The sequence below is a fragment of the Phyllostomus discolor genome, chromosome 6, assembly GCF_004126475.2.
Source record: "Phyllostomus discolor isolate MPI-MPIP mPhyDis1 chromosome 6, mPhyDis1.pri.v3, whole genome shotgun sequence".
Classification (NCBI taxonomy): Eukaryota; Metazoa; Chordata; class Mammalia; order Chiroptera; family Phyllostomidae; genus Phyllostomus; species Phyllostomus discolor.
Genome location: NC_040908.2, coordinates 126,051,680 through 126,120,552, shown reverse-complemented (window position 1 = coordinate 126,120,552; position 68,873 = coordinate 126,051,680). Strand labels below are relative to the sequence as shown.

Here is a 68,873-nt window from a genome sequence, read left to right as displayed (position 1 = left end):
ATATCTTACATTACTTGTAATTTTTTTTCTTCATGGTATCCTTTGTTCCCCTCAGTACAGTGCTAAACAGTAATGGTGAGAACGGTATCCTTCCTTGTCTTCTTCCTTATCTTCAATGGCACCAAAAATATCTCTGTTAACACATCACACATCACACATGAGTGTGATGTTAGGTGTTGATGTATAAACAACCAGGTTTTTAAATAATAAGAAATATATTTTAATATATGTTTTACCTACATCACTGAGATTATTATCTGATTATATTTTTCAGTGTAATAATTAATAAATTTCTTTGTTAGGTTTCTGATGTTGAAACACATTTGAATCCCATTGATGAATCATAGTTAATTATGCCATACTATTCTTAAATACACTTGGATTCAATTAGCTCTCCTTTTACATCTACATTTTCCCACAAAGGGAGATTGAGTGCTAACAACATGTTATTTTTTTGTCCTCCTAGTAACCATTGAGAAAGTTTTTGATAGAAAATGCAGCTCAGGATTCACTCTAATGATTAGAATTCTTCTGAGCACTTGGGTGGCTCCAGAGACTGCTCATGCATCCCTTTGTTCATCTCTTTTAAATGGAAGTATTGTTGCAGATTGTGTCCTGAAGTCAATGATAAGACCTCTGAACATGGGAGATGCACGGATTCCCTTCCTTCCTTGCCCTTGATTTTACTGAGCCCTTTGACTTCATGACAAGATGATCCAAGTCTCTACCCTGCCCATTGTGTAGCTATACACCTGCAACAGTTCCCCCTACTGTGAGATGTCTTTATTGGTTTTGGAATGCTAAGTTGATCTTTTTTTTGTCCACCAGAGGAGAAACTGTTGAAAGGATATTAGAGGGAGGGAAAGAGGAGGCACACATTGGACAAAGGGGATATCCTGGCATATATTAAGGGTGAATTGATTTCAATGCCTTCATATATTTTAGTTTTTAAACTCAACTAATTTTTATCCAAACAATATAGTTCTAAAGGCTACATCTTCTATAATATATCTAGCTAAGGTTTTCTCCACAGTGGATCTGCCTCATAAAACCACATTTTCCATGTTGAATTCCTTGTGAAGAAGAATCCTGGTCCTCACCTGAGGGAGAGAAAAGCAGAGTTTCTATGGAGTCATTATTGATCCTTTGGGAGTAAATTCTTATGCCTCTGCTTGAGCCTGGGAAGACAGTAAGTGGGTATGGATGGTGGGGAATAGGTGGTTTTGGGGTCAAAAGATCTTGAAAACAGAAGAGAAATTTAATAGTCTTCTCTTGGTTCTTATGGATTTTCCCAGTATCCTCTTCCTAAAGGAATGTCAATTAGACAATGCATGATTTTTGACCCTATCATTCTATCCTACATCTAGTAATATATGTTATTTTTAGAGAAATAAACTCACAAGTTGATCTTAAATCTGGAGAAAAGGCAGAATAACATGAAAGACTGACAGAAGACAGGATTTTCCTACAGAAGCTTCCTGACCCTGAAGTGGGCCTGGGGGAGCAATTTCTCCTCCACAGTTGCCTGGGAGAATAACATGGTTTAAAAAAGAAATTGGGAGGGGTCGGGGATGTAACCTTCTAATATTATACTCCCAGAGTCAGTGAGCATCCCTACCATCTAGCAAGTCATGAGTCACACTCATTTCTGACTCATTCACCTGTCTCCTGCTACTTTGGCTCAAGTCAAATCAGCTCAAAAACATGTGCTGGACACCGATTCTGTGCCAGGATTTATCTTATTTGTTGTGAATAAAGGGAGGCAGATGTGGTTGCTGTTGTTGAGTGTCTTACAGTAACAGAGAAAGAAAACAACTTCCATATAATTTGGTAAGAATATTGATGGAGGTAAGTACATCCTGCAATAAGTACATTGATGTGTCTAGGCTGTACCAGGGGTTTGTAAATTTGTGTACTTGTGTGTGTTTGTGTCTTTGTGTGTTAGATATGGGGGTGGGGAATGGTCAAGAAGGCATAGAAATCAGCAATATCCTGTGGCTGCTCTTTCATTAAGTTAACCTCTGATGTAAACATCACTTAGACCTTTGTGACAAGTGTTTCATTTTTATCCTCTCTATCTTTTCTTCAAAACCAAGAAATATTATTTGCTTACATTTAATTTTCCCTGAGATCTAGACACATGATTAATACCTCTGGGAAGGATGTGAACTGTGGCAGAAGTAAGTCTAAAGGACCTGAGCTGAGCCATAACCTGGAGACTTTAACAACTAACCAGGTAGTACCTTCCACTGGGGGATGGTAACTCCAAAAGTGACTATCTTGAAATAGTCTGTGTTCTCGAAATTCATTTTTGTATCAGCTATTTAACAGTAGACTATGTTTCCCATTAGAACCAATTCTATATGAGTTTAAGTAATTGTTAGATCTTATGGACTCACTTGGTCCAGTATATTCATTCATAAACCAGTATTTGCTGTGGATCTATGATGTTCCAGAAACACAATGGCACTGAGGATAAAACATGATTATAGTTTGGTCCCTCCTGAGTGTCTTTGGTCTCAGAGCCTGGGTCTTCTGTCTGTATCTTCTTCACCAAGGAAGTGTTAGGACAATAATATTTACTCAACAAATAAGGTGATTGAGTATTCAAAGTGTGATGAATGTTCAACAGAAATGATCTTAACTCTATGTAGTAAGCATACCTTCAAATCGAGGGAATATTAGAAGGCTGAGCAAAAGCCAGGAGAGCATGAAAATACAGTGTGTCTTAGTTATGTGGGGGAAAATGCCTAGAAATGTGGTCTTGGTCAAATAAGAGAGTCATGAACGATAATCGAGCACAGATGTGATTGTTCATGTTAACATTTTATTTATTTATTATTTCAATAATGAATTGAAATCTTTCATCATTTTGGGTCATGGACCCATCCAAACACTTAAGACTCTACTTTCAGATGACAGAGAGTGTAATCATTTCTTTCTGAGAAAACTGGCAATTCCTTCAGCCCAGAAGAGCTTCGCTTGGAATTCAGGGGGTGCTTCGTGTTAGAGGTAAATTGTACTTCTTTACTTTACTTTAACTGAAATCTGAAATGCTTTTCTTGTTTGAATGTAGGTAAACAGCCCAAACCAACATTATCCATATCCATGACTTTATCACGAATTGAAATCAGAGAGATTTTTACATTGCATTGCACCTGTTGAAGGTATCTCAAAATATCATTTAGGCTCATCATTTTGTAATTAAGGTGGTGTTTAGACTTGCCACAACATTTTAAAATTTAATGTTTTAAAGAAGCATCTGTATGGTTATATCTCATATTTGTTTTCTAAAAGTATTGTAAGTACATTTTCATGTAGTCATTTTTTGATAATCCTATACATTTCATTTTTTGTATGTATGCACATGTACGTATGTATGTATTTGGTATATTGAAAACATTTATCAGACAGATATAGGGTTGATGGACCAAGCCTCACATAGAGCCTTAACATTTAGACTTTAATTTTTTTTCTCTATTTTTATAGTGGCTCTATGATATTTATCATTGCTCCCAATCTGTTGCAGGTCTCTCTAGGCAGGCTTTTGAAACAACTCTATTAAACTATGTGGCCAAATACTTTTTATTTACTTTATTTAATTAATGACAATTTATTCATCAAAGCTATATGGTATGCTTAATAAAGTACATAAAAATGAAAAAAACATAGGCAAAATTTTCAAAGGACTTTGTAATTTCTGGGAGGAGTAAACACAGAACACAAGGAAGGGAAACATGATGGGCTGGAGGTAGCAGATCAGTGCTGTTTAGTCTGAACACAGAAAACTAGCCATGCTGGTGGGGTAAAATAGAAATTATGTCATGATGTGTGTCCACTATTTTGGAAGTTCATGGACAGTTAAGATTGATATATGGGAGCCCCAGTGAAGGGGAGAATAGGATTTCCAAAGAGATTATGGTATATTATCCAGAGATACCTCTTGGTTTAACAGCTCCTTCTATACAGGCATTTTCTCCAAGAGAAAATTCAGTTCCATTTGATTTCTCATACCTTTGTGGCTACTCTCTGAAGAAATAGACAGCAGAAATGGTTGGATGTCCAAAGAATGAAAAACATCTGCACCTACATGAGATGGAGGAAGTATGGCAAGAGCAGCAAAAGACTCAGGGTTTAGTTAACAATAAGGTAAAATTAAATAGCATGGCCTTATATCTGAATTCAATCTGTCTTTTTATTATTAGATATACAATATTACAAATAAAGAAGATAATGTTCGACCTACTCTACACTTGCCAGAGGACATTAGAAATGAATGTACCATTTTATAAAGATTTAAGTTTCACAAAATTGAAAATGTTTCATCTAAAGCAGCATAATCATCTTCTAAAAATCTTATAAAGAAGATTCTTGAAATGGTTGGTAGCAAGTGGAGGCAATTTCTAAGTCCTCCAACTCTGAATCATATAATCTCCTAGGTTATGCACATCTATGTTTAGCATGTAGTGACTTTGTACTGAAAAAGGAGACAAATCATGAGAGAGACCAATCAGACACAGGTGACAGAATTCTTCCTTCTGGGACTCTCTGACAACCCACACACCCAGCAGCTACTATTCATCTTGTTCCTGGGTGTTTACCTTGTCACTGTGGTTGGAAATCTGCTTCTTGTGTCCCTTGTACTGGTTGACTCCCTGCTTCACACACCTATGTATTTCTTTCTCTGCAATTTATCTCTGGCTGACCTCTGTTTCTCTACCAACATTGTTCCTCAGGCCCTTGTCCACATGCTATCCAGAAAGAAAGTCATTTCATTCACACATTGTGCAGCTCAGCTTCTACTCTTCCTCATTTTGGGGGGTACACAGTGTGCTCTTTTGGCAGTGATGTCTTATGATCGGTATGCAGCCATCTGTAACCCGTTGCATTACCCCAGCATCATGACTTGGAGGGTGTGTGTCCAGCTGGCTGTGGGATCATGGACCAGTGGCATTCTAGTGGCTGTGGTGGATACCACCTTCACACTAAGGCTACCCTACAGAGGCAGCAATAGTATTGAACATTTCTTTTGTGAGGCACCTGCGCTGTTGAGCCTGGCATCCACAGATGCCTGGACTGCAGAGATGGCCATTTTCATCATGGGGGTTTTGATTCTCCTCATACCTGTTTCCTTAATCCTGGTATCCTATGGCCACATCATAGTGACTGTGGTCAGGATAAAGTCAGCTGTGGGACAACTCAAGGCATTTTCTACCTGTGGCTCCCACCTCCTGGTAGTTATTCTTTTTTATGGGTCAGCAATTGTCACCTACATGACACCAAAGTCCTCAAAAGAACAGAAAAAACTGCTGTCAATCTTCTATGCAATGGTGACACCCATGCTTAATCCCCTCATCTACAGCCTGAGGAACAAGGTCGTGAAGGGAGCTCTGAGGAAAGTGGCTACAAGGAATTTTCTGTGCAGGGTCTGAAATTGCCACTGGCAGTGAGACCCGCCTAGCTCTCTACTTCTGAGACTTACTGAGTAGTTTCCTCAGCAAGACTAGAATGGGGTATGAGTCTTACCCTTGAGCCTTTTCCATGGACCCTACCCTCCAAGCTTTACTCAGCACTTCCTGGGTAAAAGAAGAAGAAAAATGATTCATGGAGCGATAGGAAGGAGGGCTTCCTTCTGGTTGGTCTTTCAGCGTCTAAGAGTTAGGAAATGCCCTGAGAAGCATTCACATTGTATGAGCCCTGGAACCTGTGACATCTAGCTTATTAAATCATGCTGTGTATTAATATCCATGTAATGCAGAACCTATTCCAATTCCTTTGCTTTATCTTTTAATATTTCTTTGCATCATCATATAATAAATTAACAATACTACTTAATTATTTACTATGAACTAGGTGCCACATGTACATGTACATGCACACGCGCATGTACCTCCATACAGGGGTGGGCAAAAGTAGGTTTACTGTTGTGAGTACAAGAAACACAGAGTTTAATCTTGAATTATTATTTAATTATTTATTTGTTATTCTATTATTTTCTTGTATTGTTTGTAACCTATTTTGCCTATCCTTGTATATTTTTGAGGTTGGTCGTGAAGAACATGGCTACAATGAAGTAGAATTTATGGGTTTTACTGTGCTTGTCACAGTCTTATTAGAGACATGAGTACTATATCTATTAGGACCACCTTTATAAATGTAAGAACAGAATTTGGAAAACAGGAAGAAATAGTGATAACCCAGAGCAGCAAGAGTAAGAAGCTATTAGCAATCCTGGGCCCAAAATACCAAGAAGAAGCAACCAGAACTTGGAGAGGGTAGCTCTGTATAGAAGGCCACCAGGCAGGAGCTGTGGACTTGGTATATGGAGGTGAGGAAGCCCTAGGAATAAATGTTTCCAAGTCATTCTCAACCTGCCTTCTGATTATCTGTTACTATATTAAAAACAAAATGCAGGCTAATCTCCCCATGTGAAGATTCTTAATTTAGTCACATCAACAAAATCCTTTTTACCATGTAAGGTGACATATGTACAGGGGACTAGGACGTGGCCATCTCTGTGGGCCTGTTATTCTGCCTACCATCCTGAGGTCAAGTAAAATGAATGTGAAGCAGTGATGAATGCTTGGCTGAAATGAGAGATGATCAATTTATAAATGGTACCAACCTGCTTAGGTGTGTGATTGCCATCATGGAAATGAAACCCTGTGATCAGTCTTTTCATTTGCAAATTCCAATGGTGATGTTCAGAATGTGCTGCCCTTGTGGAGCCCTGATGCCCTGAGCTGAAGGATACCTTGTGTGGGAGACCAAGCTGGTCCTGGTACCTCTATGGCACACAGAGTTAGAGTTATATACATGGTTTGTGGAGAGGACATACCTATGCAGTAAATGCTATTTTACTTTGTTAATTATCACTACATTCTTGTGAATAGTTCATTCAAAGCTGTGGTGTCGTGTTGCAAGCCTGTTGCTTGTCAAGAGTCTAGAGTTGGGCAATGTTCACTGGAGAAAATCATAAAGTGTGGCTGCTACATTGGTTCAGTGATACCCAAGCTTAAAGTGGACAGTTGATTTCATTTAATCACAATAAGTTTTCCAAAATGAATTAGTAAAGAAAGAAACTTTGTTATTCGCAGCATTTCCTATAAGGTGTCCACTTCTACTTGACTGCAACTTCCTTTAACTCCTTCTGTCAAGCAACTCTCATGTCCGACATGGACAATTGGAAACTGAGGCAACTATCAGTTGTGTGAATTGTCTTTCTTCAGACAAGGCACAGAAAACATGGTAGCAGAGGAAGAATTCCTCAATTGCCAGTGGCGTTTCTACGTATCTTTTTATTTTCCCTCTCACACTATAATTTCCATGAGGCGAGAAATTGGTCTGTTTGATTCAGCAATGTGTCTTCTGGGCCTAAAGAGTGTCTAACACATGCTGAGTAATGAATAAAACTGTGTTGCAAAAAAAAAAAAAAGAAAGAAAAGAAAGAATGAAATGAAATTCTAGTATTTATTATCTTTACTTTACCATGTAAAGAAAAAGATCCATAAAAGTTGCTTGTAGAGTTTTTGGACAAATAGAAGAGAAGAAAGGAGAAAATTATGAAATGATATAGATGACAATCCAGAAAAAGTTAAAACAAAAAACAGCAAATCATAGTGAAGTTCCCAACTTTCAAATGTCATCTAATTTGTGTAAATTAGTGGCATCTTCAGAGACTTTGGTACCACAGTCCCATAGGATGCTATTCCTACTGAATGCAGTTCTTTCTTTCATCACTCATGTTGTTTTCAGAAATGGATCCCAGTGGAAAGCTGAAAATCCCAGTGAGTGTACAGAGGATCCTGGAAAGAGTGGAGTCCAAAAACCCAAATGAGGAATTTGTTTTTTTTCCTTTTTCCTTGCATTCTACCCTTTCAGTTTCCTTCTAAGTCAGTCATAGTTTCTGTGGGCCCAGGGTCCTATGGATGACCCGTTTCAGTGCAGCCTTCACTTCACTATTCCTTAAGCTGTAAATGATGGGGTTCAACATAGGAGTAACCACTGTGTAGGATAGTGACAGCAGCTTCTTGTTCTCAGGAGAGGTGTTGGACCTGGGTCGGAAGTATGTGAGGATGGCAGTGCTGTAGAAAAGGGAGACAACCAGGAGGTGGGAGGAACAGGTGGAGAAGGCCTTGCGTTTCCCTTCAGCTGAGGGCATCCTGAAGATAGTGGAGAGGATACGAACATAGGATCCCAGGATCAGCAAGAAAGGGAAGAGGATGAAAAGAACAGTGGCTGTCAGAGCCTCCAGTTCAAACAGTGAAGTATCAGCACAGACCAGGGCAATGACAGGGGGGCTGTCACAGAAGAAGTGGTTCACCTTGTTGGGGCCACAAAAAGGGAAGCTGAAAATCCATGTGGTTTGCACAGTGGCCACTGGAAACCCTGAGAACCAGGATGCAGCTGCCAGCTGGGCACAGGCCCTGTGACCCATGATGACTGGGTAACGCAAAGGGTCACAGATGGCCACATAGCGGTCATATGCCATTGTGGCCAGGAGGCAGCATTCAGCAGCCCCAAAGAAGAAGAAGAAATACATCTGAGTGGCACAGCCAAGGAAGGAGATGGTTGTGTCTTGGATGATCAGTGTCCCCAGCATCTTGGGCACAATGACCAAGTTGAAACCTATCTCCAGGAAGGACAAGTTCCTGAGGAAGAAGTACATAGGACTTTGTAGTGCAGAGTCAGTTGTAGTGACCAGTATGATAAGGACATTGCCCATTAGGGTAATGATGTAAATGGTCAAGAAAAGGAGAGATAGTAGAGCTTGTAGCTCAGAAGACAAGGCCGAGAAACTGACAAGAACAAACTCATTGACAGTTGTCCAGTTTCCCCACATCATTCTTCTGGCCAGGATTCCACTGGGCATTCATGCTGTGGGAAGAAATCTCAGTATGTTCAATAGACCTCTATTATACCTTTGGAAGCAGAACTTCCTGTGGCCTCATTCTCTACCTCTCTTGTTATAGTTGTTTCTGATCAAACAGCTGTACTTTCAAAAACATGAAAAACAAGTCTGATTATGGCATTCACATTTTTTGGGGGAGAACATTAACCTTTTTTTCAGACTGAACCGAGGCACACCATAGACCTGCATATCTACACACCTCCTGACTTTTTTTTTCTTTGGCACCTGTCATTGGTGCTAAAAAGAAGCCAGGCCAGGTCAAGAATTTCTGAAGACAAAGATCTTGAGGCAATGAAAGGTATTGGCATGATTCAGGGTATGTTTTCTACAAAATAAAAGGGTGGGAAGGAGAAAAGCAAAGAAAGTTTGCCAACAGTTACCAATGATCCCCAAGGAGGAGTCCTAAATGTGTGCCAGTCGGCAGCAGCCCACACTCAGGAAGATTTCAGCATATTGGAGGAATCTTCACTGTAAATTCAGAGAATTGCAGTTTATACAAGAAGACACACAATACAGAAATGGTGGTTTATTTTTATCCCTGGGCTAACTATTCTCCATGTGGCTATACACATATTTGTCATCAGACAAAGGGAAAAGAGACTCAAGATAGTATCAAACCATTCAGAGAATGTAGGTGTGTTGTTATGAATCCTTTCATCATTTTCTGTTGTCTGACTTGTGTCTCTAGTCTCCAGAAATATGAAGCTCAAGTGTTACATGTTAGCAAAGTGCAGGTATGACTACTAATATTAAATCCTGTGTGATAAAAACAAGTTTTCATCATTGTATCAATAGCTAAGCTTCAAAATTGAGACTTAAATTCTTTCTGATGACTATGCACTTAAACAAAGGGATAAATCTAAAGCACTTAGCATGGTAACTGGTATATAATACACATATAATAAATACCATCATAATTATTATGATATAATGTTAAATCCACCTTTCAAAATTCACTTACCTTACCATTGCCCAAACTCACCATAGTTTTTCCTTTTCATCTCTAACAAAAGAATAATTTATTTAATAGACATTGTCTTCTTCACACTGTTCTATATGCTGAAGATAATACATCAGTAAGTAAACCCAACAAAAATCTCTGTCCTCACAGAACTCATGTTGTAGAAGGGAAAACAGATTATGAACAAATTATGTAAGTAGAATGTATAGTCTGTTGAATATGAACCAGAAGAATGAAGAAGAAAAAGGCATGGGAGGAGATAGGCATGTGGGGGTGTGGGGAGCGTCACAGAGGACTTCACTGCAAAGAGGACACTTGAATAAAGCCCTGAGCAGGTGCAAGATGTGAAGTCAGGGTGGTGAATGAAGAAGGGAGGTAAAGAGCAAAAACAATGAGAAAGTGCTCTTTAAATTTTTTTTCTGAATCCTATTCCTTTTAAAAACTTCAAGCCAGGATGGTGGTGAAGTAGATGGAAGCAGAGTCCATTTCCCCTCATGCATGGGTGAAATACCTAGCCAATCTTCTGAGGAATAGAGTGAACAGGCAACAGTATTCCAGATTATGTGAAGATTGGAGACCAAAAATTATAGAAGACATTGAAAAATCAGACGGTAAGGAGAGTACTTATGGACAATAAGGTCCCTGGGACCAGTTGGGGGACTAGGGTGCCTGCAGACCCAGGCTGGGTGTCTGCCAGGTCTGCTGCAAGATTCTTGGGAGAGATCCAGGCTGGACTGTATGAGGCCAGGTGTTTGTTTGGACCAGGGGCTTGAATAGGAGGAATTTTTCCAATAGAAAAAGAGAAAAACAAGGCACTCCGTGGCTGATTGGGGAATTCTCCACAGCCGCAGCCCACCTCCTGCTCCCATACTCCCACAGTCCCGGGTAGGTGTGCACCCCATTTGAGGCTGAGGGCGGCCCACCTGCACCCATGCCAGAAGCACTGGGAGGGTGTCCACCTGTTCTGGCCAGGCAGGCCGGCCTGAGCTCACTCCAGAAGCACTGGGAAGGTGTGCACCCAGTCAATGGCCTAGCAGCTGCCTGTCCACACTCACACCTGAAGCACTGGGGATGGAGCACCTCCCACCCAGGCCCAGTGCACAGAGTCCTGCAGGGCCAATGTCTCTCTAGGAGGAAGGTGGAAAAGCCTTGCAGAGGGGAGCTGCAGTCGCTGGAAAGACTTGACTCAGTAGGGGCTGAACTACCCTGAAGGGGCACTGAGAGTCCCTAGCATCTAGGACAACAAAGAGGAAGAAGGTGGTGTGTGAGTTGCCCCTAATTGGTGCACCTCAAGGACAGTGCAACTGGTGGACTAAAGGCCTAGGCTAGGCACAGAAGGGCACTGAGAAACTGGGCTGGAGGCTGGACAACAGTGAAGAGTGTGGCTCAGGGAGGGAGAAAAGTGAATCCAATACCTCTTCAGCCTGACTTAGCCGGGAAGACCAGCAGAATTGCCCTGACCAGTTTAAAACCAGCAGAGGCTTTCTTTAAAAAAAAAATTCCTTCTTCCTTTCTGTCCTCCTTTCTTTTTTTCTTCTTCCTTCTTTCCCTTTTTATTCCTTCTTTTTTTAAATTTTAATTTTTAGAAAAATTCCTTCTTCCTTTTTCTTCTTTATTTATTCCTTCTTCCTTCCTTTCCTTTTTTAATCCTTCTTCCTTTTCTTCTCTCTCTCTCTGTATTTTTTTCTTACTCCTTCCTTCCTTCCTTCCTTCCTTCCTTCCTTCCTTCCTTCGTTTCCTTTTTCATTCCTTCTCCCTTCCTCCCTTCCCTTTCTTTCTCTTCTTTTCCCACTGGTGAGATAATAATACCTGGAGTAGAGAAAAGACCAGAGTTAGACCCAAACAGGGGTCATCCCAACAATAGAGACAGTGAGATAAATTTCACTTTGCTACTCCAGAGAACTTGCAAGGTGGGAGCGGTGAATAGCAGTACACCTGCTGGAAGAGGAAAACCACCAACAAAGGAACCACCAACAGATAACAGTGGAAGAAGGTGAGGGAGGGAGTGGAAGCCATACTAACCTCAATTCAGAGCCGATATGGAAATACAACTAAAGGGTGGAGAAATTACCCACAACAAACAACTGCACAAGAGTGAGAGAGAAGCCTCAAAACCTTGTGCACACAGAAGAATCAGCTTCAACACAACCTGTCCACACCTGCACAACAGAATACAAGATATGGTGGATGGAGTGATCCTGAGTTAACCAGCTCCAGGGAAGGACCCAACAAAGAAAGACTAACAACAATCAAAACCCAAAGACATACAGAGAGCCAACATAAATGACAGCCCAAGACCAGCGAGCTCAGGAGATTAAGGAGAATGCACCACTGAATCTCACAGGTATTCTACTGTAGAAATTCACACCACAAACCCAGGGAGCCAGAACAGATCAATTTAAGAAGCTGAGGCTAACAAGAAGAGTCTTGCAAACAATGGGAAGACAAAGAAACAATCCCCAAATGAAAGGAAAGGAGGAAGCCTCAGAAAGAATGCTAAATGAAATAGAGGCAACTCAACCATTAGATATTGAGTTCAAAGCAATTGTTATCAGGATGCTCAATGAGCTCACAGTGAATTACCAGAAACTACAGGGAAGCTATAATGAACTCACTGCAAGCTATATCAACATGAAAAAGGAAATAGAAATTATCAACAAGGTCAAGAGGAAACAAAGAATATAATTTCTGAATTAAAGAACACAGTAGAAGGAATCAAAAGCAGGCTCAGTGAAGCAGAGGATCAGATCAGTGAGATGGACAAGAAGGTAGAAAAAACACCCAGAAAGAGAGATAAAAGTAAAAGAGGCTCAGAAAGAATGAAGAAGGATTAAGGGAAATGCAGGACAACATAAAATGTAATAATGTCCATATAATAGGAATACCAGAAGGAGAAGAAAAAGAGCAAGGGATAGAAAACCTGTTTGAAAAAGTAATGATGGAAAACTTCCCTAATATGATGACAGAAAGTCACACAAATCGAGGAAACAGAGAGAGTCCCAGTCAAGAGGAACCCAAAAAGGCCCACTTCAAGACATATCATAATTAAAATGGCAATATTCCAAGACAAAGGGAGAATCTTAAAGGCAGCAAGTGAGAAACAGGAAGTAACATACAAGGGAGACCCGATAAGGTTAGCAGCTGACTTCTCAATGGAAACGTTCTAAGCCAGAAGAGAATGACAAGAAATATTCCAAGTAATGAGAACCAGAGGCCTGCAATCAAGGGTACTGTACTCAGCAAGGCTCTCAATCAAGAGAGAAGGCCAAATAAGGAGCTTCCCAGACAAAAGAAGTATAAAAGAACACACTTCCACCAAACCAGCTCTGCAAGAGATGCTGAAAGAACTACTTTAAGGAAAGGAAGGAAAACAAAGAGAGAGGAACACAGGTATGAAAAAATGACAATGAATAAGTAACTATCAATAATAACCTTAAACATAAATGGATTAAATGCTTCAATCAAAAGACATAGAATAGCTGAATGGATAAGAAAGCATGACCCACTTCGAGCCAAGATGGAGGTGTAGGTAGACACACTGCTCTCCTTGCACAACCAAAAGTAGGACAACAACAATTTAAAAACAAGAAACAACCAGAACTGACAGAAAATTGAACTATATGAAAGTCTGACAACCAAGGAGTTAAAGAAGAAACATTCATCCAGACCTATAGGAGCAGGTAAGTGGAAAGGACTCTCAGCAAGGTGGCAGCTGGTAGACTGGGGCATGCAAGGTGGCAGCTGGCTGGCAAGGCAGCAGCTAGTGGAGCTGGTGGTCCCACATTCACAGGCAGATAAACTGTGAGGAACAATTGGAAAGCAAGACAGACCTCTCAGTCCAGAGCTCCAGAGTCCCAAAGAAGTTGGACCCAAGGAGGAACACATCAAGGCACATCATAATCACAATATCCAAGATTAAAAATAAGGAGAGAATCTTAGAAGCAGCAAGAGAAAAGGAGAGAGTTATCTACAAAGGAGTTCCCATAAGACTGTCAGCTGATTTCTCAAAAGCGACCTTACAGGCAAGAAGGGGATGGAAAGAAGTATTCCACATCATGAAAGGTAAGGACCTACATCCAAGATTACTCTATCCAGCAAAGCTTTCATTTAGAATGGAAGGGCAGATAAAGTGCTTCTCAGATAAGGTCAAGTTAAAGGAGGTCACCATCACCAAACCTTTATTATATAAAATGTTAAAGGGATTTATCTAAGAAAAAGAAGATAAAAATATGAATAATAAAATGATAGAAAACTCACAACTATTAACAACCACATCTGAAACAAAAACAAAAACAAACTAAGGAAACCACTAGAACAGCAACAGAACCATAGAAACGGAGATCACATGGAGGGTTATCAACATGGGAGCGGGAGGGGGAGAGAGGGGGAAAAGGTACAGAAAATAAGTAGCATACATAGTAGGTAGAAAATAGACAGGGGAGGTTAAGAACAATATAGGAAAAGTGGAAGCCAAATAACTTATGTGTATGACTATGGACATGAACTAAAGTGGGGGGGGATGAGGGTGGGAGGTGGTGTGCAGGGTGGAGGGGAATAAAGGGGGGAAAATGGGACAACTGTAATAGCATAATCAATAAAATATATTAAAAAAGAAAACATGACCCATACATATGCTGCCTACAAGAGACCCACTTCAGAATAAAAGACCTACATGGACTGAAAAGTGAAGGGCTGGAAGCAAATTTTCCAAGTAAATGGACAGGGAAAAAGAGCCAGGGTAGCAATACTCATATCAGACAAAATAGACTTCCAAAAAAGGGATATAAAGAGAGACCCAGAAGGCCACTTCATAATACTCAAGGGAAGAATCCACCAAGAAGACATAAACATTGTAAATATATATGCACCCAACATAGGAGCACGCAAATACATAAAGAAAATCTTAGAGGACTTCAAGAAAGATATTGATAGCAACACAATTATAGTAGGGGATTTTAGCACCCCACTGTCAAAAATGGACAGATCTTCCAAACAAAATATCAACAAAGGTATTATGGCATTGAACAATGCCCTGATGAAATAGACTTAACTGATATATATAGAGAGCCTTTTTTCCCAAAGAAGCTAAATACAAATTCTTTTCAAATGCACATGGAACATTTTCAAAGATAGACCACATGATAGGACACAAGACAAACCTCAACATTTTTAAGAAAATTGAAATTACATCAAGCGTTTTCTCTGACCACAAAAACTGAAACTAGAAACCAACCCCAAGGGAAAAAACCCAAAAACACTCAAAATCATGGAGATTGAAAAGCATGCTATTAAACAATGAATGGGTCAAGAATGAGTTTAGGGAAGAAATAAAGTTTCTGGGAACAAATGAAAATGAACTCACAACAACCCAAAACTTATGGAACATGGCAAAAGCAGTCCTGAGAGGGAAGTTCATAGCAATACGGGCCTACCTAAAAAAGATAGAAACATTTCAAACAAGCAACCTAACCCTATACCTATAAGAACTCAAGGAACAACAACAAAGACAGCCCAGAGCAAGTAGAAGGAAGGAAATAACCAAGATCAGAGAAGAATTAAATGATATAGAGACTAAAAGCACACTTCTAAGGGTCAATGAATCCAGAAGTTGGTTCTTTGAAAAGATAAACAAAATCAACAAGCCTTTAAGCAGGGTCATCAATAAAAAAAGAGAGAGGACCCAAATAAATGCAATCAGAAATGAAAGAGGAGAGATTACAACTGATACCACAGAAATACAAAGGATTGTAAGAAATTACTAAGAACTGTATGCCAAGAAATTTGAAAACCTAGGTGAAATGGACAAATTTCTAGAAAAACATAATCTTCCAAAATTCAATGAAGAAGAAGCAGAAAGCATGAACAGACAGGCAAAATTGAATCAGTAATCAAAAAACTCCCAACCCACAAAAGCCCTGGACCTGATAGTTTCACAGGAGAATTCTACAAAGCATTTAAGGAAGAGCTAAGTCCTATCCTTTGCAGACTATTCCAAAAAATCCACGGAGAATGAGGACCCCCAAACTCTTTTTATGAAGCCAGTATCATCCTAATCCCAAAACCAGATAAAGACACAACAAAGAAAGAAAACTTCAGGCCAATATTGCTCATGAACATAGATGCTAAAACCCTCAACAAAATATTGGCAAACTGCATCCAACAATACATTAAAAAGATCATACACCATGACCAAGTGGGATTCATCCCAGGGAAGCAACGATGGTACAATATTCACAAATCAATAAATGTAATATATCACATAAACAAAAGCAAAGACAAAAATCACATGATCATATCAATAGATTCAGGAAAAGCACTTGATAAGGTACGGCACCCATTTATGATAAAAACACTCAGCAAAGTGGGAATAGAGGCAGCATTCCTCAATGTAGCAGACCAGTTTGTTTTGGTCTAGCAAATGTGACTCAGCTCTGTATGGAAAACCTACAGAAGCAAAGTGGTGGGCAGGAGCCAGACCTTCAAACACAGTTTTCCTGTAGGAATCAGGCCTAGAAAATGCATACTGACTGTTATGGCTTGCTCTTGATAAAACTCCATCACCCTGGTCTAAAAGAACAAATGTATATTGTCTATATTCAAGGTAATTTCCAAAGCTTGTGTGAATTTGCCCAAGGACAGAGCTAATCAGCTTGTTGCCATTCCCCTTTGTATGTTATTTTCATTTCCTTGATTGTACCTAAAATGTAGACAATAATATTCTATGTAATAGATCATAAATCTTTCTTTGGTGTAAGACCTGAGAAAACAATAAAAGTCTGTCTAGGCAAGGATCAGGTGTCCTCCTCTTGAGAGAGTAGCTGTGCCATTCCCTTTTTCTCCACAGGATTGCTGCCACCTGAGCATTTGTTTTCTCTTTCAGCCACAACAGGTGAACTCTGCTGGCCAGAGTCCACCACACCTCAACATAATAAAGGCCATGTATGAGAGACCTACAGCCAACATCATACTCAATGGGCAAAAACTAAAATCTTTCCCACTAAGATCAAGAACAGGACAAGGTTGTCCAGTTTCACCACTTCTATTCAACACAGTATTGGAAGTTTTAGACACAGCAATCAGACAAGAAAAGGAAATAAAAGGCATCCAAATTGGAAAGGAAGAAACAAAACTGTCATTGTTTGCAGATTACATGATAGGGTACATAGAAAATCCTATAGGCTCTGCCAAAAAAACTGCTCGATGTAATAAATAAATCTGGAAAAACAGCAGGATACAAAGTCAATATCTAGAAATCAAAGGCATTTTTGCATACCAACAATGAAACAGCAGAACAGAAATCAAGAAAAAAATCCCATTTGATATTGCAAGAAGAAAAATAAAATACCTAGGAATAAATCTAACCAAGGATGTAAAAGAGCTGTACTCAGAAAACTGCATAACACTGAAGAAAGAAATCAAGGAAGACACAAACAAATGGAAACATATACCGTGTTCATGAATTGGAAGAATTAACATCATCAAAATGTCCATACCACCCAAAGCAATTTACAGATTCAATGCAATACCTATTAAAGCACCATGGCATATTTCACAGATATAGAACAAATACTTCAAAAATTTATATGGAACCATAAACAACTCTGAATAGCTGCTGCAATTTTGAGAAAGAAGAGCAAAGTAGGAGGGATCACAATACCTGATACCAGACTGTATTACAAGGCCACTGTAATGAAAACAGCCAGGTAGTGGCATGAAAACAGACAGATAGACCAATGGAACAGAACAGAGAGCCCAGGAAAAAACCCAAATCTCTACAGTCAATTAATTTTCAACAAAGGGGGCAGAAACATAAAATAGAGTAAAAATAGGCTCTTCAACAAACAGTGTTGGGAGAACTGGACAGCTATGTGCAAAAAAAAAAAGAAATTTGAGTACCAACTTACACCACACACAAAAATAAATTAAAGGTGGACAAAAGATTTAAATATAAGTTGTGACACCATTAAAGTCCTAGAGGGGAACATAAGCAGGAAAATCTCAGATATTTCACACTGCAATATTTTCACTGATATGTCCCCTAGAGCAAGGGACATAAGGGAAAGAATAAACAAATAGGATCTCATCAAAATAAAAAGCTTCTGCATGGCTAAAAAAACAGTATTAAAATAAAAAGAGAACCAACCATATGGGAAAACATATTTGCCAATAATATCTCAGACAAGAGTTTAATCTCCAAAATATATAAAGAACTCATATGACTCCACTCTAAGAAGACAAACAATCCAATAAAAAAGTGGGCAAAGTACTTGAAGAGACACTTCTCCAAGGAGGACATAGAGGGTCCAGAGACATGAAAAGATGCTCAGTATCGCTATCAGAGAGATGCAAATTAAAACCAGAATGAGATACCACCTCATACGGGTCAGAATGGCCATCATAAACAAAGCAACAAGCAACAAGTGTTGGGGTTGTGGAGAAAAGGGAACCCTAGTGCACTGTTGGTGGGATTGCAGATTGGTACAACCACTATGGAAAACAGTATGGAGCTTCCTCAGAAAACTAAAAATGGAACTGCCTTTTAACCCAGCAATTCCATTGCTAGGATTATATCCTAAGAATACTGAAACACCAATCCAAAAGAACCTATGCACCCCAATGTTCATAGCAGCACAATTTACAATGGCCAAGTGGTGGAAGCAACCTAAGTGCCCATCAGTAAATGAATGGATCAAAAACTATGGTACATTTACACAATGGAATTTTATGCAGCAGAAAGAAAGAAGGAGCTCCTACCCTTTGTGACAGCATGGATGGAACTGGGAAGCATTATGCTAAGCAAAATAAGGTAGGCAGTGAAAGACAAATACCATATGATCTCACCTTTAAGAGGAACCTAATCAACAAAACAAAGAAACAAGCAAAATATAACCAAAGACACTGAAATAGAGGACAGGCTGACAGTGACTGGAGTGGAGCAGGGAGGGAAGTTCAGGGAAAAGGTGAAGGGTTTGCAAGAATGAGTATAAAGGACACATGGACAATAACAAGGGGGTGGTGGAAATGGAGGGGAGGTGGGGAGGGCTGGGGGGAAAGGGCAGAAAAATGTACTTGAACAACAATTAAAATTTAAAATGAAAAAAAAAGAGAAAAAGAAAGCCATTGCTCTGATTTAAAAAATAAAAGAATGACATTTTCCCCTGTTAAAACAAAACAAAACAAAACAAAAACTTCAAGCCAAGTTATCACTTCTATGAAAAATTTTTTGATACCTTTTTCATTTTTGCATAAAAATGAACATTTATTGAGCACCAAATAAGGGCCACGCACTAATGCAAATGTTTTGCATGTGTTATGGTGTTTGTCTGACAACAGCCTAAAGATAACAGAAACTTTTATTAGTCCCACTTTACAACTAAGGAACATTAGGAATAGAGAAATTAAGTAATTTTTCTAAGGATAAGCCACCAGCAAGTGTTGGTGTCAGAATATGTATCTGGAGCCATCTGACTCCAAGTCATGGATTTAACTGCCAAGCAACACTTCCACCCACTCTCTGAAAACCACACCAAGTCTGAGCTCTGGGAGAGGACAAGCTGGAGTGGTCAGCATTGGGTGACAGTATAAGAGCAAAGAGGAAGACAATTTCTCCAGAGGAGCAGGAAGTTTCAAGATATTATTAACACTGGAGACATGAAATACCACTTTTATAGTCTTTATTTTTTTTTAATTTTTATTTTTAATATATTTTATTGATTATGTTATTACAGTTGTCCCGTTTCCCTCTTTCACTCCCCTCCACACTGCACACCCCCTCCTACCCACATTCTCCCCCTTTAGTTCATGTCCATGTGTCATACTTATAAGTTCTTTAGCTTCTACATTTCCCATACTATTCTTACCCTCCCCCTGTCTATTTTCTACCCACCATCTATGCTACTTATTTTCTGTACCTTTTCCCTCTCTCTCCTCCTCCCATTGCCCTGTTGCTAACCCTCCATTTGATCTCCATTTCTGTGGTTCTGTTCCTGTTCTAGTTGTTTGCTTAGTTTCTTTTTGTTTTTGTTTTAGGTGTGGTTGTTAATAATTGTGAATTTGCTGTCATTTTACTGTACATGTTATTTACCTTCTTTTTCTTAGATAAGTCCCTTTAACATTTCATAAAATAAGGGCTTGTGATGATGAACTCCTTTAACTTGACCTTATCTGAGAAGCACTTTATCTGGTCTTCCATTCTAAATGAAAGCTAGCTGGATAGAGCCATCTTGGATGTAGGTCCTTGCCTTTCATGACTTTGAATACTACTTTCCAGCCCCTTCTTGCCTGTAAGGTCTCTTTTGAGATTCAGCTGACAGTCTGATGGGAACTCCTTTGTAGATAACTCTCTCCTTTTCTCTTGCTGCTTCTAAGATTTTCTCCTTATCTTTCATCTTGGGTAATGTAATTATGATGTGCCTTGATGTGTTCCTCCTTGGGTTCAACTTCTTTGGGACTCTCTGAGCTTCCTGGATTTCCTGGAAGTCTATTTCCTTTGCCAGATTGGGGAAGTTCTCCTTTATTATTTGTTCAAATAACTTTTCCACTTGTTACTCTTCCTCTAGTCCTCCTGGTACCCCAATAACCTGGATATTGGAATGTTTAAAATCGCCCTGGAGGTTCCTAAGCCTCTCCTCATTGTTTTTGAATTCTTGTTTCTTCTTTCTTTTCTAATTAGATGTTTCTTTCTTCCTTCTGTTCCACTCCATTGATTTGAGTTCCAGTTTCTTTCCCATCACTGTTGGTTCCCTGCACATTTTCCTTTATTTCAATTAGCATAGCCTTCATTTTTTTTCACCTAGTTTGTGACCAAATTCAACCAATTCTGTGAGCATCCTGATTACCAGTGTTTTGAACTGTGCATCTGATAGATTGGCCATCTCTTTATCACTTTGTATTTTTTCTGGAGCTTTGATCTATTCCTTCATTTGGGCCATTTTTTTTTCTTTGATGAGCCTGTTACATAGGGAGGGGCAGATCCTTAGGTGTTCAGCAGGACAGGGCAATCCACATAGCTGCATTGTGACACAGTATGTGGGAAAGAGGTCAGAGAGGGAACAATGGTGCTTTCTCTGCTCTCTGCTTTGTTTCAGTCACTTCCCCAACTTTCCACAAGTAAATTGGGCCCTTCTGGTGCTGATTGCCATGTGGGTGGGTTTGTGTATGTTCTAGGACCCAGTGAATCTCTCCAAAGGACTCTCCTGTGAGGCTGGGAGTTTCTCCAGGCACCTCAACCCCCACAAGTATTTTCAATGAGTGTTTCAAGGCTTTATTTCCCTATGCTGGGACCCTGCCTTACGTGGTCTGTCTTGCTCTCTGGTTTCTCCTGGTTTATATGAATGAGAATGTGGGACCATCCAGTCCGTGGGACACCTTGTACGCTGTGCCTCTCCACAGCCTGCTGCCTCGCTGGGTCTGCCAGCTGCTGCCTTGCATGCCTGGGGTATGGTAACCACCACTTTGCAGCAACCCCTCTCTGCCTGGTCGCTCGACTCTGCCCTCCCTACAGGTCTAGATGAATATGTCTACCCTAATTCCTTGGTTGTTGGACTTCCATACAGTTCAACTTTCCGTCGGTACTGGTTGTTTTCTGTTTCTAAATTGTTGTCCTCATTTTGGTTGTGTGAGGAGGCACAGTGTGTCTACCTATGCCTCCATCTTGGTCGAAAGTCCTCATAGTCTTTATTTCAGAATAATAATTAACTTATGTCTCCATCTCATAGTCAAGATGGTACATTCCTTGAGAGAAGAAATTATGTTATTCAACTTTTTATTCCAGTTCCTAGTAAGGTAGATGCCCAGTAAATTGTTATTGAATGAATGGATAAATAATGAAAATATAAAGAAAATCAGGGAAATAACTGTATAAACAGAATGTAGGAACATACTGAGCTCTATGCATAAGGAATTTAGACACAAAGATGACATTTGTCAACAACACAGCCTCATACAATATACACAGATTTAAACAGTAGTGAGTTATAAATTATACTCATTGTCTTCCTCCACCCCAAGCCTTCTCCTTTTATCTACCCCATTTCAGGTAATGAAAATACCCAATATATAGCCCAGGAACCAGGATAAAAATCCTTTCATTCATCCCCCAGACTTGATTACTTTTCCTCCTGAACACTGATTCAGTGCCCCCTTCTGATCCCTACCACGGTGATTGCAGATTCTGGCTTTTATTTTCTCTGGCTTGGAATATTGTAGGAACCTGATTCCATTTGGTTCTTTTCAAACTATCTTTGACTTTTGTGTGATTTGAGAGCAACTCTGATTAAGTTAGTTACCTGTCTAACATCTTTCAATCATTCCCTACTATCCTTGGGATTAAAGACAAATTCTTTAATAAGGACTTTTTCTCTGATATGTGCTTATTTTTCCATTTGTGAAACCCCTACACTGCTGCTGTACTGGTCACATGAAAATATTTTCTGTTCTGTGCACAAGTCATGTTCTCTTACCTTTCATTGCCTTCTGCATGGGGCTCCCTATTCTTGGAAGCTTCTTCCTGCAATTATGGATAACTTCCTGTTCATCTGGTAATTTTCAGCTAAAACATAATTTCCTCTGTGAAGTTTTCTCATCTTCCCTTGGCCAAACCAAGGAATCATTTTTTAATTCTCTTATGACACTTAGTGTCTTATGTGTATTAAAACACTTTTATAATTGTGTATGTGTACACCTATTTATGTTATTGAATTGTTAACACTATAAGGACAAATCTATTCCTTTGTCATTATGCCTTCTGTACCTAGTGTAGTTCTGAACACCAAAGACTTAGTAATTAGTGTAGCCTAAGTTTTAATTATTTTTACATAAGGTTGATAACATTATTGGATCACTAGTGGAGCCTACAGTCAAGAGTTTTGAGTGTGTGTGTGTGTGTATGTGGGTGCTTCATAAGTGGTACATTTTGTTTCATCTTCCAAAGTATGTTTATTGTATTTAAATGTTTTGCTATGCTCTGAGAAGATATTTTTAAAGTTTTTTAATGAAAGATTTGCATCACTCAGCACACCACAGATGTCCACTTCCTCATATATGTAATCAAAATATAGCCCAGGACAGAGATAAGACTCTGGGGCACATCACTTAAGACATACCTCAAAATGAGTTGACTCTAATTTTTTAATCTCTAATTTTTGGGTAAATAACAAAGTGATTTATTATTATTTTTATCAGTGACTTTAAATAATTTCAGACATGGGCTGGGTATAAATAAGCATAGTTTATGTACTATTATCTGGAACACAGATCTTTAATGTAGTAGCAAAGCTTTCATGAAAGAGTTCATCAAATGCTTTAATAAAATATATATAAACCATATAAATACTCACTGTTGAATCCAAGCTCTAATGTCAACTTTTTTATAAAATCACTTCTGACCACTCCATCTTTTAATTGGGTATAATTAATTACTTTCTCCCTTATATTCCTTGTGGCATCTTAAAATACCATTATTCTAACAATGGCTTTTTATCATAATTATTTTTATATGTCCTCTCCTGAAAACTATACTTCCTGAAGAAATAAGCAAAATGGTATCTATCATTATATCCACATTACATTGTCTGGTACCTACATAGTAACAATAGGTGTTCATTGAATTATTGATTAACATTTATATTAATGGCATTAGTGAATTGGACTAACATACTAATATCTTAAAAAGTTAATAAAGTTCATTGTCATGAATCCATAATGGATTAAAGTAATCACTGTTATTGTTAAGTGCTTGTAAAGGAATCCTTTAAACAATGTTTTATATTATTATCTTGTGAGTGAGATGGAAATACATGTAGAATTATAGAAAATGTACAAATTTGAATTATTGTCATTATTATTATTATTGATATAACTATAATTTCTATAGTTAAAGTAAGCTTTAAATCAAACCTTATAGTCAAGCAGTGTTGGGCAAATCTAATGAAGTGTGGCCAAGATGCATGATTGTTGGAACTGAAAGAAAATTGCAGTGCAGCACAGTTTGAGAATTTTCTAATGGCACACAACCAGATGACAATACTTAGACACTAGACAAGTGGAAAAAGTCCGGTTAATGAAGTAGAGGGAACTTGCATATGCCTAACAATGAGCTTTTGATTTTTAAAGCAGAGGTACCACCTCTCCCTTTTTTTTCAAACTAAACCTTACAGGGAATTTCATTACTTAAATCCAATGAAGATAGACAAGGTCAGGGGCTCAGAGCCCCAATTGCTTGGCTTTTCCTTTTCTCCTGTTTCTTGAAATGGCCCTTCATTCATCTTCTTGGGACCCTGGGACTGCACAAAACACAATATGAAAGCATGATTTGTGACTTTGCACCTGACTCCTTTCAATAGCTGTAATTTCATATTTTCCTTCATTTGCTTCAATCCTTCTCTAACCCTTCTCTTTATATTTCCTTCTTTTGATCTAACTTTCCCTCTCCTTTTCTTGCATATTTTCACCTTACTTTTCTGGGTTTTTTTTCCCCTATCTGTTTTCCCTTACTAAATACAGGAGGGATGGTAGCAGGGGAGATTTCTGGCAAGACTTTGAACTGACTCCCTGTAGCCACATGAGCATAGTTATGGTTATAAGGATGTTATCAGTGCAATATATAATCCAGATATTGCTTTACTGCTGGTTTGGCAAGCACACAGCCATAGATAAGTGTGGTTGTGATTGCAGTCATCAGACAGAGGGAGTGAGAACCCTGCAGGGAGAAGTTACAGGGAAACAGTTGAGGTTGCCTGACCAGCTATACCTCTAGCCAGAGTGTTTCCTTTCAGGGATAACACCTTGGAGATTCAACATTTTGTTTCAACAAGGAAGAACTGGACAACATACTTAAGAGAACTCTGTGAATGATAGTTTGAGAGCACATAGTTATGATGGCAAATACTTTGGAGTCATAAATTCAGAGTTACAATTATGGTTATTATTTTTAGCTGTGAGACACAGAGCTACGGACACAATGTTTTGAGTTATAATTTTCTCAAATATAAAATGATGATTATTAAAAAATGCCCTACCCACCTGACAGAGTGGTTCTGTGTGTAAGATGAGATAATATTTGTGCAAAAACTTGGAACATTACAAAGCACAATACATATATTGTCATTGTTTTCTAGTCATTCCCAGGTCTTCTATTTTGTCAAATCCTTCAAAACTGTATGCTCTTTACTTGGGACCTCTGATTTCCTTTCTTGTTTCTCAGAAATATGTTAAAGAAGACACATTTTTTTTGGTGGCAAGCTATTATCATCTTTACAACAGATTTCAAGCCTGTGCCCTATCCTCTCACCCTTTACTTACCTCTGGTCAGTGAGACTTGTCTGTATCACATTCCAAAGAAGCCCTGGTTTGTGCCAGTCACTCTGGATCAGTCTATGTCCGAATGATGGACTCAAGGGAGTTCCTAAATTATGGCTGTGTCTGGGCAGGTCATGTCAGAAAAGCCCTGGACTGTGTCTATGCCAGTCATTCTAAAGAAACTCTTGGTTGTGCTTGTTATGGTCCACATTTCTGCTGAACCATGAGGTTGTCTTGTTGCATTCTCAAGGAAGCTTTGTCCCCGGGCTGTGTCAGACATCCCAGTCAGTCCTGAGCTGTGGGTGGGGCCGGTCCTTGTAAAGATGCTCTGAGCTGAGCAGAGCAGCTCTGGGATGGGCCTGTGTCAGTCACTCTAGAGGATTCCAGGCTGAGTCTCAGGACTATTTTGGTCTCTGCTGTTTACTGTAAGAAAGTGACTCCCCAGTGCTTCTTCTTTCTCAGGTGAAGTCATGGGTTCACCTTCTGACAGGTATGAATTTTGAGGAGTTCCCAGGAGTGCAAGAATTCATGAAGATTCTGCAATCCTATCACTGAAGGAAGGTCTACTGCAGCTCCAACTTTTCCTGCCCTTTCAAGACTAGAGAGCAAAGGCATAAAACTCAGTAGTTCCTCCTCCAAGGTTTCCACCTGGAAAAGATTAGAGGAGCATGCCAGTATTCTTTTTTTTAACTTATTTTTTATTTTTCCAGTTTTATTAAGATATAGTTAACATAATATTGTGTACATTTAAAGTGTATAAAGTAATGATTTGATACTTATATATGTACAAAATGTTTGCCACAACAGGGTTAGTTAACACTGTCATCATCTCACATAATTGCCTTTTTAGACCTGGAAACAATTAAGAGATAGACTTTGTTACCCATAGTCACCATGCTATACATTAGATCCCAGAACTTACTCATTTTATAACTGAGTTTGTACATTTTAGCCAACATCTCCCCAGACACTGGCAACCATCACTCTACTCTGTTTCTAAAAGTTTGTGCTTTTTTTTCAGATTCCACATATAAGTGAGATCATGCAGTATCTGTCTTTGTCTGCTTTCAAGGACCATACTGTAACAAATGGAAGGATTTATTTTTTTAATAGCTGATAAATATTCCTCTGTGGGTTTGTGTGTATACATGTGTTTCTCAGTTTCTTTATCCATTCACCTGCAAATAGAGCCTTAGGTTGTTTCCATGTCTTGGCTATCATGAATAATGATTCGATGTGAAGAGATCTGTGTTAGTGATTTCATTTCCTTCATGTCAGTATTCTTTATATCTCCTTTCATTGAGCTGGTCCTCAGGGGTGTTTCTCACCTGGACTCAAAAGAAGTCTTCAGGCATGGGAAGGAGAACCCATTAATCATTATCTAAGCCAAGTGGAGAATATTAATGAAAACTGTAAGCACTTAGTTGGGAGTGTTGTTGGTTGCGGAAGCTATTTACTCCTGATTAAGACAAGGAGAAGAAAGTCTGACTAACAGTTTTGAAATCCTAACCCTTCTGGAGTAGGAATTGAAGTTGAGAGAGTAAAACAAAGTCCACGTTTGACATAAAATTTCTCCCAGCTGACTAGGACTTCATACAAAACCTCTGATGCATACCTGAACATTTCTTACAGTTCTTCTGAAATGGATGTTTGATTGCACATTTCTTACTGAAAGCAGTGACCATATCTGACTTATTCATTATTGATTGCTTAGTATCTAGCATGGTGCCTGCATGTATATCCCAGCAATCCCAAAGGGATCCCCTGTAAAAGTGGGAGATGAAGAAAAAGAATGATCACTGCTCTATATAATGATGTGTTATTCAGATACTATTATGAAGAATAAAGATAGCTTGAAAATGATGAATTAAATATGAAAATATTGATTTCACAGTCATGTTTGACTTTGTTTCTGATAATTAATAAATATCCTTAGGATATGAATTTGAATATTTCTCTGTTTAAATTATAGTAGTCCCCTCTTATCCATGGGGGACACATACCAACACCTCCAGTGGACGCTGGAAACTATGGATAGTAACAAACAGTACATATACTAATGTATGTATATATACACAAACATACACTTATGGCTTCTATTTGGCACACCTAAATTGCCAGTATCACTACTCTTGTGCTTTGGGCCATTATTAAGTAAAATAATGGTTACCTGAAGATAAACACTACAATATCATGACAGTTATTGACAGAGCTGTTAGAAAATAAGCTGGTGGGATTGTAAAATGGTAAAATCACTTTGAGAGGGAATTTGCCCATATATAGCAACATTACATATGTATTTACTCTTTACACAATAAATCTAATTTCTAAATATCCATCTGTCAGATGTACTGGCAAAAATATAAAAAGACATATTTCAAAAAGTTATTCTTTACAGCATGGTTTGTAATCATAAAAAGACTCAAATAACTATGGTATATCTACAAAGCAGAGTATTATGAAGTTATAAAAAGAATGAGAAATATTTTTGTCATTAAAGAAGAGCTATGTTTGAATCAGTGTGTATCCATTTTAAGCTTTATGAAAGCAGCATCATGATTAAAATTTATGATGTCTCTTCAACAAATCATACAAATGTAAATATAGAAGCTTAAGTCATTCTTCCTAAGAAAACTAGAGTGAGGAAGAAAATGATTATTTGGGTTACAAAGATGTGTGCATGGTGATTATTGTTCCACTTTCCTATACCCACACCACATACCAGTTGCATTCAAACATTACCGAAAGGGCATGAGAACTGAAATAAGACAGTGAGGAAAATTAGGCATTGGGACAAATCATGAGGTTTTCTATCTGGTAAATAGAGTCATATTTTCCCAAAGGAACAGATAAGGACAACATTATTTTTTATTAGTTTTGCCCTCTTCAACTATGTGTGTCTCTAAGTTTAAGATTACAAGCAGTTTCATACTGTTCACAATATAGACACAGGAATGTGAATATCTGGTATTACTTGGTCACAGAAGTATTGAAGTACCAATGGGAAAACAATGTAAATCTACAATGGGCAGGCAGAGGCATTTGCCAGGTGGTAATAATAGGTCTAATGTACCTCTGTGCTGTTTTCTGTCTACTGAGCTCTCTAACAGTCATTTCAATAGCTGGATTTCATCCCAATGAAGATATGAGGAGAGGCAGAGAGGAATCCCAAATATAAAATGGATTGTTCCCCATTCAGTAAACTTTGGTCTTATCTCTTAATGTCTATGAGATATAGCTTCTAAGACCTAGGGCCTTGTGCAAGGTCCTGCTGAGGGCATTCTTCACCTCATTATTTCTCAGGCTGTAGATGATGGGGTTCAACATGGGAGTCACAATAGTATAGGACAATGATAGCACTGTTTTGCTCTCAGGAGAATTATTGGACTTAGGCCGGAAGTAGGTGAGGCTTAAAGATACATAGAAAAGGGAGACAACAAGGAGGTGAGAGGAACAGGTAGAAAAGGCTTTATGCTTCCCTTTAACTGATGGAACCTTGAGGATGGCAGCAGCAATGTGAAAATATGAACACAGAATCAGTAAGCAGGGTATCATGACGATCAGGATGGTCCCAACGATTGCATAGATCTCAAATAGTGTTGTGTCCCCACAGACCAGCCTCAGCACAGGTGGGCTGTCACAGAAGAAGTGGTTCACCTTGTTGGTGTCACAGAATGGAAAGCTGAAGAGCCATGTGGTTTGCACAGTAGCTATGGGAAAGCCGGGAAACCAGGAGGCAACAGCCAGTTTGGCACATGTCCTTTGGTTCATGATGACTGGGTAGTGCAAGGGAGTGCAGATGGCTACAAAGCGGTCATATGCCATGGTGGCCAGGAGGAAGCACTCAGCAACCCCAAAGAAGAACAAGAAATACATCTGTGTGGCACACCCAGAGAAGGAAATGGTTGTGTCCCAGGCAAGCAGCGTTCCCAGCATTTTGGGCACAATGACTAGGTTGAAGCCAATCTCCAAGAAGGACAAGTTCCTGAGGAAGAAGTACATGGGACTGTGCAGCATGGGGTCAGCCAAGGTAACCAGAATGATGAGGCTGTTTCCTATCAGAGTGGCCAGGTAGATGATTAGAAATGTCAAGAAGAGTAACAACTGTATTTCAGTAGGTAGGAAAGAGAAACCCATGAGAATAAACTCAGTTACTTCTGTCCAGTTTCCTCCAACCATAATGATAAGAATGAGTCTTCAGCTGGGGTCATGGAAAGAGATTCTTGATTAGGAAAGTCACGTTCCAGATTTGTCATTCAGATTCCTCCATAGTATCAGGGAAAGAGGCAATGTCAGGTTCTCAGAAGAGGAAGGGCCTTTCATTGTCTAAGAATAAGGACACAAGGAAAAATGGCTAAAGCTTAAACTCTGAGATGGGCCTTGGTTCGCTTTTGAGGTGAGTATTTCCCTATTTGCATGTTGACATATACAGAAAGGTCATGCCAAATCAGAAGCATGAGTCTCTGAAGGGGACACTGAAGGGCCTCTTTTAGGAGATAGTGATATTCCTGAAAACATCTAAACTTTGGAGAATAAAAACCAATATCCATGATTTCATTAAATACATTCATGTGAATTTATTAAACTTTTATAAATATATTTATAATTCAGAAAAATGCATCAAATAATTTTTCTGCTCTTCATGAATCTTTCTTGCCTGGCTAGAATTTGAGAGGTGAGGAGGGGCTAGCATGTATTGAGGACAGTTAACATATGCAGGTGACTTGTCCTCCTATATGTGCTTTTAATAGGTGAGGAGACTGATCCCAGAGAAATTTAGAAATAGCAATTAAAGTAGAAGATCTGAAATTCAAACCACATCTGTTGGATTCCAAAGTCCTCTGATTTCTACTGAGTCATCGCTCATCAAACTGGTCTGCCTTGATCTGAAGACTAACTCATTAATGCTTAAGAGAATTAGAATTGGGATTTCTGTTAAATCACAGTGAAGGCAGAGAAAAAAAGAACCAAGAGAACCAATGGTATTAACATGCATATGCTCAGGAGGTGGACACAACCTAAATATTCATTGACAGATGAATGGATAAAGAAGTTGGCATATAGATAATGAAATACTATTCAGCCACAAAAGCAAGGAAATGCTGCCATTTGAAACATTATGCTAAGGGAAATAAGTCAGACAGAGAAAGACAAATACTGTATAATCTCAATTATATGTGAAATCTAAACAAAACTAAAAATTCAAGGAAAAAGATCAGATTTGTGGTTACAAAAGGTGGGGACCAAGGGACAGGGGAATTGGAAGAAGGTGGTCAAAATGTATAAACTTTTGAGTTATAGGACAAATAAATACTAGGAATGTAACATACAACATGATGGCTATAGTTTATACTGCTATATGATATATAAGAAAATTGTTAAGAGAATAGATACTAAGGGTTCTCATCACAAGGAGAAATATTTTTCTTTCTTTTTATTATCATCTATATGAGATAATAGATGTTAAGTAATCCTACTGCGGTGATCACTTCACAATATATGTAAGTCAAACTATTATGCTGTACACCTTAAATGCATATATTTATTATATATTTATTTATATATCATATATGTAATATATAGTATGCATTATCATATTTATATATATATATCAGTTGTATCTCAATGAAATTGGAAAAAATATTCAGAAAGTTCCTGGGAATCAACTGGATCTCCATTTTGTATTATTTGTTTCTAACGTGCAACTATCAAGAGGCTTGTCTTTTTTGTCATCTTGGTAATGTATAATATTGAATTCTAATGAAGAAATTATGAGATAAAGTTAGAAAATGATATCAGCTGAGAGGCTGGAATAAATGAAAAAGGAATTAGATAGGGTTAGGAACTATTACAAGGAAACTAAAAGTTTAATAACAGAAATAAAAACATTATTAGAAACAGTAAAAATCAGAATTGACACAAAGTAGAAGAGAAACAAGTATGCAGTCAATGTCTTGGGTATGTTATATCAATAGACTTTTATTCTGTGCAAAAGAATTTGGGTCTTATTTTATAGATAGAGACACATGAATACTTGAGGCAGGGTAGTGACATTCTCATATATGTCATATGGGAAGATAACTATGACCTTGTTGTGAGAATGGATGGAATAGGGTGGGACTATGGAAGCATCAAAACTGAGTGCCTGGGATTAAAAAGACCAGGTGGTACACTCATCCTTCAGTTCTGTTTTCATTTTTATAATCCATTTTCAAGCAGTAGAGAGGATAAATAATGAAAAGAGGCTGCATATTAATCAGGTTGTGGTGAACAATTGAAATTTCAAGATTATATTTAAAACTCCAAAATATTCACACAGGAAAATAGAATCATTCTTACCAATTAATAATATCAAACTGATCTAAGATTTCTTTGAAGCACTAAAAATTAAATTAAACATATCTAAAGGTTGAGCCCAACTTCAGAAAAACCAAATGCAAGTTTTAAAAAATAATAATAAAAGGATCAATGATGCAGCAAACAGAAAGTCTCAATTAGAAACTCTCCCACTGTCAGTACAAGACAAGTCAGCTCTGTGTATTTCAGAATAAGTAAACAGAGTAAGGCAAGGGAGAACTGAGACCTAACAGTTTAGATTGATGAATATAAGACATAAGAATAGTTGTTCCCCTTCTTGGAAAAAGAAAAAAAAATGAAAAGAGAAAGGAAAAGAGCCTGGAAGAAACTACAGAGACATTGAATTGTTTTCAATGTGTACTTTTGGGAAAGCCCTATCTGATACTGAATGAGTAGTCATAAAACTGACAGTCTTAGGTCCAGAAAGGCCACCTGATGTGGTGGGGGATCATTATTGAATTAAAATGCTGTGGAACATATTGTTAGAAATATAAGAAAAAATGAATTAGTAAATTAGAATAGAAGTTTGAGAAAGTATACCTGAATTACTGAGAAAAATTATGAAAAGATAACAATAATGAGGAGAATAGTGAAGTACAAAACAGGAAATAAAATCAATTTAATAGGAGTTCTAGAATGATATAACAAGGGAGAGGAAAGAAGGACAATATTTAGAGAAGTACCAAGGGAAGACTAAACATCTCTGAGCTAAAGAAAGACATGACTTTTAAATGTACATTTAAAGGACAGAGATTGACAAAGTGGGTCAAAAACATGACTCAACTTTATTTCCTTTATAAGAAACTTATAGAAACATAATTACATGGTTTGAAAAAATTTTTAAAAAGACATTATCATGACAATATTAATTTAAAAATGCCAATTCAATTATTTATATTTCATAATCATGACAATAACTTTTTTTCAGAATTTAAAATATAACACATGTAAAAATCCCCATGGAATAATTTTACTTGTGAGTATAGATGCAAAAATCCAAATAAAATTTAGTTCTAGGATTCCAGTTAAGATAGCAGCAAAGGTAAATGCAGTACTTGCATCCTCCCACAACCTCATCAAAATTACAACTAAACTACAGAACCACCTGAAATCTAGCTGATCAGAAGTCCTGTAGCTAAGGTTATAAAGAAGAAGCTACACTGAGACTGGTAGGAGGGGTGGAGATGCAGAATGGGCTAGTCCTACACCCATATGTGGTAGATAAAAATTGGGAGAAATATCTTGGTTGCAGAGGTGCCTCAAGAGGAGTGTAGGGTATCAGCCCCATACCAGGCCCCCTAGCCCAGGAAGAGAAGTCTTCATAACTTCTGGTAATGAAAACCTGTGGGGGTTGCAGCTGAGTGAGACAGTGGGCTTCTGGGTCCTAGGTATTCCTCTTAAAGAACTTGCACACAGACCTATGGATTCACTATCTCTGAGCTCCAGTGCTGGGACAGCAGCTTGAAAGAAACCAGAGGCATATGAGGAGGAAATGAATTGTCTGGCAGCAGGGCAAGAGCTGGAGGGACAGCTTTCTTCCAGACAGAAGTTTAGGCAGAGCCATTGTTCCTTTTCTAAGTTCTCCCCCAACAGAGTGGGCAGGCTGGCACCATATAGGAGTCTCCTTTAACCTGGTTATCACTGTTCTTCCTGCCCTGGTGATGCCCTAAGACCCTGTTCCACCCAACTTGGGCACTCACCCAAGGTACTTCTACTGGCTTTTCCATATGAATAGCCTGTTGGCCTATTTTGGCTCATGCTTCAGACTTTCCTAAAGCATCTCAAACAAGCATGCTCTCTAACTTTCACCAAGTAGATGCATGCCCAACACTAGTAGCAGCTGGCCTTATTCAAAACTTGGCCTCTCTGGGGCACCTCCAATCCCAGAACAAGTAGCAGCCATCTGCAGATTAATTTATACCTTATGTCAGGTGGCTCTGGGTAGAACAGGGTGGGGGGCAGCTGACCTTGGCCTGTACCTCCCAGGAGGCCTGAGAGCCAGCACACCTCGTGGACAGCTTCAGAGCTCATCAAAACACTACCCAACCATATCCACAAGTGATACATTTAAGGGGTAGCCTCAGCAGGCACTAAAAGAAGTCCTACACAGCTGGTCCTTCACGGTGTCACAGTCAGTCCTTGCAGCTGATTGGCTAAGGAGTAAATTCCTCCCACTGATATGCCAACATCAATCAAGGGTCAACTACAACAAGAGGGAGTACACAGCCCACACGAGGGGGTTATGTACCTGGAGTGCCTAGGCAAATGGGAACCTGTGCCACTGGATTATACAGGGCACCTACTACATTAGGCCACTCTATCAAGCCCAAGAAATACAGCAGCTCTACCTAATACACAGAAACAAACACAGGAAGGCTGTCAAAATGAAGAGACAAAGACATATAGCCCCTACCCCCTCCAAAAAAACAAAAACAAAAAACAGAACAAAACTCTAGAAAAAGAATGAAACAAAATGGAGACCAGCAATTTACTATATACAGAGTTCAAAACACTAGTTATAAGGATGCTCAATAAACTTAGGGGATGAGTAGATAAACTCAGTGAAAACTTCAAAAACATGAAAAAGAACATGAAAACCATTTAAAGAAACATAAAAAATAACCAGTCAGAAATTAAGGATAAAGCCAGTCAGAAATGAGGGATACACTGACTGAAATGAAGAATAATTTACAGGGAATCAACAGTAGAGTAGATGAAGCAGAGAATCAAATCAGCAATTTGGAATATAAGGAAGCAAAAAACACCCAATCAGAACAGCAAAAAGAAAAAGAATGATAAAAATGAAGATAATAGAAGGATCCTCTAGGACAACTTTAAGAATGCCAATATTCACATCATGGGGGTACCAGAGGGAGAAGAGAGAGAGAGAAAGAAATTGAAAACATATTTGAAAAAATGATGACAGGAAACTTCCCTAACCTGGTGAAGAAAATGGACATACAAGTCCAGAAAGAGCATAGGTCCAAAACAAGATGAACCCAAAGAGAAACACACTAAGACAACATCATAATTAAAGTGCAAATTTAAAGACAAAGAGAGAATCATAAAAGCAGCAAGAGAAAATCAGTTAGTTACCTACAAGGCAGCTCCCATAAGGCTGTTAGTTGATTTCTCAACATAAGCTTTGCAGGCCAGAAAGGACTGGCAAGAAATATTAAAGTGATGAAAAGCAAAGACTTACAACCAAGATTACTCTATCCAGCAAAGCTATTATTTAAAATCAAAGAACATATAAAGAGCTTCCCAGACAAGAAAAAGCTAAAGGAGTTCATCATCATCAAACCAGTATTACATGAAATGTTAAAGGGTCTTCTTCAAAGAGAAGAAAAAAAGATAAAATATATGAATAGTAAAAGATAAAACATATGAATATTTGAAAATATATAACATATATATCAACAATTAAATCTAAAATATAAAATTGGTGAACAAGTAGAACAGAAACAGACTCATAGATACAGAGAACATTTTGACAGTTGCCAGATGGGAGGAGGACTGAGGGGAGGGGTGAAAAGGTGAACAGATTAAGAAATACAAATGGAGACAATACTTATGAGACATTAAGAAAGTCTTACAGATTACCCTGAATTTATCTTTTAATTTCTATGTAAAGCTTTTAATGTTCATATTTATTTAATTTTTTACATTCAAATCAATTAATTTTTATGAATTATGCTTTGGAGTATAGGCTGACAAAGATCTTCAAAAAGCTAAGGTGAATATTAACCTATATTTATTTCAAATTAAACTAGAGCTTCATGTTTACATTTAAATCATATTACATATTTTTATTGTATTGTTTAAGGTGAGAATGTAACATATATTTTTTTCCTCAAGTTGCCCCAGAGCTGTTTATTGAATTCCTGTTACATATGTACTGGTCTATAAAGGAGAAGGAACTCTTACCTTTTGCCACAGCATGGATAGACCTGGAGATTATTATGGTAAATGAAATAAGCCAGACAATGAAAGACAAATACCACATGATCTCACTTGTATGCAGAGTCCAATGAACAAAATAAACTGATGAACAAAATAGAAACAGAGGCATGGATACATGGAACAAACTGATAGCTGTCAGAGGTGGGGGTAGTGGAGGACTGGATGAAAGAAGGTGAAGAAATTAGCCAAAGAACATACATGCATAACTCATAGACACAGACAACAGTGTGGTGATGGCCAGAAGGAAGGGGTGGGTGAGGGCAGGAGGAGGTAGGCAAAGTAGGAAAAAATGGGGACATTTTTAATCATGTAAACAATAAAAATAAAGTTTTTAAAGAAGTGTTACAGATTACCCAAGAGAAAATTATGTAAATCTATAATCATTCAATTCACATCATCAAAAATCAAATGTCAAATGAAGAAACAAGTTCAAAGTTATAAGAAACCAAACAAAATTTTAAAAAGGAGATTAATTTTTCTTTAAAAATTGTAAATATGGTAGTATTTATTTTGGGTAAAAGTGAGAGAGTATCAACATTCAAGCAGTGTAGTTCCAAACAATAAGTGGATTTTGCAGTATGTATCAAGAGAATCCTTGAACTAGTAATTCCATATATTCAATTTTAGATTATATGCAGATTTCATATGTCAGAATGCTGCTCTCAGCTTTATTTATAGTAGAGTAATTGAAAGAAATAAACAATGAAGTACAATAGAAATATAAAAATAGCAGATTGGTGAAATAAATTGTGAAATCTATACTGTGAAATGCTATGAAGTAATTTAAAAGTATAAAAATATCAAATGGCATGCAAAATATTTAATAAGTTCTGCTAAGTTGGCAAAGGCTACAAAATAGTATATTTAATGTAAGACATTTATTTTAAAGTGAAAATTTATATATGTATTACACACACACACACACACACACACACATAGAAAGCCTTCAGTTGTATTTCTTTGTTAATATCCTGGTGGTGCAGTTCCAAGTATTTTAAATTTCTTCTTTGCATTTTACATTTTTACATTGTCCACAGTGAAAATGTATTGCTTTTTATTTGAAGAACATTATTGAATATTATTAAGAATTAAATATTTACAATGTAAACAACCCATAAACAAAATGGAAAAGTAAATGACAAAATGGGGAAGACATTTACAATAATGGCAACAAAAACTAAAAAAGTATTTGCCTACCTAATATATAATGAACCATATAAATGACTTTTGTAAAGACATGGTCTACCCAAAAGAAAAATAAAAGACACAAAATTATTTAATCAAAAGGTGCAATGGCCAGTAAGGATATAAAAATTACTCTGTTTTGCTAGTAATAAAATAAAAAATTGCCAATATTGAAATTCAATTTATCAAATTTGAAATGTTGAATAATATTCAGTGCTAGTAATGGGTGGTATTCTAAGCAATATCTTATTTTGTTTACAGTTGTGCAAATTAATATAATTTCTCTGAAAACCACTTTGGTATAACTGTGTGAGGATCCTTTAATGTTCACACATTTTGATACAAAAAGCCCTTCTGGTAGAAGATATGGAGGCAATGATTTTATGTGTGACTTTGTTCAGTGCTGACCATTAGAGTCACAATTTGAACTAACTGAACTAACAAGGAAAATAGAGACAGACTCATAGACAGAGGGCCGATTGACAGCTATAGTGGGGAGGTAAGGGGGTGAAGGGATGCAGCAAAAAGGGAAAAGGACTCATGGACATGGACAACTGTGTAGTGACTGCAGTGGGGGAGAGGGAAGTATAAGGGGGTTTAAATGGTAATGCAAAAAAAATACAATAAAACTTAAAAATAAATTAAAAGCAACAAAAAATTATCCTCAGCTGAGGATAAAGATAAATACATAAGCAAAAAAGAAAAAGATCATCAATGGATAAATAAATGAATAATTCAAATCTGGAGAATGCAGAAAACCTCATAGACACAGAGAACAGTATGGTGATTAGCAGACGGAAAGGTGGGTGGGGGGAGGTAGAAGAGGGTAAAGGGTGAAGAAATGGTGACAAAAGGAGATTTGACTTTGAGTGATAAACACACAATACAATATACAGATGCTATATTTTAGAATTGTACACTTGAAACTTATCTAATTTTATTAATCAATGTCATCTCAATAAATTCAATAAAAATAAGAATAAGTAGAAAGGATGCATTTAAGAAAACATGCAATCATTTAAATAATTTTTGAAGAATATTTAATGCTGTAGTGTAATCATTACCATATATTACCATATAAATTTCCAATTTTATAAATGTGTGCTTGTGTAAAAAGGTTGAAAGGATATATGCAAAATTTAAAAGTGATCTACTTCAGGAGCTACAAGGAGGGGAATTTATTTTCCTATTCTTTCCTGGATTTCCAACTTTTCTACAGTGAGCTATATTTGTTATATATTACAACAAATACATTAAAATGAAAATGATGATTATGGTGATGATAAACTAGCAATATTTACTGAGTTTATACTTATGCTTTGTTCTTTACATTCATTCTCATTTTCTTCTCACAACTCTATGACTTAAATGCCATCATTATCCTTCCTGTATGAGAGATGAGTAAATTAAAATTTAAGGCAGATATCTAACTTTGTAGTCAAGAAACTTCATAGTTATATAGAGAGTAAATGACAGAGATTGTACTTAAAACCATAATCAGAAAAATAATTTTAAAAACTCTAAGGTTTTTAACAAGGCATATGAAATGAACATGACCTACATGCTAAGTGTTGTCTTTGGTCTCCCACAGCCATCTCTCCTTCCTCTGCTTCAGTGTCAAGTGCCTTACCATTTATTGAACTCAGTCCTTTCACATCTATGTCTTTGCATGTGACATTGTCTCTACTTACACCCTCTCTTCCTCCTGGCTGACTTCTTATTTCTGACCCTCAAAACTCAGGCCTGTCTCCCATGTGATGTTCCAGAGAAGATTAGTCACCTTCTCTAGTTTCTTATTCTTAAAAACCATTTTCATTAATCTGATATTATAATTACTTATTTATATCTCAATCTATCAACTCCTTCAGAGCATGAACTATCTTAGTCATCTCCATAGGAGAGAGCCCAGTGTCCAACACTGTTAATATGTGTTTGGGGATGACTGATTGGATGAATGAATACATGAGTATGACAAAGTTCATTCTTCCTAGTGCTTCCATTCATCATTAAAGTTCTTAATTTTCTCAATGACTGTTCTTCCTTTTTTCATAATTACACTTTCATGACAAGCTCCATATCAGGACAAGTTGTAGTTTTTGGTGTTGGTACAGCAGGATTGAGAATGAGGAGGGAGGAGAAATGAAACATTCTAGGGGTTTTCCCACAGAACTTCTGGAAACTAATGGGGAGGAAAAGATATTACCCTGGCTTGTGAGTGGAAGGCATTGCAGAACCTGGTGGCTTGCAGCTGCCACATAGGCTCCTTCCAGTTCCTCCACACCTTTCACGGAAACATTCCTCTGATAATTATTTGACTGACTGTCCCAGGGGTAGGAGCCACTCTTTTAGGTCTTCTATATCCATAGAATTGTCGTAAAGAAATAGTGTACTTTGATGTCCTCTGCCTCATGAATGGTGTGCTGAGGCAAGTCTTCCCTAAGTTACTTAGAGGAAAGTCAAAAGATGGGGGAAGTTTATATCCTATTGAGGCTGCAGGGCCTATGCTTCCTAACCCCAGAAAACTTTAGGGGACAGAACTGGAAAATAACTTTGGTAATCTCAATCTTCTTTTGGTCTCAAATCTTACTTATCTTATGACACAGAAAGGGGAAAATGAGGGCTAGGGAAGAGAGAAACAGATCTTTCCAGTGTGAACATTGGAATAGAATTAGGTGTCCCACCAAACCCTGCACAAACTTTGTTCAGTCTAGCAACTGAAGCTAGAGAGGGACCCTTGGCAGAACTGGGCCATGGTTAGGAGCCTTACCCATACCCAACAGGCAGATCCTTGTTCGGCTTTGCCTGACCAGTGTTTCATGCATGTCCTTGAGTATTTGAAGAGCTCCAATTCTGTTGTCAGAAGAACCAGAAGAGGATACCAAGGAAATCTTCCTAACTGTTCTGGATAAACTGAATGGCTAGACCTGAAACCAAGTCACTGCTGCTTTCTTTCAGGTATGAGTAGGCTACATAGGCTGGCCATACTTCCAGTCCTGACAAATTAGGAGAGTTATTCCCAGCAGTGCTTCTTTTATCCTGGGGCCAGTTGAAGAGCTGGCACTTGTATTTTCCCCAAGGTGTTACTGGGCTCACCTTAGCTTCTCTTCCTTCCCTTCCTTGTGGGGACCTGACCTTTCTTGAATCTATTGTCTTTTGGTACCATAATAAATTTCAGATGTCAACAGGATGAAGTTCAAAAAAGGAGAACTACATTCAATGCTAGAGGAAGGAGCATTGTATAGAATACAGCACTAAAGTTGAAGTCAGAGTGATGTAAATTTAATCCCAGCTCTGGATCTCTCTGGTTTGTGATGCTTAGCAATTTTAAAGTTTATTTAAAAAATCAAGGTGAAGAACATTACATACACATCATACAACATAATATGCATCTATTTTATAAGAAGAAAATGTCAAATATATATACAAAATGTATTATTAAAACATTTCTGTAAGGATATATAAGAAATTAATAAGTTGCTTCAGGGCAAGGAAATGGGGTACAGAGGTCAGTCCTGAGAAGGAAATCTACTTTTGATTGTATATAATTTTATTTTGATTCAATTTTTTGACTTAAAATCTTTTTAATTTTGAAATTATTTTAGATTTACAATACAAAGAGTGGCAAAGATATTAAGAATTCAATTTAACAATTTATTCACCATCTTACATAAACACAGTTCATTTTTCAGAACTAAAAAATTAACATTGATACAACACTATTAACTAAACTATAGTCCTTATTTTAACTTGATTGACTTTCCCACACATTTGTTTTTTGTACCAGGATTCAATCCAGGATATTATATTGCATTTAGTTGTTATATAACCTTACTTTTCTCCAATCTGTCATGTTTTCAGTGTTCCCTTATTCTAAGTGGCACTTATAAAGAATAATTGGTCAGGTTATCTTGTAGATTGTTTCTCAGTTAAGTTTTGTATTTTTTTATGATTGGATAGTTTTTCAGGTGGGGGAATAATACCATTGGGGTGAAGTGTCCTCATCACATCACATTAGGGTGTGCTGGATATTAATATGACATCGCTATTCCCTTTACCTACTGCATTTTTTTAGGAACAAGTTACTAAGTCCCACCCATATGAAAGAAAGGGAAATTAATTCCTGCCTCCAGCAGAAAGGAGTAGAGTCTAGTTGAATTTTTATCATGTGTAAGTATTTGGCTTTTTAATATAAAAGAGATTTTAGACAAAACAAATCTTTTGGTTTTCTCCACTGACTCCTAACCTCATGACCTGGAGAAAGTTATTTTATGTCTCAGTTTCTCCTGTTAAAATGCCCAATACCTGTTGTGAGAAGGAAATGAGATATAAAGTGTAGAAAACATGCCAAGCCCTAGCAAATGCCATATATGATCAGGTTCTATCAAGGTACAATTTGACCTGGGACTTAAAGGTTGCCATTAAGGAGGGGAAGGGGGCATTCCAGTTGACTATAGGATGACTGACATCACTACTGTTACTGCCACTGACACCATTTCTACAATGACTGACTTAGAATATTTGTATATACTAATCCTTTTGCTTTGTACATTATTCCTCTGTGTTTTTACCTACTTAACTCCTACATACTCTTCTGATATCACTTTAAATGTCACTTCCTCAGTGAGGTCTTTTTTTATCTAAATGCAAATTAAGACTTCTCTTATTATTCTATCTCAGAGCACTTCATTCTTTTCCTTCATAGTGAATCATATATTTATTTGTGCAGTGCTTTATTTAATATCTTTCCTCTCCTTTGAACTGTAATGTCCCTAAGGTCAGGGACTCAGTTTTTCTTATCCTTGTAAATCTAGTACTTAGTAGTAAGTGTAAAGGAGGATTGGGATGTAAGTATGGAAGCAATAACAGTGAGAAGTCTCTTATAATAATAATTTAGAAATAAGGGCTAGGGCAGTGTCATATGCTGGTATCTAATGGCAGTGGTAATGAGAATGGGAATTGAACCAAAGTTAGAGTAAGAGGAATTTTGTGAAGGAAGAATGAGTGGGATTAGGAGATTGGTTGAACACTTCTGTGATAGCATTTAACAAATGTAGAATTATAACAAAGTGTAGAATTATAACCCAACACAGCACTTCACATGGTACTTTTTGTTCTATAGCTGTTTGTGTCTTTGTCTCACTCACAGAAAAAAAAGCTTCTTCTGGGCAGCGCCTTCTTTGTTGTTCAAGATTCAGTATGCAAATATTAACTGATTTAATAAAAGAATATATCAATGAGTAGTGGGGTCAAAAAGAGGAATAAGTAAGAAATTTTTTCTTAAGTTTTGAAATTGGGAGAATAAGATTATAAGCATGGTTCTAGACATATGTCTTGACATCTATGCAGAAATGTCTTGGTGGCAGTTGGAAATATAAAACACTTTTCAGTGAGAGGTCAGGGCTAGGAAAACAATTTTGGGGACTATGTATTCATTTATTGAGCACTTACTTTCAATGCCAGTACCAGGCATTGGACGAGGCCTCAGAAATATAAACATTAATGATAAACTCTCCTTACTGTGTCCTGTATAATTGTGTAAAAATACGATTATATGTCCTCCTTGGAGAAGTGTCTGTTCAGGTCCTTTGTCCATTTTTTTAATTGGATTGTTTGTCTTCCTGGTGACTTCTTTATACATTTTGGAGATCAAACCCTTGTGCAAGGTATCATTGGCAATTATATTTTCCTCTATGGTTGGTTCTCTTTTAACTTTTTTTTAAAGATTTTATTTATTTATTTTTAGAGAGGGAAGGAAGGGAAATAGAGAGAGAGGAACATCAGTGTGCGGTTGCTGGGGGTTATAGCCTGCAACCCAGGCATGTACCTTGGCTGGGAATCGAAACTGCGACACTTTGGTTCACAGCCCGCGCTCAATCCACTGAGCTATGCTAGCCAGGACGGTTCTCTTTTAATTTTGCCAATGTTTTCTTTAGCCATGCAGAAGCTTTTTAATTTGATGTAGTCCCATTTGTTTATTCCTTCCTTTATATATCTTGCTCTAGGGGATATAGTGGTGAAAATACTGCTGCGTGGGATACCTGAAATTTTCCTGCCTGTGTTCTCCTCCAGGACTTCTCAGAGGAGGATATACAGAGGGCCCAGAGAAAAATGAAAGGATGCTCAGCATCACTAGCCATCAGAGAAATGCAAATTAACATTACAATGAGATACCACTACACACCAGTCAGAATGGCCATCGTAAACAAATCAACAAACAACAGGTGCTGATGAGGTTGTAGAGAAAAGGGAACCCTATTACATTGGTGGTGGGAATGCAGACTGGTACAGCCACTGTGTAAAGCAGTATGGAGTTTCCTCAAAACCAAAAAATGGAATTGCCTTTTGACCTCACAATTCTACTGTTGGGATTATACCCCAAGAATCCTGAAACATCAGTTAAAAAGAACCTATGCAACCCAATGTTCACAGCAGCACGGAAAACAGCCTAAGTGCCTATCAGTAAATCAGTGGGTCAAAAAACAGTGCTACATTTACATAGTGGAATATTGTGCTGCAGAAATAAAGATGGAACTTCTACCCTTTGAGAGAGCATGGGTGGAACTGAAGAGTATTATGCTAAGCGAAATAAGCCAGGTGGTGAAATACAAATACCATATGATCTCACCTATAAGTGGAACCTAATCAACAAAACAAATAAGTGAGCAAAATAGAACCAGAGACATGGAAACAAAGAACAAACTGACAATAACCAGAGGGGAGGAGGGAAGGGGATAATGGGGGAAAGACAGGGAAGGGTCAAGGAACATGTATGAAGGACATGTGAACAAAGACAACAGGGGAGGATTGAATGGAGGAGGCGGAGGGTGAGTAGGGCAGGTGAGAGTAATGGGGAAAAACTGGGGACCACTCTAATTGAACAACAATAAAAAACTTTTTAAATGTAATTACAATATCCATAATGCTTAACAGTGACACACGCATGATACCATGGGTGTAAGAGGAGAGTGAACTTGGAAGTAAAAGAATCAGGAAGATATTAATAGAAGAAAAATATTAGAGTTTAATCTTGTATGTCAAAGTTAAGTTGGTGTGGGGAGTGTGGTACAAGAGGCAGGAACTGTAGACAAAGGAAATGAGTAAAGATATAAATATTTAATAATGTCTACTTTTTGTTGAAGACTTATTTTCCATGTTCCCCATTTAGAAAATAAAATTAACTTTATTCTTTCAATTATCCCAAAGAAATAGTTTACTATATATATATATATATATGAACTATAGTGAATGTGATATAGATCCTCTGTTTTTATATATTGCTATCAAAGTGCTTTTTCTTCCATGACCCTCCTGAAATGTCTTGGTCTTCCAAGGACCTACATCCAAGATTACTCTACCCAGCAAAGCTATCATTTAGAATGGAAGGGCAGATAAAGTGCTTCCCCAGTAAGGTCAAGTTAAAGGCATTCATCATCACCAAGCCCTTATTATATGAAATGTTACATGGATTAACCTAAGAAAAAGAAGATAATCTAGAATATGAACAGTAAAATGAGAACAAATTCACAACTATCAACAACTGAACCAAAGAAACAAAAACAAAAACAAACTGAGCTAACAACTAGAACAGGAACAGAATCACAGAAATGGAGATCACATGGAGGGTTATCAGTGGGGAGAGGGAGCAGGGAGAATGGTGGAAAGGGTACCGGGAATAAGAAGCATAAATGATAGGTACAAAATAGACAGGAGGTTAAGAATAGTATAGGAAATGGAAATGAACTAAGGCGGGAGGAATGCTAGTGTGAGGGGGGTGCATGATGGAAGGGTATAAAGGGGAGAAAAAAATGGGACAATTGTAATAGCATAACCAATAAAATATACTTAAAAATAAAATAAAAGGGTATGATATTTTGGGGTAAGATTGATCTGAATTCAAATGCAAGCTTTGACACTGATTACTTCTTTGTCCTGTTCTATAATCCTGATAATACCTGTGATGAGTAAATAATACTTTACTTACAAATAGATAACTCGAATTGACAGTAAGTATCTGTGCATATGTTACTGTATTTTGCTGTGTTAATGCTCACTTTTTTGCTCAAATTTCTGAGGGAAAAATAAGCATGCACATTATACATGGGTATAATGATTAAATAACAAGGGTATAATAATGGGTATAAATAATCCTGTGTATAATGCACACAAAATGTGGTTATGCATTATACATAGAAGTGCATTATACATGGCAAAACCTGGTAATTTTTTTCTTTACCTCACTCTCTGGGAAAAGGAGAGAACTTAATAAGTTTTTATGTTATAATTACTGGCAAACTAATGGAGGATTTTGCATAACTGATATCCTACTTTAAATTGCAAAAAATACTAAAGAATAGAAAGAATCATAAAGTCATCAACTCATGAAGCAGGTATAACCATCTCATTCACAAATGAGGAAACTGAGGGGTAGAAATTCAGAGTAATTTGAATAAACTTGTGTAGCTAATAAATAGCAGATACAGCATTTGAACCCAGGTTTTTCACACTCCAAATTGTTGAGGGTAATAGAAAGGATGATAATTAGAGAAACTAGGAATGCATGGTGTAGGGGGAAAAATAGTTTCTATGACAACAGTTGAATGTTTATATATGGTTGGGGTATGGGAAAGAACTGAAATTAGAGAGGTAAACTAGAGCTATAAGGAGGCTTGTATGACATGTGAAAAATAATAGGTTTATTCTGAAGATGAGGGTGATTGTAAGGATTTTCTGCATGGCAGTGATAGATTATCACATGTGTATTTAGAAAGAACTCTGGAGAAGCTAAGGAGATTGTACTGCAATGAGGAGTATGTGCAAGTCTACAGTGTGACTGAAGGCTGGGAGACCAATTAGGAGACTTTAGCAATCATCCTGGAGGGCTATAAATCAACACCCACATCTCCACAGGGGTGATTTGTTGAAACACTTACAACAGATGGGATCTTTAAGAGATCGTACACCAGGAGGAGAGAAGAGTGCTAACCATTGAACCCCCCCAGGACAAGTATAGTTTAAAAGGGCTTAAAAAACTAATACAAAAAAAAAAAATCTGCATTTGGACATGCAGGGGGAAGAAGGGAATTCATTGTTATTAAAGCAAGATGACACAAAGCTTCAAGAGCTTCACGAGCTCAACATTCCATTTATACAAGCATCAAAGAAAGCTTGAAGAACATTTGATTTCCTCAATAATCTCTGTAGACCAGGAGCTGGTCCAAGTCTGACATTGTTTGTTATAATTCCTCCCATCAATGGCCCTGGTTCCTCCAGATCTCCATCTGCAGAATCAGTGTCTGAGATCTGAATGGGACCCTGGAGACCTCAGAGGAAAAGCCTAGGAGTCTCTGCTTAAGGGAGTTAGTTCTTCCCATCTCTGATGCAGCTATACATAGGTTGAGCTCTGTTCTCACTGACTTCAATCCTCACTTTTGTCCTCCCCTGGGGTTGCAGACTAACCAGTTTATTAATGAGCAGTCACAGACTGTGACCTCATTAAAAAGTTGTTAATGAGACATACTGCTGTTCAGGGAGCACAGCTGACTGAGGCTCCCAGTGGCCTACCCTGAGGCCTGGAGGGAGAGCTTAGGTGTATAGACAGAACGAGATCTGGGGCAAGGACTAATGAACTCAGGTTGCAGAGCCATACCTCCGAATGAACTCATCTTGGCAATCAGGCCAGCTTTGAAGCTCAAGTCCCTGCTGGTCTGCAGGCTTACAGGAGTGGGTGTAGTTCATAGAACCAGTAATTTTCCTCTGAGCTCTCAGCTCAGTTTAATGCCTGCTATGCCAAGCCCTTTTGTTAGAGGACTTCAAATTGAGATTAAGATGTAATTTTGTATTGCACTGAGTTTGTGGCTCATGAACAATTGTATGAACCTTTTGACTGATCTCTATTCCACAGGCTTTGTCCCTTTGTCCCCCATTCTTCACACACATGGCTAAGTGTTACTGCATGCTGAGGGGAGCAGAGTTTGTCACCTCAAAATATACCTTTTGGAATATTATTTTAAGATGGTTATTTTTAAGAAACAAAAGACTCAGAACCTTTGACATTCCCCCAAAACTGCCTAAAAGAATTTAGATAGGAGACCTACTCCAGGAAGGGAGCTATTATCATAAATAACTATAGCTTAATATGAGCTAAGTGATAGAGAGGAAGGAACCTAACAAGGCCCATTTGATCAAATCCTGTCTGTATCCATTTGTTAAGGATGACCAGCAAACATTTACTCAGCAAACATTTGTTTTTCTATCTCCATGTGAATTGCCTTTATGCCTTTCGAAGTTGCAAACCACACCCCTTTTCCGCAGCTCAAGATGGAATATAAACCTTACCTGCCCTATCTGTCTTAGGGTCTCAGATTCTTATGGAACCTCTGTATGTACATACGTATAAAAAATTGGTCATTCCCCCCTGTTAATCTGTCTCATGTTAATTTATTAGTCCAGCCAGAAGGTAGAAGAAAAATTTAAATTCTTCCCCTTATAGCCTTTTAATAGAAATAGTTCACACAATAAGATTCAAGTCCTTAGCCTAGAAGGCCCTTGACTATTTGACCCCTGCTTATCTTTCTGTTCTTGTCTCCTCTGGAATTCTCTCTCATATTACCATTTTTAGCATTAACCATTATTACCATTACTATCATCATCATCATTATTAACATTTCTATAGTGCTTCTTATATATATGGTAGTGTCTTACATATATTAATTCATTAAAGCTCACATTGACACAATGGAATAGGTGCTGTGACTAACTCCATTTTATAGATGACACTGAGTCAAGATGTAGTAAAATTTTTCCAATATCTTAGAGCTACTCAAAAAGATGGATCCAGAGTTACAACATAGGTAGTTTTAGCTTCAGAGTTTATGCTCTTAGAAATTATGGAGAGTAAAGCTTCTGCACTTTTTGCATTTACTATTTATTTGTCTTGGGATATCTATCTCACATCCAATCTCTTAAACTTTGGCTCCCATTCCTTCTTACACTTATATGTATGTGTTCATATAAGTGCTTTGCTACTACTTCCAATCATTATACATATATTATCACCTATGGCCTTAAAGTTTTTCTGTCACATATATCTCCCCACTGGATTGAGAGTTCTTGTACATCACAGATTGAGTTGGGTTCAGTAAATACTTTTATGGTTTTACTGAATCTCTCAGTCTTCATTATGTTAGTTTAAACATACAAAATACCATATTCTCTTTGAGAACTAGAAACTAAACTCTGGACCTTTCTCTTGCTGCCATGCCTCTACTGCCATACATGTTCATTCTCCTTATTTTTCCATCTCAATTAAAGAAACCTCTATCAACATCATTGCTTATGTCAGAAATACGATTGTAGTCTTTGACACTTCTCCAAAACTAAACAATCAGTTCTCATCTGGTCTACTACCATTCTTATACTACTTTTTTCTCTTTATGCTCTTGCCATCTATAGTATATAATCTATGCAGTAGACATAGTAATCTTTTTATTAAACACCCTTAGTTCAAACTGCTTCAGTGGTTGTCCATCACATTTAGATTAATATCTAAAATCTATAACATGGTCAAAAAGAAATTCTGAATGGTCTCCCTCTTTTTACCTAAATAATTTACCTCTCTTGTCCTTATTCACAACATTTTAATCAAACAATTTTTTTTCTTGTTTTGGGATCAGAGTAATACTGACCTCACAGAGAGAGGTGGGAATTGTTTCCTCTTCAGTTTTTTGAAAGAGTTTTTGAAAGAAAATATGATAGAATTGACCAGTGAGGCCATCTAGTCAAGGGCTTTTGTCTGTGGGAAGGTTTTTGATTATTCCAATATTTTACTTGTTACAGTCTATTGAGATTTTCTATTTTTTTTTAGCCAGTTTTAGCCACAATTTTTTCTACCTAGGTTATCTAGTTTGTTGGCATGCAGTTATTCATAGCATCTGTTAGAATCCTTTTTGTTTTGGTAAGATTGGTGGTTATGACAACTCTTTCATTCCTGATTTCAGTAAGTTGAATCTTTTATCTTTTTTCTTGATCAGTTTGGCTAAATGATTGTAAATTTGGTGGATGTTTTCCAAGAACTGACCTCTGATAACATTGGTTTTCTTTTATTGGTCTATACTTTTTTCTATAAAATTTTAATTATTTTATAAAATTATTTTTCCTTTTTTCTGTTCACTGTGTTTATTTTTCTCCTGTATTTCTAATTTCTCAGGTGAAATATTAGGATATTTGCTTGAGATCTTTTTTCTTACCTGTATAGTTGATTTTTACTTTTCTTGTCTTTGTTCTCATTCCAAGCAAATAGATCTTTGTCTAGTTTTGGTATCAGGGCAATGCTGACCTCACAGAATGAGTTGGGATGTATTCTTTTTTACATTTTTTTGGAAGGGTTTGAGAATACTTGGTATTAAAGTATTAATTATTTTTAAATGTTTAATAGAATTTCCCAGGGAAGCCATTTGGTCCTGGATTTTGTTACTTGAGTGATTTTTAATTACTGATTCAATCTCCTGATTAGTAATCAGTCTGTTCAGATTTTCTATGTTTTCATGACTCAGTCTTGGTAGACTTATGGTGATAGGAAGCCAGACCCTCAGGTGGCACCTTTTTAAAATGCAAATACAACTCTTTTAGGGGAAGACTAGGAAATGAGTATTTTGTTCTGCTCTCTTTGCATTGTACCCTGGGGAGATAGCCAGTTGAGAACCTTTTCTTTGCTACCTCCTGTTGAATTTGTGAATCAAAAGCCCATTGCCCACCAGAATCAGGCTATTGAGAGTTGTGTCCTCTCAGTCATAAAAGCTGGTGCACCAAACAAGTAGTCAAGTTCCTTTATCAGAGACCCTGATGACCTGGGGTGGAGCAGAGAGAGCAGGCTAAAATGATACCCACTAGCCTTCCACACCTCTGGAGAAGATTATAGTTGGCCCTTGGATATGTGTTTAACTAGAAACATGCCCCTAAGACAGAAGCAATGAAAATAAGCTGAAAGGCTTATTTTTTTATTTACTGAAAGACTGAGTGCCTTGGTCTGTTGCCTTGCTGCTGCACTCTGGGGTTGATGGGGAACTCAGGAGTTGGAAAATTTTAATTTATGGTAATAGGTAATAAGCCTATGCATGTTAGGCTTAATAAATTAACGCATGTAGAAGCTATTGTTTCAGGAACTGGAGATACGGCCCACCCTAACCCCAGGAGACCACAAGCAATTGATCTTTGTGCTCCAGAAGGACCATAAGCAATCAAGGTGGTATCCAAGCCATTGTGTTCCAGGGGGAGACAGTATGCCATCTAGGACACAGATAAAGAAAATCACCCAGGACACAGGATATAGGACACAGTTAAAGAAAATCACCCATCAGTGAATGAAAGGATGTTAAGAAAATTGCTGGACTGTAGCTTTGATCTGATTAACCTCTTTCCTGAATTCCAAATCCCTTACCTACACTTTTCTCCTTATAAAAAGGGTTGGTTTAAAATGGAATTTAAGATGATCTGTTAGGGTACACAACCTGCTGTCTTCTCAGATCACTGGCCAGCTGAATAAAATAGCCATAAAGATTCAAACCCTGTCTCTGCTTACTGGTTCTGGTAGAGACAGGCAATATGAACATCAACTTTTCTGGTTTCAGGGTACAGGTAGTTAAGAATTATTTCTCTGTTTGTTATAGTCATGTGGGGCCCACCAGCATAAACCTCACTGGCCACCAGGACTGGTGATCAAGAGGTGTCTCCTGGGTGGCAGCCACATAAGTTGCAGTGCCAGCTGAATACACAAGCTCCTTTCTGGGAGATAGCTGTCACCTTGAGCAAGGCAAAGGAAGAGCAAAAGGATGGCGACTGCCAGCTTCTGTCTTTAAAGACTATTTCAGCAGGTTCCTAGATGTGTGTTAAATCAGATGCCTGTCCCTCAGGCTGATGCTTTAAGATTAGCAAATTGGTCCATTTTATAGAAAGTCTGAGCACTTTACAGTAGGCTGCCTCTGTGCTGGGCCCTGGAGTGGGTCAGTCTTCAGGGGAACTTTAAGAACTGTTTTTCTGATCCTATATCCTTGCAGGTCTTGTGGACACAAGTCCCATTGACTTTCAAAGCTAGATGTTTTATTGTGGGGGGCCTATCTCTCAGGTGCAGATCTTAAAATTGGGATGCCACATGTGGGGTTCAAACCCTTCACTCCTCAGGAAGAAGCTTAGTGTTGTTTTCTCCCAACTGGGGGTTGTCATGCCACGAGTGGGGTTTATGGTGAGATTGTGTCTCAGCCTCTCTCATCCACTTTGATGTGTGTTTTTTTCCTCATTTTTCCAATGTGTAGGAGTTGCTTACCTAGTTTATAGGTTTCTTTCAGAAGAAATTTTTCATATGTAGCTATAGACTTGTTGTATATATGGGAGAACATGAGTTTAGGATCTTCCCATGTTGCCATCTTGAACTGGAATGCCCATGCTTCTCTTTCTTTAGATTCAATTGGAGGTATTGCTATGGTCATCCATTAAATAGCAGCATCTCTGTTATTTTCTCTCTGGGCTATTTTGTTCAAATGAAAGAAATTTTGCACATTTGTTACAAAAGTATCCCTCATCTCTTGCTGGTGGAAATCATGTTCTTTCATGGGGTCCCAAGGAAAGCATTCTGAGAGCCCACACATGGGAGGTTGTGGCATGGTATGATTAGAAGCCTTTCTCCAGGTTCCCAATGTCTCACCTCAGTATGTGCTGCCATGGAAAAAGCCCAATCTTGTCTTAATCAGACTCAGAAATAAGGTCAATGTCCAGAGATTCTGTACCAGATTAAAACTTAGTCCTTTAGAGCTTAGTCCAGTTCCTGGCTGTGCTCTGGCCAGCTAGAGCTGGTGTATCCAGTAACCAGGCTTGGCTTGGAGCCTGCTTGTAGTCTTTGCAGCTACTGATCACATTGCCGGTAGGGCCACATGGTTGCTATGGAGAGAACGTGCCAACAAATGAGGCAAGAACGTGTTACTCCATGAGAGAGAGCTCTGTTAGCGGGGATTATATTATCTCAGGCTTGAGAAGGATCAGGAGCTTTTTCTTTTTTACTTTTTATCCTCACCTAAGGATATATTGTAAGGTTTCCTTAGATGCACCTGAGGAATGAATGCCAATCACCCATGAAATCAAGCAGAAGGGCTTTATTTTGGAGTTTATGCTTCCAGGCAGAACTCTCTCTCCACCAGCAGGGCCAGCGGGAGGTCTGAGAGAGAAAACCCTTACCCAGGAGCAGGGAAAGGGGTGTTTTATATGACTTGACTACGTGTGGGAGCCAAGGATTGGTTCTTGGTGAACAAAGAAGCTACGTATCATTGGTGGCTCCTGGCATGACGTCACCACCTTTTTCAGGTCAGAGTTCAGTTGACATATTACTTGTAGTCCAAACGGGGGCCATATTTGTAGTCCAAACGCTATGATTGTAATTAGGTTCCCACTTGTCCTACCCTGCCCAACCTGACATATATGTTTATTGATTTTAGAGAGAGGAAAGGGGAGAGAGGGAGAGAGAGACACACACAGACAGAGAGAGAAACATTGATGTGAGCCCTGACTGAAGATTAAAACTGCAACCTTTTTTGGTCTACTGTATGAAGGTCTAACTAACTGAGCCATCTGGCCAGGGTACACCAGGAGCTTTTTCAAAATAACCAAGCAAGTTTCCAAACTTTCATAGATTTGCACTGGCTCTGTCCTCTAACCAATTCATTTCCTAGATGGTTCAAAGTTCTGTGTCTCTTATCCAATCCCATCCCTAGGCCTGTGTGGACACCATCTTGGCTCCAGTTGTGCATGTGCTTATTTCTCCCTGCTCACCTTTGACAATCTGGTATCCAGGGGGAGGGCAAGCTGTTCCCTGGGGAGATTCTTTCTCCCTATGTAGGGGAAGAGAGGAATGTTAATCCTCTTGGTGGTCAATGCTGCTATTCCCTGGAGTGTGTGAAGCTATAGCTTCCTTGTTAAGCAAGCTTATGTTCCCTAGTTGATTATGCTTAATAATGTCTGACTTCCTTTTTTTCTTTCTCTTATCAATGTCTAGTTAGCTACACTAACACATCTAACCATCAGTCAGGATAGTATAGATCATAATTCAGTAAAAAGCAGCACTAAAATCTCAGTGACTTTCACCTGCATTGGTTTATATTTTACTTCTGCTACATTTTACTGCAATGTTGCTCCATGTTTTCTTCACTGGAGAACACTGGCAATTGGAGAAGCTGATATCGCAAATGTTTTATGCTTGAGGAAGAATAGAGAGGTGGTTGTTGACTAAAAATTAATATTGAATAAATATTTTGTCACAAAAAGGGATTTATTGTGGGGGCAGGATGAAAGGGTTGTAACCCAGCACATGCAGTTGTGGCAAGCATGTGCACACTCTGCCTGGCAAGCCAAGATGAAGAGATATTTAACCAAGGGAAGAGGAAGTTAAGGGATGAGGAAAGTAGAACTATAAAGCTTTATTATGAGCTTAGAGATCTTGTAGAGTTCTTGTTTACTCTTGTGACTGCAGAGGAGACTTCCATAAGCCTGAGCTCCTCCCATAGACCCTCCAGACTGATTGTGTTGTATTAAAATTCCAGTTAGTCTTTTTTAAAATTGATTTTTAGTTTTGAGAGAGAGAGAGAGAGAGAGAGAGAGAGAGAGAGAGGGAAACCAAGTTTTTTTTGTTCCACTTATTTATGCGTTCATCGGTTGATTCTGCCCTGATGGGGGATCCAACCGATAACTTCTGTGTATGGGGATGATGGTTTAACCAACTGAACTACCTGGCCAGGGGGCCATTCCACTTAGTCCTTATCATGTGAACCACAAGACAGCTGCTAAAGCTTCAATTCAGAGAGGACACACACTTCCACCCACATTTCATAGACCAAGGAAGTTATGTGACTAAATATGAATTTATCAGGAAGAGATATAAAATTCTTTCACAGAGGAGAGGTATGGCAAGTCACATGGTCAAGTTAGACCTCAGCAGTGCAGGGATATATCATTGCTCCCCCCCCCCCCAAAAGAACTGTAAATAGTAACATAGTATGTCCCTCTCTCTGTATTGTCACCTGGAGTATTAAAATTTCTTAATTGAAAGAGGTATTTTTCAACAAATATCCTATTGCTTAATATTCAGATAATATAGCTACATAGCTAGATTGGCAGAAAATATATTCATTTGTAACAGATTCTTGAGGTTATTTCACTGGCCATATTTTTTGTTATTGAAATTTATCAGTTATGGTTTTACAGAAAGGTAGAAATATTGTTACTTCAATGATGTATTTATGCTACATTCTGTTGATACTAGAATGCTTTTTAAAAAAAATTTTAATTGAATTTATTAGGGCTACATTGGTTAACTTAATAAGTTTCAGTGTACAGTTATTTGTATATTATACTTTGTGTTCAACACCCATCATCTAGTCTCCTTCTGTCACCATTTATTCGCCCTTTACGCTCTTCTCCCTGCCTCTACTCCACTTCCCTCTGGTAATCATCATACTGGTATCTGTGTCTATGAGTTTTTTCTTCAATCCCTTCACCTGTTTCACCCAGTTCTCCAACCCTCCCCCACCACAGCTGTCAGTGTGTTCTCTGTATCCATGAGTCTGTCTCTATCCAGTTTGTTTAATTTGTTCATTAGATTCTACATATAAGTGAAATCATATGGTACTTGTCTTTCTCTGACTCACATATTTCACTTAGCATAATACCTTCTAGGTCCATCCATGTGGTTGTAACCCAAAACACTGATTTGAAGGGACCTATGTACCCCTATGTTCATTGCAGCACAATTTATAATAGCCAAGATTTGGAATCAGCCTAAGTACCCATCAGGAGATGAGTGGAGTATAAAACTGTGGTACATTTATATCATGAATACTACTCAGCCATAAAAAATAAGGAAATCTTACCTTTCTTTTTATTAAAGATTCCACCTATTTTTTTCAGAAATATACTTGATAATCAATTTGTCTTTATTTTTCCTGTAAAGACTTCTCTTTTTTCAAACACTGATACTTTCATAAAATTTACTTTTAACATCTGGAAATAAATATACCTTGGTATTTTATTTTTGAATTTATAACATTATAAAATAGCATGTATATGGCAAAGGCACAAATTTAACAGAAGTTAATCTTTAAACTGACAAAATTTTATAACAACTAGTATAATGTACTTAGGGAATCATTATGTAGTGACCTTTATGTCTGCAAAATTTACTCTGTATATTACTGTTGACATACATTTCATTTATGCATATTCTATAAATTTCGTGACATGATATTATTTTTGTTATAAGAATTGACTGGCCATTTTTACTGACTCTGTCCATAAGCACAACTAAACCCTGGAAAATAAATACATACATACATGCATACATGCATGCATGCATGCATACATACTAAAAGGTGAAGGAAAGAATTTAACTAGGAACTAGGATCTTCATATCTTCGTGGCCCAAGGGGTGAAATGATAATGACTTCCTCGGATTTGCTTTTGGCTTCATATATCTCAGACCTAGTGTTGAAGCCAGAAATCTGAATATGTTAACTACAGACATAAACAAAAAAGCTCCAAGCAAAGTGTGTTCTCTCTTGCCAAATGACCAGAAGAAGGGCAACCTAAAAAGACAGAATGGGCCATAACTGCTGTGCTTCAGCCAAACCAAATTTTTTAAAAAGCAAAACTGTGGTTCTTTCCCTACCCACATAGCATAGGCTGAGTGGGGAGTTCTAGATAGATTTCCACCTTCACCAGGCTGGTTAAAGAGCCAAGAATTTTATTTCCTCTGGAAGGTGGTGAGCACCACTTCCCCGCTGCCACCAGGTGTCAGGAAAGAGCTTGGATTTCCACCCCCATCCAGCAGTTACAGGGTGCACCTGCCTGGAGGAGAGTCATGATTTTCACCACCATCCAGCAGTAAGAGGCCACCCATTATGGTGTTAGTGGAGGCCACGTGGTGAGCAGTAACTAACTCTTACTTCTCCCAGAAAGGTATCAATAGAGCAACAGCGAGCTGGAATTGATCCCTGCAGAGGAGTAATGAGAAGCTCCACATTTGCTTGCCAGTGGAGAGTGAATAATAAACCTAGCCTTCTTCCTGCACCTGGAAGTAACAAGGCTGTGTCCTTCCTATTCATATAGGAAAAATGTCAAAGAAATCCAGCTAAAGCAGAAGGTTTAATAAGATCCAAATCTCATAGCAGAATATCCAATATATGTTGATTTCAACAGAAAATTACTCATCATACCAAGAAACAGAAATATCTCAAGCTGAATGATAAAAAACAACCAAGAGATGCCAATACTGATGTAGGAGGGTGCAGCCAAAGGGTCCCCAAATAGAGATTTGGAATGGGGTTCAGAACTCAAGGTGTCCAGGAAATATTAGAAAAATATACAGAATGTCCTCACTCTTCCACTCCAGGGGAAGGGACAAGTGAAGCAGGGCCATTGAGAGCTGTTTTGCATAGCAACAGCCTTGCAGCTACCCTCTGGTGTGGTCATTTGGCATATCTATAACCTTTAACTGGTTGCATGGATATGTTAAATAGCTGTGATCATCTCTGAGCCAGGGGAATGGAAGTAACTTCCCCACCCAGAGGTAACTGGGGGGGCAGGTCCCCTGAGTTATAGCGCCTGCGTGGGAGCTCAGAGATTGGCTCCAGGACATGGGGCCACGCCTGCCAAGACTCATGATGGCAGCTCAGTAAAGCTGGAAGGATACGAGTTCTGGCATGTGAAGCCAAGTGTGGGAGGAGTCGGAAATGGGGCTGCAGAAGAAGATTGGTGCGGGATTTAAAACCCAGACTTGGCGGCCATAGAGGAGAGAACCATGCAGCTGTGGTAGTGAAGGGAGGACCACAGCCACTGAGGGGAGAGAACCATGCAGCTTCAGCAAAGTGGGGACTCCCGCAGCCGTGCAGACACCGTCTGGGATGCAGCTGCCTGCAGCTCCTCTACCACCCGGCTCCAAGCCCCAGCCGGCTCTGCAGCCGCGGCCGCGAGAAGGGGCCACCAGTAAGTGACTTGGGAGCACCGGATCACTGCCAGGCTGCCGCAGCCACTGCCAGGCCTCCGCAAGCTGTGCCCACGGTCTCACCACTCTCTGGCTCAGCTAACCTTGCAGCACCTGCTCTGGCCAAGACACGATGAGCTCCACGCTAGCCCTCTCGGCGCTGCTGCCGCTGCTCTCTCAGAAAGGGGATCACACCCCCCCGCCCCGGCCCCGCAGCCATGAGAAGAATCACCACGTGGCTTTAGCTGGCGATCCTGGCAACACAACCAGTGGTGCTGGGAACTAAGAAAGGCCTGCCAGCTGAGCACAAATTACTAGGAAGAACCGAGAGCTGCCTAAGCCACAGACTTCTATTTCTTCTCCTGAGATACGGTACCCCAGACTGGGCAAAGGGGGGAAGGAAGGACTGCGTGTGTTTGTGGGTGTTTCAAGGGACTTTGGGATTTTAACAAAGACATTTAGTCATTACTTTTAGTCTGTATAACTTGAATAAATAACTCTTTTCTTTTTCACCAATCTCTAGCATGGAGAGCTATAATTCTCTGGCTTAGAGAAGGGTGAACCTAGTACAGGGGGACCCCAGGAGAAACGGGGATTAATTCCCTAGCATTGTGGGACCCTCTTCCCTGGTGACCAATTGGGGAGGATCATGGGAAACCACATGCGCAGTACTTTAAAGTAATGCAACTACTTGTATATACTCAGTAAAAGCCCACTAAAACTAGCCAGGAAGGATCTGCTCTATAAGCATAAAGTCCCTCCAGCCCATGAGGTCAATCTCTGCTTGGGGTTGGCCTGCTCCCGTGTTCTCTTCTATGAACTCTGGGTGTTTGGTTCAATTCTTTGTCCCGATCACTAAGAACCTGGTTACCTGTGCACACCTGTGACACTGAGATTATAGAAGGGTCAGAATTGTAGGTAAAGGTTTTAAAGTAGACATCATAAAGAAAAATTATAAACACATTTAAAATGAAATAGAAAAGGTCTCAGTAATGAAATAGATCATATAAAGAGGATACAAATGAAAATTTTGGAACTTAAAAACAAAATAAGGATACAAAATGTTGAGTGGATGGGGTCAACATCAGAATGGAGGGAAAGAGGAAAGAATAGAGTGAGATTGTCACAAAAGATTTTAACATTCAAGTTATCAGAATCCAGTAAGGAAAGGAGCAAGATAATGGGGCTAAAAAAGTACTCAGAAAAGTAATGGCTGAAATCCCCAAATTTGGCAAAAATCAGATCTATAGATTCAAGAGGCTCAGTAGATCCTAAATAGGATAAGCCTAATGAAATGCACAAGACATTTCAGAGACAAATTTCTGAAAATTGAATATAAATTTAATGACTTTATTTAATTTCAGGGAGAGAAGAAGGGTGGGGGAAAAAGGGAAAGAAACATCAATGGTTGCCTCTCAAAGTTGCCCAGACTGGGGGACAAATCTGCAATGCACACATGTACCCTGACCCAGAATCGAACCAGTGACTTTTCACTTGTGGGACAATGTCCAACCAACTGAGCCACAGAGGTTAGGGCCAGTGCACTACTTTTCAAGCACAAAAGAAAAACAGTCTATTCTGAATCCAGTAAAATATTCACCCAGTAAAAATATCTTTCAGGAATGAGGAAGAACCTAACTATTCTCAGGTGAAGGGCAGTAAAGAGAATAAGAGAAGAGGATATACACTTAAAGAATGGCTACAGAAAGTCCTCTAAAGTGAAAGGAAATGATAAAAGATATTTGCAGCAATAGGAAGGAAGGAAAACCACAGCAGACAAAAGCATGGGTCTGTAAAAGACTTCTTTTTTTTCCTTCCATTTTTCTTTTTTTAAGTGTAGATATAATTGACATATAACTTTCTGTAAGTTTAAAGTATACAACATGTTGATTTAATATATTTATATACTGCAGCTGGGAACCAAAGTGTCCCAGGTTCGATTCCCAGCCAGGGTACATTCCTGGGTTGCAGGCCATAACCCTCAGCAACCGCACATTGATGTTTCTCTCTCTCTCTATCTCCCTCCCTTCCCTCTCTAAAAATAAATAAATAAAATATTTTTAAAAAATATATTTATATACTGCAATGCAATTACCACCATGGGGTTAGCTAACATCTCCATTGCATCACATAAACTACAGTAATCAAGACTGTATTACTTTTGGAGGCATAGACACATAGGTTAATTGAACAGAACAGAGAATCTAAAAACGCCCCATAGATATATGGTCACTGATTTTTGGAAAAAATGTGCAAAAGTAATTCAATGGAGGAAAGAAAGCATTTTCAGCAAATAGTGCTGAAACACTTGAGCATCCATGGATGAAAAAAAAAATTAACCTTGACCCAAGTCTCACACTATATAGAAAAATCAACTCAAGATTAATCATGGTCTTATATGTAAAATGCAAAACTATAGAACTTTGATAGAAAAACATAAGAGAAAAATTTTTGGAACTCTGACTAGAATAAAAGTTCTTAGAATTCACACCCAAAAATCCATAGAAGAAAAAATTGATAAATTAAACTTCATCAAAATTGAAAACTTTTGCTCTGTGGAAGACTCAAAAGGATCAAGAGAGAAACCACAGACTGGGGTAACATATTTGCAAGCCATATAGAGCTAGGGTCTAGAATATATTAAAAAACTCTCAAAACACCAGTTAAAAAAACAATGATGAGGACTTCTGGTCAAGATGGTGGTGTAGGCACTCATGGCTTGCCTCCTCACACAAACACATCAAAATTACAACTAGAATACAGAACAACCATCACTCAGAACCATCAAAAATTGAGTTGAACGGAAGTCTGACAACTATGGAAATAAAGAAATCACATCCATCAAGACTGGTAGGAGGGTGCAGATGTGGAACAGGCAGGTCTCACACTCACTTGTGGTGGATGAAAATTTGTGAGGGATATCTTGGGAGTGAGGAGCCCCAGCCCAACACCACTCCCCCCAGCTCAGGGTTCCAGTGCAATAAGTCCCCACAACTTCCGGCTGCAAAAACCACTGGGGATTGAATCCATGGAAGAAACTTCTGGATCCCCAAGCAGTTCCTTTTAAAGAACCCACACATGGACTCACCTATGCAGACTCATTCTCTTTGAGCTCCAGCACTGTGGTAGCAGCTTGAAAGACACCAGTGGCACACAGAGAGAAACTGAAGTGTCTGGCATTAAGGTGAGCAGAGGCCATTGTCCCTATTTTGAACCTTCCTCCCACAAAGCCACAAAGTTGGCAAGATGGTGTCATGTCTGAGATTCCATCAACCTGGCTAACACTATTTGCCCTGCCTTGGAGATCCCCAGAGACTCCACCCCACTCAACCTAAAGCTGCTTTTACATGTGAATCGCTTGTCTTGGCTCCTGCTTCACAACTTCCTAATCCTCTCAAACAAGCAACAACTGGCCTCACTGAGCCCCAGGACCTGGCAGCAACCAGCGTAGATTCACAACATAGCTTCACCTGGGAATCTCCAAGCCTAGCACAAATAGCAGTCATCTCACATTGCTTTATAGCTCAAGCAGGGTGGCCCTGGGGAAACACAGGTTGGGGCTGACCATGCTCTGACCACCCAGGAAACCCCAGAGCCTGTGCACCCAATGGGCAGCTGCAGACTATGTCATATCACCACCACCCTACCCCTACACAGATGATCCTCCACGAAGGGCAGAGGTTGGTGGTCAGTTGTCACAGCCAGTCCATGCATCTGACTGGCCTAGAAAAATCCTTCCCATTGACCAGCCAACAGCAATCAAGGCTCAACTATAAGAGGAGGGTGTACTTAGCCCACACAAAGGGCACAGCTTGAGTACCCAGTTTGGTTGATAGAAGAGGCTGTGCCATTGCACTATACAGGACACCTACTACATTAGGCCACACTACCAAGACATGGAATCAAAGCAGCTCTACTTAATACATAGAAACAAACACAGGGAGGCTGCCAAAATGAAGAGAAAATGAAATATGGCCCAAATGAAAGAACCAATCAAAACTCTGGAAAAAGGACTAAATGAAATGGAGATAAACAACCTATCAGATGCAGAGTTCAAAACACTGGTTATAAGGATACTCAAGGAACTTAATGAGGACCTCAGCAGCATAAAAAAGATGATCCAGTCAGAAATGAAGGACACACTAATTGAAATAAAGAAAAATTTACAGGGCAACAATAGTATTGTGGATGAAGCTGAGAATCAAATGAACAATTTGAAAGACAAGGAGCCAAAAAACAACCAATCAGAACAAGAAGAAAAAAGAATCCAAAAAATGAGGATAGAATAAGCAGCCTCTGGGATAACTTCAAGAGGCCCATTGTTCACATCCTACAGGTGCCAGAAGGAGAAGAGAAAGAGCAAGAAATTGGGAATCTATTTGAAAAAAATAATGAAAGAAAACTCTCTTAATTTGGTGAAGGAAATAGACTTGCAAGTCCAGGGAGCACAGAGTCCCAAACAAGATGGATAAAAGAGGCCCACTCAAGACACATCATAATTAATATGTCAAAGGTTAAAGATAAAGAGAGAACCTTAAAAGCAGCAAGAGAAAAGAAGTTAGTTACCTGCAAAGGAGTCTCTATAAGACTGTCAGCTAATTTCTCAAAAGAAACTTCATAGGCTAGAAGGGATTGTCAAGAAATATTCAAAGTCATGAAAAGGAGGAACTTACAGCCAAGATCGTTCTACTCAGCAAAGATATCATTTGGAATTGAAGGGCAGATAAAGAGCTTCCCAGACTAGGACAAATTAAAGGAGTTCATCATCACCAAACCATTATTATATGAAACGTTAAAGGGACTTATTTAAGGAAAAGAAGAAGACCAAAACTATGAACAATAAAATGGCAAAAAAATACATATCTATCAACAATTGAATCTAAAAAACACTAAGCAAACAAGAAGAACAGAGACTAAATCATGGATATGGAGAACATTTTGATGGTTGTCAGATGGGAGAGAGGTGTTGAGGGAGTGGGTGAAGAGGTGAGGAGATTAAAGAGTACAAATAGGTAGTTACAGAATAGCCATGGGGATGTAACATACAGTATAGGAGATGGAGTAGCCAAATAACTTATGTGCATGACCTATGGTTATGAACAATTGTGGGGGATTGCCTGAGGGAATGGGGGGTTTGGGGTGAAGTGGGGTAAAGGGGGAAAGTTGGGACAACTGTAATAGGACAATCAATAAAGTATAATTAAAACAACAACAACCCAAGTATAAAATGGGCAAAAACAGACATTTGTTGGGAACCGCCCTGACTGGTATCAGAAGCTGAAACCTCCGCCTAGGCTAAGGCTAAGGGAACGCCCTTGGAACCGTAAGCCAGCAAGGAGACAAGGGCTTGTCTCCCTGGCAGGAATGCTGCTTCTGCTGCTTTATTCATAACTGAACCCCCAAAAGCTTGGTTGGTTAGCCAAAGATGGGTAAGATTCCCCATGGGGGAATGACCTAAGCCAGGCACGATCACTTTGGGAGGCCCCCCAAAAGAAGGACTTGGGGGGCTGCAGCAAAAGAGGGTGACGGACCCTCGCTCCTCGGCTTTGACATAGCCTGAGTTCTCATCGTCTGGGAGAAAAATCTCCTTATTGCCTTAGTTCCCGTGCTAAGCCTGAAACAATGACAGGGTGGTGCAGCTCTGTGCTGAAAAGGGGCAGATTCCCTGGGTGATCAGGCCTAAGAAAGAGCATGTAAATTACTGTGAAACCTTCTTTATTTAAAATGCTCTCAGTTGAATGAGAGGGGTCCAAGGAGGAAGTTAGTTTGTTCCTCAAAGTCTTACAGCTCTTTGACCCCGACTCAAAATAGACCAGCAGAGTTCCTTGTTTTCTAAAGTTCCTTACTTCCCCCTGATAAGTACTGTACTTTACCTGAATTATTATGCAAAATGAGCCCAATAAAAGCAGGTATGGACGTTAAATCAGGGCGCTCCCCACTAGGAGGGGTGGCCATTTCATTCCTACTTCCCCACAGAAACTAGTTTGTCTCTGTGCATGTGTGTTTTTTCTTGTGTGTTTTTCGTCGAGTCATCCACAGCGTTCCGTGGTCACTGCTGGCCGGTGACCCACGCGCAACAGACATTCACTCTTTCTCTTTCTCCCTCACTTCCTCATCTCTCTAAAATAAGTAAATAAAATCTAAAAATAAAAAAATAAATATATAAAATAAAATAAGAATTAGTGACAACACCAAAATGATGGCAAGGACATGAGAAACTATATCACATATATTTGTTGTGTTAGTAATGTAAAATGTTCTATCCACTCTTGGAAAGAGTTTGGAAGTTTCATTTAAAAATTAAGCATGAAATTCACATATGACTCAACAATTGCACTCCTGTGTATTTATCCCAGAGAAATGAAAACTCGTGTTCACATGAAAACCAGTGCACTAATGTTTATAACAGCTTTATTCATAATAGCCTACACTGGAAACAATTCAGATGTTCTGATTCAACTGGTGCACATTTAAACAAACCGAGGTACATCCATAGTGTGTCATACTATTCAGCAATACAAAAATGAACTATTGATACACACAACACCCTGAATACATCTCCAGAAAACTATGCTATGTGAAGAAAGCCTACTGCAAATGATTTCATTTGTATAGTATTTTTGAAATGACAAATTATAGAACTAAAGAACAGGTGGTAGTCTCCATGGTTTAATGAAAGAACCAGGGCAGGATAGAAATGGGTCTGTCTATAAAAGGGCACAATGAGGATTCTTTGTACTGCCCATATCCAGTTTGTGATAATAGACCATAGTTGTGTGACACTGGAGGAAACCACAAAGTACATGGGATTTTTCTGTAGTATTTCTTATAATTATCTAGCAGCTTTTAGTTTAGTTCTCTTATTTTTTTCATGAGCATAATCATGTATGCAAATAATATTTTTGCACCTATCTGTTCAATATTTATTATTCATTTCTTTCATGTATTCACAAAAAACTTCCTAAGCAACATGGGATAATTAGGATAGAGAATATTTTTGCCATCTCTGTGTTAATAAGAAAATATCTAGTATTTCCCCATTTTATATACATTTGATTTTAAGCAAATATTGATTCTACAAGTCTTTACCTGCAATTCCAAAATCCAAGTAACTTTCGAAATTAATAATTTTTTCTTAAGTTTGGGGCTTAAACTCACCGGATGACAAAATCTGTTATGAACTGATATGAGATTATTTATTGCTTTTAATTATTCCACATTGTAAAAATAATCATAGGTTTTGCAGTAGAGACATTCAGATGTTAGATTATAGAATTCTGCTTCCAAACCCTCTGGAGGTGTTAGGAAATCATGGTGCGTGCAGTGGATCACCTTTCTAAAATCTAAAAATTCCAAGTGTGTAATGTGTTTTGGATAAAAGAATTTGGACTTGTATTTAATTTAATTAATTTACTTACTTATTTATTAATAAATATATGTATTTATTACTTACTTATTTACCTATTTATTCCCTCTATCCTCAAGGGTATTTATCAAATGATTAAACAGTATGTATAGAAATGATTATGGGTCATTTTTTAAATTTATTTTTTAAATATGTTTTATTGACTATGCTATTACAGTTGTCCCATTTCCCCCCCTTTATTCTCCTCTGCCCTGATTATAGCTCATTTTATTTAGCCTATTGATGTGATGTGTTGACTAGTAATAATCACCAAAAGCAAACTGACATCAACCTCAATAAATCTCAACTTCTGCAAACATTCCTTATTTAAACAGTACTACCATATCAATATCAACCAATCAATGCTAATTCAACCAGCTGCTTGTTTTGGTAGTTTTTCAACTAACAATATAGTATATCAGTAATATGTATATCTATACATATATTTACTTTATTTCATATTGGGTTTACTACAGTGTCTTTGGTACATGATCTTACTCAAAAGTAGGTTTTTATTTTAAGGCCTTTGCAGATATTGTTTTAAGCTCTATCCCTCCTTACTGCTGCATCATTTTCTCTGGAGTGGTTACTTCCCCATGACTTTCTGAGTATATTTTCCATGCCTGAAGCAGTAAGTTCCTACCATGCGATCGGTGAGGCTTACAAGCACAACAATCCAGACAATGGTAACTGCCCGATCACACTTACTTTGTTCTGATTATTTAAAATGAGAACTATTTTCTCCTAATTACTTATGAGAATCCCTTGTAAATTTCAGAATATCAAAGACCCTTCTCTTACATCTTCAAATATTCCCACAAATAATGCCTCTCCAGTCTCAACAGATTCAGATTCAACAAAAATTTCTTAAGTACCAGTGAACATTTATTGAGAAATACTCTGTTGCAGATGCTGATCTAAGAAACTCTCATCCAGATATTCATTTACTCTTTGCAACACTGTGAGGTCTGTATTAGAATTATTTCCATTTTACAGATAAGAAGAGGGAGGCACACAGATTTTAAGTACTTTTCTCAAGGTAACGTAGTTGAACATGAACAGTGTGACTGTGAAGCCCACAATATTAACCTCTACTTCAGCTGCTTGCTATGGACTGAGTACTGTGCCAAACCTTTCACAAACTGTGTTTTATTTAATCCTCAAGCACCTGTAATATATGCTATTTTATGGAAAATAAACTGATATGTAACAGAACCCTAGATTAAACAAAATATAAATTACAAACATGAAGCTAAAACCCAGAAAACCTAACTCTAAATTCAGTGCTCCTTCTGTGACATCATGGAAGTGAGGGATGTTTCCCACATGGATTCAGAAGATAAAGGAAGGAACAGTCTAGTATTGCTGAACTGTCGTCATGTTCCAAGCACTTCATATATCTTATATATTCCTCTCAACAACTCTGTTAGGTATATTAATCCTATTTGATAGACTATGAATTTAAGGTTCAGAGAGGTTAAATAAATTGCCTAAGATTAAATGACAGAGCTAGGATACAAACACAGATTAGCCTGATCCAAAGCCAAAAGTTTTCTTTTGAGCAGGAATGTGGCACAAGGGAAAGAAATGTGGACTAACAAGGAAGGAGAAGGCAAGGGAGGTAATGAGGTTTTTGTGGCACCCTCTCTTTCAGGTAACTTACCTAGTAAACTTCTATTCCCTAAGTTTGCCAAACATACCCTTTCCCAAAGACTCTGCCCTAGTCTTTTTTTTTTTTTTCTGTTGTATCTCTTTTGGTCTCTAGGGCTCCAGCTTCGGAGCCATCCCAAAGCATCAGAAAGAAGGAGAGAAAAATAGGGACTATAGGAGGGAGAGGCAAGATAAAAGAACCTCCTGCTTGGCAGCATTCTCTGATCATGACAAGAACAGGAGGCAGAGTCTCTGCAGCACCTTTCTTTGTCGTGATGCTTCAACTTTCTTTTATATACATTCCCTAAGTCTTTTTTCTAACCAACCTGGTCACTTAGAAGGATCCTGAGTCAAAGACGTCAGAATAAAGTGAGTGGATTTTGTTATTGGGTATATGCCTTATAAAGTGATCAGCTCTCTCATGTTTACTTTCTGTCGAATACATTCATATTATTATTACTCTCTACACCTGATAAAACCCAAACCCCTATCAACATTTTTCTTTTTTCTTTTTATACTAACCTGAGGGCATTTTGTCATTGCTTTTTTAGAGAGAGAGGAAGGAAGAGAGAGAAACATCGATACAAAAGAGAAACATCGACTGGTTGCCCAAGGCAGTATTGTATGTGCAGGGATTGGGGATCAAACCCATAGCCCAGGTACGTGCCCTGACTGGAGATGGAACCTGCAACCTTTTGGTTATGGGATGATGCTCCAACTAATTGAACCACATCGGCCAGGCCTGAACACTTTTCATAACTGATCTATTTTATTGATATGCAGATCAATATTGCTTTCTTCACCTTTTGACTTATAGCTGGTCTCTTTATTTATTCATACTCTGTATGTCCTCCCTACACCTTTTATTATCTCCTACTCTTAGTCTGTCCTTTCTGTATTATAGTTATCTTTACCTAATCTTCTCTCATTGGATCTACTGTCTATATAGCAAATTTAGTCTACCAAATATCATTTATCTTATCCACAGAAGATCCAATCACTGTATATGTAATCTAATTTCCTCATGTTGTATCTGGTCCTTGTGGATCTATTTACTCTTCTACACTTGATGCCTGTTTTCCTTACACATTATTCCAACTCTGACAAGCATTTTGGTAATGCATTTAAATTCTCTACTCCTGATCATTTCCACACAACTTTTTACATTCTGCCTTCTTTATATTCCATTCCTATAATCTGTTCATCTATTCTGCCCATTACATGCTTTTCTCCATTTTCCATCTATCCATGCATCCATACAACCATTATAATAACTTTAGTAATCAGTTACTAAAGCAGACACTATAATAGGAACTATTGTCAAAGGGAGAGACAAAAATACTGGTAATTATATTTGTTAAAATATAGAATGGGAACAGTAATGAGAGGAACTCAACAATAGTGAAGAGGAAAGGAGAAAAAGGATGCTAGTGTCTCCAGGAGGAGATGTCACATGAGCCAAGACTTGAAGGCCCACTAGGAGTTAGCCATGCAGCATGAGTAAAGCTACAGAGGTAACACACATGCTGCCTGGCAAGAGCTACAGGATATAAAATACACTGAAGGCTGTGGCAACAGTTAAGGTTTTGGTGATATCAGTGACAGGTCATAAAGTACTTATACATGTTGTTAAATAACTTGAACATTATTGTGTAAATGATGGGTTACAATGAAAGGGTATTAAGTAGGGGATTAAAATAATCAGATTTGATTTTTAAAGGAGAGACTATAGGCAGTGAGACCAGTTAGCAATCAACAATCAACGTGTGAGAGGCTAATCTTTTGTTCAAGTATGCAGAGCATCAAATGTGAAGATAGGATAGATCAAAGGATAGGCAGAAAGGTTTGGGGCTAAGAGGGTCCAGTGCATGATGAATGGAATATAAGGCAGGTATTGAGGAGAAGGAACTAAGGCTAAGGTTATGAATGATGACTGCACTTTGAAAATTCTCATTTTTGAAGCTAGTATATAATGTAGGGATAGGTATGCCAGGTTAACCTTTCAGGGATGAAGTGGTGAAGGTGTTTCCTTATCACTAGCTTATGAGCTTCCTGAAGACTGAGCATATGTCTTATTTACATTTTATGTACTGTAACTCTTAGCCTATGGTCTGGAATATAGTTGATCCACCATAAATTTTGAAATAAATTGTGGGTGTGGATGGAAAGGATGGAGTGATGGTAAATATAAGCTAGGGATAGGGTATTTTGTAGTTGCATTGAAGTACTCTAGTATTAAGGGATATGCCAAGTGCTCAAGTACTGAGTAATACTCAAGTGTTAATCACAGAGCATAAAGAAGAGGAAAATTCAGATATAAAGTATTAGCAGGTTTGATGTCTTATTTTCCATATATATATGAGATATACAGTATTTGTCTTTCTTTGTCCTTATTTCACTTAGTAGAATGCCCTTAAGGTTCATCTATGTCATTACAAATGACAGAATTTTCTTCCTTTATATGAGTAAATAATACTATGATATAGATACATATATATCTGTATATATAACATATGCATTAGTTATAGGATGAATAACTTCTGGGGTACACATTTCACAATATACACTTGTATCAAATCATTACATTGTACAACTTAAATTTATACAATGTTATATGCCAATTATATATCAATAAAGCTGGAAAAATAATTTTCAGGTTGAAGTCTGATGTCTGAGCACATCTGGCCCCTGCTAACCTCATAGAGGTTAGGCCTGCAAACAGGCCTGAGACTAAAAAAGTGAAGAATCTCCTGATGGGAGATTGCACCCAGATGTTCAGTTTTTCTGCCCCCCATTCTCCTTTATAATCTCTGTACTCCTTTCCAAAGCTACTACCATACAGAGGCAATAGGGATACAATAACCTTTTCTTCATATAAACTGACATGTGGAAATATCAGCATTAGATCCAGAGGCTTGCTATTTGAAAAGGGCAAATTTTATTTTTGATACCAAGGTAAACAAAGAGAGCACTGTACTACATGCATGTTTTTGTATTGGCCTCAATACTGTCAAAATAATTAGCCAAGGATGCCATTAGACTAGGTGACTTTAATGCCTTGGTATCCTGCATAGGTAAGCAAAATAAAACTTAACCCAGGGGCAATTGTAAAGGCACTCATATCTGAGAA

At 38.2% G+C, this 68,873-nt stretch overlaps 3 protein-coding genes across 4 annotated transcripts; 1 reads left to right on the top strand and 2 right to left on the bottom strand.

Annotated features, from left to right (window-relative positions):
• The first annotated feature begins 4,175 nt into the window (after positions 1 to 4,175).
• Positions 4,176 to 5,569, top strand: LOC114498949 (olfactory receptor 2D2-like). Its single transcript, XM_028514938.2, has one exon. The coding sequence runs from the start codon at positions 4,497 to 4,499 to the stop codon at positions 5,430 to 5,432; it is 936 nt and encodes a 311-aa protein (XP_028370739.1). The 5' UTR covers positions 4,176 to 4,496; the 3' UTR covers positions 5,433 to 5,569.
• A 1,906-nt stretch (positions 5,570 to 7,475) lies between these two features.
• LOC114500377 (olfactory receptor 10A4) lies at positions 7,476 to 8,996 on the bottom strand. Its single transcript, XM_028517049.2, has one exon. It carries the CDS (start codon positions 8,870 to 8,872, stop codon positions 7,898 to 7,900), a length of 975 nt encoding a protein of 324 aa, XP_028372850.2. The 5' UTR covers positions 8,873 to 8,996; the 3' UTR covers positions 7,476 to 7,897.
• A 15,110-nt stretch (positions 8,997 to 24,106) lies between these two features.
• On the bottom strand, positions 24,107 to 40,219 carry LOC114500366 (olfactory receptor 10A2). Of its 2 annotated transcripts, XR_004903903.1 has the most exons (3): positions 39,442 to 40,216; positions 25,173 to 25,817; positions 24,107 to 24,154 (listed from the first exon to the last, which is right to left on the bottom strand). XR_004903903.1 is itself a non-coding variant. In XM_036028934.1 (2 exons), exon 2 carries the CDS (start codon positions 29,346 to 29,348, stop codon positions 28,395 to 28,397), a length of 954 nt encoding a protein of 317 aa, XP_035884827.1. In that variant the 5' UTR covers positions 29,349 to 29,495; positions 39,442 to 40,219; the 3' UTR covers positions 26,366 to 28,394. The 2 variants fall into 2 exon arrangements, 1 of the variants encoding a protein (XP_035884827.1); XM_036028934.1 differs by lacking the exons at positions 24,107 to 24,154; positions 25,173 to 25,817 and adding an exon at positions 26,366 to 29,495 and having other exon boundaries at positions 39,442 to 40,219.
• Between the last annotated feature and the right edge of the window lie 28,654 nt (positions 40,220 to 68,873).

Coding starts and splice junctions, on each gene's coding strand:
- LOC114498949 (XM_028514938.2), top strand. CDS start 4,497: ATGAGAGAGACCAATCAGACACAGGTGACAGAATTCTTCCTTCTGGGA.
- LOC114500377 (XM_028517049.2), bottom strand. CDS start 8,872: ATGCCCAGTGGAATCCTGGCCAGAAGAATGATGTGGGGAAACTGGACA.
- LOC114500366 (XM_036028934.1), bottom strand. CDS start 29,348: ATGGTTGGAGGAAACTGGACAGAAGTAACTGAGTTTATTCTCATGGGT.